The following is a 72,089-nucleotide window of genomic DNA, read 5'->3' as shown; positions in this document are numbered from 1 at the left end:
TATCTACCACGATAGTCTCGCAAATATACGAGTCCCTCGGCTTTGGAAATTGCAATGCCCAAATCAAAGACCCAAAGAACAAAAAACTAAGGACTCAAAGAACCAAAAAACTAAGGACTCAAAGAACCAAAGAACAAAGGACTAGGAGCGGCCCATTTATACTTAACTTAAGGTATCAGTCACGCCACCAGAAGACCCGTCTATCGTCTCGCCGTACAAAGCTTCACAAAGGGGGTCCAAGACAGGGCGACAGTCAGGGCAGCGGTCCTTCGTAGCAGTCTAGAAAATGGGGAAACCTCCCAGCAAAAACCTTCGGCCACTTTTGCGACATGCAGGGGTCGATGGAGTGGGGGCCCTCCTCTGGAATTTCCTCACAAGGCTCCTCACGATCTTCGGGCTTGGACCGGTACCGCTGAAGTCGCCCCACGTGGGGCGCCAACTGAAGAACCGGGTTTTAGAACCCAGCGGCGCCAGGTGCACGCCCAAAGTCTTCGGGTTCACTTGTCTTAGAATACAGAGACACGGGATACTTCTTGTTGGCGTCAAAGATCAATTTTATTGGCTGCAGTCAGTAATAGAAAAGTCCTAGAAGAACCACATGGTGTAGGTTCTCAGGAGACTGCTCAACTTTACAAAGCAGGTCGTCCCTTTTTATGCCAAAAATTATGCTTCAGGCAAACATTCCTTATTTACAGTTTAACCAATCCCATGTTTCCACAACAAAAAGCATTGCATGATGACAAACCCACATTTCTGTTGTCCGGCCCATAATCCATCAACAAACAAACCCAACATTCTTCTTTAGACAAGGCCGGACAAACCCATAGTAAAAAGACCGCAACCCATCCAATAATAAGGCCATAAAAGAGGGAACAGAAACAGATAGAAGGAAGGATAAGGCACGTTTGTGTGCAGTAAAACTTTACGATGTCCTGTGCTCTGATCCTTAATCTTGATCAGCTAAAGGGCAAGAACTGGTTTGGCAAGGTTGGCTTCAGGCAACAGGGTCAGTTCACTCAGGTCAAAAAGTCAGCCCAAACTCAAACTAAGGTGCATGTGTCCTAAAGACTCGTTCGGCCGCAGTCATCGGCCTATGTGAGGGCAACCACAAAATGGATGCCATGCACAAAATGGAACCCGAGGGTTCAGAACGAAATCTTCAAATACACAGTGAATCCATCGGAGTAACATGACGAAAACACTCATACTTGCTGAGTTCACTGTTTACGGTTCGCTGTTACCAAAATCGTAACAGAACCACGACCTTTATGACCCAGGTTCAGAATTCACGGAACCTCACGGATCCATCTCCTGACGTCTTATGCACAGAGGGGGACTCCTTACTGGATCACAACAAAGCTGTGATGTGGAATTTATCCAAGCCAATATTGAAATAATATCTGGTGTACCCCGGGGCACAATCGGGGATTGAAACTATAAAGTGGGAGAGACATTTGGCGAGACTGCACATAGGGGTGAGTGTGGTTCTTTCTTAAAGACGTGTCTGTAGCGCTGTTGGCAGAAGAGGAGGGTTTAGAAAGCTGCTTTCCTGTGCCCTTGTGGCCCACCGCCTGGAGTTTCCATCTGCACAGCTATATGTTTTTTACTATTTTTGTTTTTTTATTGTTTATTCATAATTTACAAAATAATAAATCATGACATAGAAAGTCTTCAAAAAATATTATTATTTTGAAAGATAATCTAGCACTACTAGTGGAAATCAAAGTATCCCCCAACAATATTAAATTACCAGACATGTGCCAGAGATTGTATTTCGTAATAGCACAGTCTCCACTGGTTTTCAGAAATGTGGACCTTCCAGGTGGTCGGTGTTCCTTAATATGCAGGGGGTCAAGGTGGCTTCCGGTAAATCAACAAAGGAAGAGTTTTGGACTCACAGCGCCAACCAGAGCAGACTCAGGACTTTCTTTCTTTCTTTCTTTTGGACAGGTAATGAAGATATCAGTGAATTAGGTAGCAGTATGAAGCTACCTCTATCTTTTTACCTTTAATTGACCAGACCAGATATGGAAGGCCATCCGCCCAAGGTCAGATCGCTCTATGGGAAGGACAATGTCTCTGGGAATGCATATTGCGGGGGAGGAGAGGAGCTATGGTGAGTGACCGTAAGTGACCCGTGTTAGCGAGGGTCACATAGAAAGTTATTTCACAGGAATTACTCTGGATGGACAATACATAAAGTCATAACTTATGCATCAGTTTATGTAGCCCATCCATCTACATCAGCAATACTCATCACATATTCTAATCCATTCCACTAATCTTTACAGTATTGTGTTGCTGTGCAAAGGTATGCTCTTCTGCTGTTACGCAAAAAGGCAATGGTCGTGCGGTCTAGGCCCTCATAGGCAGTCTTCCTTCGTGTGCCAAGAAAGTGGATGGCTTCTGCTTGATGCACCCTCTGAGCATCCCTAACTCATCCCACACATGCTCCCTACCTCACCAGGCCAAGAGTGTCTTGGCATTGTCAGCACCAGCGTGTAGACAACCTAGGGTGAATGCCAGATCGCTGATATGCAGAATGAAGGTTCCATCACCAAAGTTTGGAGAATCAGAATATCCACTCGATGAGGATCCCAACTGGGAAGGCGTAACCCACCCACAGCAACTCACTCTCATAGCTCATGCAGCAAGTAAATGTAGCGCTGAGTAGAGCAGTAACACAACTCATGCCTGCGACCACTCGTAACAATGGAAGAACCATTTCTCAATAGCCGTTACTGAAAGAGGTAATGATGGGTTTACAGGCAGTAGAGGTGAAGTATTCGCAGGAATACAGAGGATCTTGCGGTGGGATGGATCCATCACCAGGTCATCAGTTTGACCAGCCACTCCACTGCAGTGGTGTTCCAAATGCTTTGGATCAAGTGGCCAAGCCCCCAAGAGATGTATGAGCCATGGCTGAGGCAGGCATAGTGGTATCAAAGCAACCCCCAAAAGGAGGAATCTCTAAGAATAGTTTCTGTGCAGGAAGGGATGCTTTCCTGCACAGTAACTATTCTGACCACAAGCCAGACACCCTTGCGTCTTGGCGCCTGCCGCTAGAAGTGCGCCAGCATTACAAGAGAACAGAAGTGCACACCATATTTTAGTAGATATGGCTCATTTCTGCTCTCTCTCTTTGACACAACGTGGCGAAGCAACTTTCCTTGTTACATTGCATCAAGGTTTAGTAAATTTGACCCACAATGTCCAGAGTGAAAAGTTAGGGCACCAATGGACCTGGATACAACGCCTCTGGCTGTCATTTTAAGATTCTGGGAAGTGGAAAAGATGGTGCTAACGGCACAAAAGATGCTTTTTCATGCTTATAATATTTGTTTTTCGATAAAAGTTGTATTACTGCATAAATAAAGAGCATTATCTCTTGTCTGCGTGATAATTCCGTATTGGTAACACCAGTAAACGGTAGAGCTAATCCCTACTTTAAAACACAGCAACAGACTACGGAACACCGGGGCATATTAAAAAGGGCAGTATCGCCGCTTTAGTGGCACCTTTTGCCGCTAAAGCGGCAATATTTTAATCGCCCTATTTCCAAGGTGGTGCTAACATGCATTATCGCATGTTAGCACCCGTTTTCCCGAGGCCTCGCTTTACATCTCTAATGAGATGCAAAGTGGGCGTCACTGGGCAGTACTTCTTGTAAATTATCGCTGATGTGCACATCGCGATATTTACAAGTCGGCCCAGGCATTTTTGCAGACGTTAGTTTTTGGCAAAAACCTCAGTTTTCGCCAAAAACCTGCGATGTTCCATGGAAAACTTCGCTATCACGAATAATTATCGCCATTGCGCTATGCGTTGTTAATACAGCGCTAGCATGGCAATAATTACCAGCAATAGCTGGCGATAACAATTCTAAAGCTAAGAGCGGCCAGCGATAATTATCGCTGGCCGTTGATAATGGGGAACAGCCATGACAACGCGGGGATTAACCCGCAATGCCATTACAATGCAGGGATTACAACGGAAGTCGTTACAACGACTTTCGCTGGAGGGCGCTGTTGGATAGGGAATAGTTTAATATTCTATCCAACACCTTCCCTACTGTCAACGTGGGCTGGAGTTGGAATAGAAAATTAAACTATTCCACTATCCAGCGCTCTCCAGTGAAAGTCGTTGTAACGACTTTCGTTGTAATCCCCGCGTTGTAATGGCATGCAGGGTAAAAGCCTGCGTTGTAATGCCATACAACCGTTGATAATATGCCCCAACGTTTCCACACGTTATCCTCATTCAATTACAAATATTTGTTAATGGCCCCTTTACTGTTACAGTAACACAAGTACCGGAGATGCGGTGTAAAGAATCACAAACGTTCGCCATATTCTAAATGACGGGCCAGTGGCGTCACTAGAGGGGTGCGGGGGGTACGGACCGCACCCGGTGACACCCTCACATGGGTGACACCATGCTGCTCCCAGGCGCTGCAGACTTACTACAGCAGCTGGCTCCGTCAGATAGTCACAGTTAAATCTGTCTCTCCTATGAGACTCTATGAGATGCTACAATGTTGCAATCTGCCGCTGCGACGGACCCGGCGCACCCCGGGCCCTCGGCGCGGTTGTCAATCACTGAAGACTTCCTGCCCTTAGCTCAACAGTACTAGACAAACAGGGGTGGCTGGGCCCAATGGGAGAGAGGGTAGGCAGGGCCACACTAACGTGAAAAAAAGGAATTTTGCCTATGCCTCCAAGCTTTGAGTTAAACACCAATTGATTGTGGATAAACAACACTTTATTAGTTTACCCCGACAATGATTTATGTCTTTGAATCATAACTTAGTTAACAACAATTATCTCCATTTTACAACAACAGACACGGGATCGCCATCAACCTCATATCTAGCCACATACGATTCAAAAAGCAATTTGTGCATATATACAGTGCAAGAAAGCGATAATGTACATTTAAAGAAAAAACATTCACACTCTGTACATGGACAAAATCGATCATGAACATAGTCAAGAAAATAGACAGTTCGCAGAAAAAAATCACAAAATGTAAGGAGAGCGAGAGGAAACAGTTTTTTTCAAAATTCAACCCTCAGCTCGTCAAACAAAATCAATTTGTATTATTCAGAAGAGAAAGCCCATTTTATGCATCAGTAACATTGACCCTTAATGACAGAGAAAGTGCCGACGCGTTTCGAATCCTGGAGCATTATTTACAGGATTCTCATCAGGGCGCACAACCACAAACACAAACAGAGTGTGCCGGTTCGGAGTAGGATTCACAAGCGGTGCTCCCTGCGTCAATTGATGATTCAACATCAAATAGTTTGCATTTTCGGCGAGGAACCCCCGCCAGCGCGTAATCGTTCACAAAGAAACAAAAGACGAAAGAAAGGAGATTTAATTCCCGAAACCGGCACACGAGCCGAAGGGTTGCTTCAACTGAAGCCCAAACCCGTATGGCATAAACGATCTTTCAGATAAACAGGAGCCATTTCCGGCAACAAAACAAAAGTTCCCATGGACTACAATCACAGCGCCCTGATGAGAATCCTGTAAATAATGCTCCAGGATTCGAAACGCGTCGGCACTTTCTCTGTCATTAAGGGTCAATGTTACTGATGCATAAAATGGGCTTTCTCTTCTGAATAATACAAATTGATTTTGTTTGACGAGCTGAGGGTTGAATTTTGAAAAAAACTGTTTCCTCTCGCTCTCCTTACATTTTGTGATTTTTTTCTGCGAACTGTCTATTTTCTTGACTATGTTCATGATCGATTTTGTCCATGTACAGAGTGTGAATGTTTTTTCTTTAAATGTACATTATCGCTTTCTTGCACTGTATATATGCACAAATTGCTTTTTGAATCGTATGTGGCTAGATATGAGGTTGATGGCGATCCCATGTCTGTTGTTGTAAAATGGAGATAATTGTTGTTAGCTCAACAGAGCAGAGGCGAGGGGGGGATTATCGGATGTTGGAACCTCAATTCCGGCTGCCTCCAGAACACAGGAAGGAAGTCATTAGAAGTGGTGGGGAACTGGAGAGAGGCAGAGAGTCAAGCTTCTGCTGCCTCGGGGTCTAGGGTGCGTTTAAAAATGTAATTATTACCGCGGCACCCCACACCTGTCCATGACTGACTCTCAGCATGGGCCGCCCGCCAGTGCATCAGGCAGTGTAAACATCCATATTGCAGCAGTGGGAGAGTCTGGAGACCCCTCTGCAGCTCAGTGACGTGATTCCGAGACGAGCGATAGAGAGATAGAAGTAAGTAATGGCCAGGTCTAAGCGGCGCTATTACTAGTAGAACCTTGAAGTGTGTTGTTTCCTCCACTCTGCCTTAATGCACTTAGCAGATGAAAGTATATGGACAGTGAGGATACGGGCCTCCTTTGTAGTGTACGCACCTCAAGCTGCCTAAGCAATGACCTCACTGCCCCTGAGACCATTAGAGCCCTTTCAAAGGGCCCACTTGGCCCGTGTACGCATCTTTGCAGTGTCTCGCACTTAGCCCTGCGGGTAGTGGAACACCCTCAAAGTGCCCACGTGACTAGGTACTCGGCAGGGCCTTTTATGATGCGTATTTAACCCCATGTGCAGGATGGCGTTTTCTCTAAGCTCCACAGCACCTTCCTTAACACCAGATCCCTTTCTTGGTCCCTCCAGACAAGTTCTGCAAACACACCCATCTTGGTCCGTGTATGCCGAGGGCAGAGAGAGAGATGGAGCTAGAGGGAGCAAGACAGAGAAAGAGAGAGCTAGAGTGAGAAAGACAGAGAGAGAGGGAGCTAGAGTGAGAAAGACAGAGAGAGAGGGAGCTAGAGGGAGTAAGACAGAGAGAGGGAGACAGAGGGAGCTAGAGGCAGTAAGACAGAGAGAGAGGGAGCTAGACAGAGAGAGGGAGCTAGAGGGAGTAAGATAGAGAGAAAGGGAGCTGGAGGAAGCAAGACAGAGAGAGGGAGCTAGAGGGAATAAGAGAGAGGGAGCTAGAGGGAGCAAGACAGAGAAAGAGGGAGCTAGAGGGAGTAAGACAGAGAGGGAGCTAGAGGGAGTAAGACAGAGAGAGAGAGAAGGAGCTAGACAGAGGGAGAGGGAGCTAGAGGGAGTAAGACAGAGAGAGAGGGAGCTAGAGGGAGCTAGACAGAGAGAGGGAGCTAGAGGGAGTAAGACAGAGAGAGAGGGGGCTAGAGGGAGCTAGACAGAGAGAGGGAGCTAGAAGGAGTAAGACAGAGAGAGAGGGAGACAGAGGGAGCTAGAGGAAGCAAGACAGAGGGAGCTAGACAGAGAGGGAGCTAGAGGGAGTAAGATAGAGAGAGAGGGAGCTAGCGGGAGGAAGACAGAGAGAGAGGGAGCTAGAGGGAGTAAGAGAGAGAGAGGGAGCTAGAGGGAGGAAGACAGAGAGAGAGGGCGCTCGAGGGAGTACAACAGAGAGAGAGGGAGCTAGAGGGAGTAAGACAGAGAAAGGGAGCTAGAGGGAGTAAGACAGAGAGAGAGGGAGACAGAGGGAGCTAGAGGGAGCAAGAGAGGGAGAAGGAGACTGAGGGAGTAAGAGAGAGAGAGGGAGCTAGAGGGAGCAAGACAGAGTGAGAGGGAGCTAGAGGGAGTAAGACAGAGAGAGAGCTAGAGGGAGCTAGAGCGAGCAAGCCAGAGAGAGAGGGAGCTAGAGGGAGTAAGAGAGAGAGAGGGAGCGAGAGGGAGCAAGACAGAGAGAGAGGGAGCTAGACGGAGCAAGATAGAGAGAGGTAGCTAGAGGGAGCAAGACAGAGGGAGCTAGAGGGAGTAAGAGAGAGGGAGCTAGAGGGAGTAAGACAGAGAGAGAGGGAGCTAGAGGGAGTGAGACAGAGAGAGAGGGAGCTAGAGGGAGTAAGAGAGAGAGAGAGGGAGCTAGAGGGAGGAAGACAGAGAGAGAGGGCGCTAGAGGGAGTACAACAGAGAGAGAGGGAGCTAGAGGGAGTAAGACAGAGAAAGGGAGCTAGAGGGAGTAAGACAGAGAGAGAGGGAGACAGAGGGAGCTAGAGGGAGCAAGAGAGGGAGAAGGAGACTGAGGGAGTAAGAGAGAGAGAGGGAGCTAGAGGGAGCAAGACAGAGTGAGAGGGAGCTAGAGGGAGTAAGACAGAGAGAGAGCTAGAGGGAGCTAGAGCGAGCAAGACAGAGAGAGAGGGAGCTAGAGGGAGTAAGAGAGAGAGAGGGAGCTAGAGGGAGCAAGACAGAGAGAGAGGGAGCTAGACGGAGCAAGATAGAGAGAGGTAGCTAGAGGGAGCAAGACAGAGGGAGCTAGAGGGAGTAAGAGAGAGGGAGCTAGAGGGAGTAAGACAGAGAGAGAGGGAGCTAGAGGGAGTGAGACAGAGAGAGAGGGAGCTAGAGGGAGTAAGACAGAGAGAGAGGGAGACAGGGAGCTAGAGGGAGTAAAACAGAGAGAGGGAGCTAGAGGGAGCAAGACAGAGAGAGGGGGCTAGAGGGAGTAAGACAGAGAGAGAGAGACAGAGGGAGCTACAGGGAGTAAAACAGAGGGAGCTAGAGGGAGCAAGACAGAGGGAGCGAGAGGGAGTAAGAGAGAGGGAGCTAGAGGGAGTAAGACAGAGAGAGAGGGAGACAGAGGGAGCTAGAGGGAGCAAGAGAGAAGGAGAAGGAGACTGAGGGAGTAAGAGAGAGAGAGGGAGCTAGAGGGAGCAAGACAGAGTGAGAGGGAGCTAGAGGGAGTAAGACAGAGAGAGAGAGCTAGAGGGAGCTAGAGCGAGCAAGACAGAGAGAGAGGGAGCTAGAGGGAGTAAGAGAGAGAGAGGGAGCTAGAGGGAGCAAGACAGAGAGAGGGAGCTATAGGGACTAAGACGGAGAGAGAGGGAGCTAGAGGGAGTAAGACAGAGAGAGAGGGAGCTAGACGGAGCAAGACAGAGAGAGGTAGCTAGAGGGAGCAAGAGAGAGGGAGCTAGAGGGAGTAAGACAAAGAGAGGGAGCTAGAGGGAGCTAGAGGGAGTAAGACAGAGAGAGAGGGAGCTAGAGGGAGTAAGACAGAGAGAGAGGGAGACAGAGGGAGCTAGAGGGAGTAAAACAGAGAGAGGGAGCTAGAGGGAGCAAGACAGAGAGGGAGCTAGAGGGAGCAAGACAGAGAGGGAGCTAGAGGGAGTAAGACAGGGAGAGTGAGCTAGAGGGAGTAAGACAGAGAGAGAGGGGGCTAGAGGGAGTAAGAGAGAGAGAAGGAGCTAGAGGGAGTAAGAGAGAGGGGGCTAGAGGGAGTAAGACAGAGAGAGAGGAAGTTAGAGGGAGTAAGACAGAGAGAGGGAGCTAGAGGGAGCAAGACAGAGAGAGAGAGGGAGCTAGAGGGAGTAAAACAGAGAGGGAGCTAGAGGGAGCAAGACAGAGAGAGAGGGAGCTAGAGGGAGTAAAAGAGAGAGAAGGAGCTAGAGGGAGTAGGAGAGAGAGAGCAGGAGCTAGAGGGAGTAAGACAGAGAGAGGGAGCTAGAAGCAGTAAGAGAGGGAGAGAGGGAGCTAGAGGGGGCAAGACAGAGAGAGGGAGCTAGAGGGAGTAAGACAGAGGGAGAGGGAGCTAGAGGGAGTAAGACAGAGAGAGAGGGAGCTAGAGGGAGTAAGACAGAGAGGGAGCTAGAGAGGGAGCTAGACAGAGAGAGGGAGCTAGAGGGAGTAAGACAGAGAGAGAGGGAGACAGAGGGAGCTAGAGAGGGAGCTAGAGGGAGCTAGACAGAGAGAGGGAGCTAGAGGGAGTAAGACAGTACCTAGCGCCGTACATTTCCGACAGAGGTGGTCCATGCGGTAAGTCGTGAGGGGGTGACACCATGAGTTACCCGCACCGGGTGACACCAACCCCAGTGACGCCACTGTGACGGGCTATATGTCCAAGTAAATGGGTCTGACAGAGGACTGTTGCAGGCGAATTAATAAACTATAGACGAGGCTTTGGGGGGGGGCGGGCCCCGGTAAGAGAAACACAAAAGCGGCATGACGTGGTAAACAAGCACGTTTTAAGGCCAGGCAAGAGTTGAAGGAGTTTAATGGATGCTTTTAGGACAGCAAACAGCGTAGACGCGGGCCCTGTCAGTCTAGCATAGATTACATTTTGTTCGACCTGTCAGTGAAATGACCTCAAGAGCTGAAAGGGAGCATGAAGTGTCAGCTTTAACCTACAGAAAAGCCCATCAACTGCCTTTAAGAAGAGTTATTTCATTACATAAAAATATTATACACAACTCAAACCCAAGAAACGTTATAAACCGGTTTCAGGAAATAGTGAAAATCATTTATTCGAGAGCAGATACTCTTAAACCAGTAGAAACAGTGGGCATCATTTAAAAGCCAGTGCGTCACTTTTTATGACGCACCAGCAGCGCATGTGCCTGCCCATATTTACAAGGCCACGTAAAATCATCCCTTCGTGATTCTTCATGGCCTTATAAATATGGACCCCTTTCACGCATTACTCTGCGTGAAAGGGGAGTCCCATGGGTGTTGCTGTGCGTGTTCCAATGCAACATCCATGGAACCTGACACATTCCCAGAATAACAACATTTTGTACAGCTGTAAATGCGTCAGAATCCAATGCCTCCCCGGGAGAGGTGTAGGAGTGGTGCAGTGAGGAGAAATACTTCTATTTCTCCTCATTCTGCAGCACACATAGAAAGAGGAACATGCCACTATGATTGTTATTGTGCAGGAAGGTCTTCTTTCCTGCACAAAAACAAGCACCCCCATAACACAGGCACCCTTGCAACATGATGGAGGAGTGGCTGTGCACACCAGCGCAGGGGAAAGTACACAGGTACGTCGTATTGTTGGTAATACAACGCATCCCTGTGCTTTTAAAATGAGGCATCTCGGTGCAGCAAAATGGCTTGCGGTGCCATGCTGCGTCATTTTTTTGTAAATGAGGCCCTGTATTTTCGGTGAAGAGGTAGGCGGTTGAAGGGGAGAGTGGTGGTTGTGACATGGCTTTAAGTGGGCCGGGTCCCTTAGGGTCTCAGAACAGGTAGCAATTAAAAACAGCATTGAATCGCTCCCTATCGGGCTCTATTTTCATGTCCTTAACTTAAACGGCAAAACACTGATCGATTTTGGAAAAATTAATGTAAAGACATTGGTTGAGGTAATCCATGTCAGTGAATTACTTCCCATTTCTGTTTCACATGTTTAACTTAATATTACATTTTCAAAGAGGGTTAGCTATTTGCAGGATGCTGTGTTTCGGTATTTTTATTTTTCATTGTAGCATATTATGATTGTATATATGGCATTGATAACGGGCCACGATTGCAAGTGGAGGCTGCAGGCAGTGCAAGCTTCATAAAGTGACTGTCTAAAGGCCAAAAATGTGTTCAGAATACATGGTCATCCAATCCTTGGCCTCTTTGCAGAGTGCAAGGAGCATCGAGATGATATATATAGTTGCAGTTCAATCAATCATACTTTTACACAGCATATCACCAATGAGGGTCTCGAGGCGCTGGATAAGTTGATGCTGTGCGGTGCTTTGCCCATTCAAACATCCAGGTCTTGAATTCTCGCCTGAACTGCTGAAGCAACGGTGCGGTCCTGAGCGGCAGGGGGAGGTTGTTCTATGCTTTGGCCGCCAGGTGCAACAAGGAGCATCCTCCGCTGTTATTTCGGCAGATCCCTGAGGTGTCAGCAAAGGAGAGTGAAGCAGAGCGAAGATGTCTGGTTGATTGGTGGAAGGTCAGGCGTTTGATGATGTATGCTGGTCTTTGGTTGTGCAAGAGCTTTTACGCATGGGTCAGCAACTTGAACTGGCATCTCTTCTGGATCGGGAGCCAGTGCAGTCTTGAGGTGGGGCCTGGTGTGGGTTCTTCTTTAGAGGTCGAGGATGAGTCTTGCTGCTAAGTTTTGTATTGTCTGGACTCTTTAGGAGGCGTGCAGTGATTCCTATGTAGAGTGTGTTTCCATAGTCCAGTCTGCCGGTGATGAGGGCCTTTGTGGTGGTCCTACTGGTGTTGACTGGGAGCCACCTGAAATGTTGCAGAGCATGCGAAGGGTGTGGAAGCAGGCAGATGAGACTGTGTTGACCAGTTTCTTAACAGATAGCTTGCTGTCCAGGATGATGCCGGGGTTGTGGGCGTGGTCTGCCGGGCGGGGGTAGGTCGAGTTATGCGGGTCATCATGTGTTATTCCATGGCGAGGTGCCATTCCCAAAGATGAGAACTTCCATTTTGTCTGCGTTGAGGTTGAGGCATTTGTTCTATATCCAGTCAGAGATGTTCATCATGCATCTGTGGAAGCTGGCTCTGGTGGTGGAGGGGTCTTCGGGTAAGATGGGTGTCATCGGCATAGGAGATGATGTTGAGTCCATGCTTTCTAACAGTGTCAATGTAGCAAAAAAGAGCCCAATATCTGGGTTCAGGGACCTGTCTTGTGTGGTGGCTAACTTCTAGATACTATCTTAAGTGTAGCCCAACAAGAAAGAAAAAATGTCTTTCTTATAGTCCCCTCACTCACCGGAGTTTCCTCACGGTGACATGCTTCATCATCGGGGTCCTCCCAGTTCTCTACGAAAAGGGGCGTGCTACGACTTGCGAGCTACGTAGGAGCACTGAGTAGTGAAGGACTATGTGTGGTGTAAGGAATGTGAAGTGGAGTGGATGGGTGTGTGTGTGTTTAAAAATACTGTGCTAGTGGGCCTCAATGTTTTATTCTGCTCCTAGACCAGTATGTTAAAAATGGGGTTATACTGTGTACCAACCAATAATGTAGTTGGGTTCAGTATTTGGTCAACATGTTTCACGCTACCCCCAGCGTTTCTTCAGGACCATACAGGGACCAGCCCTGTATTGTACCACTCCTAAAAAACCTAAAGTTAGGAATTTATTAGTGCAACATATATTTACAGTGATTAACGTTGTCCCTATTCGGTACACACGTGGTTCTACATACATACGCTTGACTTTTAAGGCGAATGTATAGTTCAATGGTGAACCTGTAAAAGAATGAATAAAGAACAATTAAAAAACACCTCGCCCCTATCTCTGCCGAGATCGGGGACTTTTTTTCGTCCTTCACAAACATGCACGTTTTTGATACATGCACATATATGCATACAGACTATATGGTGTGGTTTCACCATATTGGTGCGTGCATACTTTCAGATCCGGTGTCTGTTCGCCAGATGCCCAACAAGTGAACTTAACGTGGAAAAAGACAAACGGAAGTGACTATACATAAAACAGTGGACACACATTTAACACACAACCGAAGGAAACGTTTGAATATTTACTTTTGTTGGCGCTTAATAGCACATCATGGTCTCTTAGGGGGGCGGTATTGCCTCGGTGGAAAACAATGCTAGAAGGATTTTTAGGGTTGTAGAAGACGTGGTTAGTGATCGAGCGTCTTTTACATATATCATTTAGTTAGAGGTCTAGTACTCGCTACCCTCTCTTGGCGGTTAGGTCAGATACACTTACTTCCTAATCAGCAACCCGCGCCGTGTTACCTATCAGCTTCCCCTCGGACCGCATCTTGCAATGTGGTCCGCGGGTTTGGTTTTTGTTTGTTTCGATTTCCGGGTTGGAACTAGACCGTCGCGCTCAGGCGGCCATCTTAGATGGATGCAAACGAGCGTCACATGCGTCTTTCTTCCATGCCGTTTGTTACTCGCCCTTATTATCGAACCGGCTTTTTAGAAAACACAATGTTTGGGGTAATGTTATAATAAAAACAAAGAATAAAAATGAAACAATGGGCATTCTTCACAAATAGGGATTGAAGAAAACGTGGACCAAAAAGTTACCACAGGATTAGTTGATATGGTTTATGATATATAACAAATAAACCAAGGATGGAGTGAAAAAATGGAGTTTGAGAAGTATTGTTTTAATCATCTTTTTCTATAATGGTTTTAGGGGCATTATAGTTCTAGGATGTTATTTTTCATGAAAGTTATTTTTCAGCTCTAGGATTCAGGTACATTAGTTTCAGGATGTTATATTTCAACGATTGAAGACACCCCAAGGTATGTCGTCATTCAACCCACTTATATCTGTCTGTAATCTGAAAACCCAGCGTTGCTCTCGTTCGTGAAGAGTTTTTTCAATGTTGTCTTTATTTACCACACACTCAAGGACTACCCATCTCATGTCATTTGGTGTGTGATTCTTCTCAATAAAGTGGTTAGTCATGCGTGTGGTGGATTTCTTACAACGTATGTTGCTTCTATGCTCAACAATTCGAGTGCTGACCTTTCTTGTGGTCATGCCCACATAATGTAAATTGCACGTGCAAGTGATCAGATATACCACCCCACTTGTATTGCAATTGGAAAAGTGTTTTAATTGCCATGTGGTGTTGTTGTTAAAAGTAACTGACTTTGTCACTGCAGTTAGATGGCAAACACTGCAGTTGTTACACGGGTAATGGCCATTCGGTAGAGGTTGTAGTCTGTTAGTATTGATCACTGGTTTAGGTCGAGTATGTACCAGATAGTCTTTCAGGTTCATTCCTCTACGATGGCTGAACATGGGTTTTGGGATATTTAGATCACCACTGTTTAGTATGCTCCAGTGTTTTTTCACAATCTTGCTGACCTGGTTGGAGACTTTGTCGAAAGTTGTGATGCAGATGGGTCTTTCGTTGGTTGAGGGTTTTTGTACCTTTGGTTCCAGGAGGGCATCCCTATTATTATTGCTCGCTCTTTTACAGGCTACTTTTATTACTTTCTTTGGGTAATTTCGTTGTTGTAATTTTTTACTTAGTTCTTCTGCTTGTACTAAGTAGTCTGATTTGTCTGAACAGTTTCTTCTCAACCGTAGGAATTGTCCAAACGGGAGGTTTTCTTTTAGATGTCTGGGGTGGAAACTGTTGTAGCTTAAAAGGCAATTCCTTGAAGTCGGTTTATGGTGAGTGGTAGTTGATAGGGTTCCATCATTTGCCCTGATGTTTAGATCCAGAAACACCAAATGGTTCCTGCTCATGGTGTTTGTGAATTTAAGAAAAGGATCTTGTTCGTTTAGCCAGGAGCAAAAACTCATGGCCTCCTCTTCCTCGCCTTTCCAAATCAACAGAATGTCGTCTATATAACGCTTCCACATTATTATGTGGTTAGTATATGGATTGTTGATGGTCAGAATTTTCTTTTTCTCAAGCTGATGGACATACAATCCCGCTACGCTCGGCGCAAAGGTGCTGCCCATGCTGGTCCCATGTTGTTGGCGGTACAAAGTTTCCTCAAAACGGAAAAAATTCTCTGTGAGGGCTAGACGGCAACACTCAAGCACTATATGTCTTGGTGTATGATATTTCCAGTCTTCTTCAAATAGCACCTCTTCCAGGATTTCCAAAGTTTCCTTGTGCGGTAAACTAGTGTAAAGACTCTCCACATCTAGGCTTATTAAAATACTAGATGTGGGGTCAAAATTGATCTCCTTCAATAGACATAGTACATCCTTGGTATCTTTGAGATACGTGTCTGTTTTTTGAACTATTGGGCGAAGGAAGGCATCAGCATACTTAGACAGGGGCTCTAGAATGGAGCCTATTCCGGACACTATCGGTCTCCCGGGTGGTTGCTCCATATCTTTATGGATCTTTGGGATCGTGTAGAAGTATGGGATTGTAGGTTTTGAATTTACTAAGAAATCAGCTTCTTTTTTGTCCATCCAGTCATTTACTGTGCTCTCCTCAATGAGGTGTGCAATGCAGATCCGTAGTCTTTCAGTCGGGTCTTCCTTGATCACAATATAGTTCCTTGTGTCTGCAAGTAGACGTAGGCATTCTTGTCTATACTTTACAGAGTCCTGTAGGACAATTGCTCCTCCCTTGTCCGCCGGTTTTATTGTGATTGTCTTGTTATTTGATAGTTCATGGATTGCTTCAAATTCCAATTTAGTAGTGTTTTTGAACACCTTGATGGTATTGGGGTCAAGGTCTTTTACATCTTTCATTACAGCTTTCTCAAAAGCTAGCAATTCGACTGGTAAATTGTGAGACGGCGGGACAAAAGTTGAACTTTTCTTCAAACCTGTGTCCGTTTCTCTGGTAATTGTCTTATCTTTGTCTTTGAAAAAGACCTGGAGTTTCAATTTCCTCATGAATTCCTTTAGTTCACAGCATAGTTTAAATTTATCAGTTACTGGAGTTGGGACAAAACCTAATCCTTTATTTAATATTCCAATCTGGACTTCTGTCAGAGATATAGAGGATAGGTTGACCACTAGATCTAGTGGTTGCTCGTCGTGGGTTCCGGTGGCCCCTTGCTGCGTGTGTGTCGTCCCGTTGTTTCCACGGGTTGGGCCCATTGTACCTGCTGAGCTGTTTTCGTTTTTGTTCTCTGGGTCGTCTGGCCTCTCCCTAAAAAAGGGCGGTTTGAATTGCCATGGTGGGAGTTCCAATTTTGGAAATGTTGTTGTGGATACATTGGTGGAAACTGTTGCGGCCCATAAAAGAAAGGAGGCGGGGGGCCGAAAGGTGGCTGGTAAGATGGCCACATCTGTGGTTGGTTTCCTCGATTTCTACCTGAGTTTCCTCTACCCCTTCTTTGTTTTCTATTCGTTGGGTAGTTGTAATATTTAGGAGAATTGGAATTCTCAGATCCACTGTCAGATCCATCGCTGTCTGTATTATATCCAGGATTCCTGTTACTAGGTTTATAGTCCTCTCGTATGTATGGATAGACTTTTTCATGAGAAAAACTTTTTTTGTCTTTATCCAATTTGATGTACTTGGTATCCTTGAGACTAATCTCAAAGTCTGTCATGCTTTTGTTTAGTTCATCAAGTCTTTTTTTAAGATCAGCAGGTGACTGGAAAGATTTAAGGCGTATTTCTAGGGCCTGTATCTCTTCTTTTAATGTTTCAGATAAACGCGCTGCCGTCTTTATTATCAAGACCAGCCAGTCCCTGGTACAATGCCATGAAATCAATGACCAATCTTTTTTAAATTGTTTATCATTTTGAAAAATGAAGGGTTCATTTCTGACAATTAGACCTCTTGGTGCAGCACTGATTTTGATCGGCAGCGCGTTTATCTGAAACATTAAAAGAAGAGATACAGGCCCTAGAAATACGCCTTAAATCTTTCCAGTCACCTGCTGATCTTAAAAAAAGACTTGATGAACTAAACAAAAGCATGACAGACTTTGAGATTAGTCTCAAGGATACCAAGTACATCAAATTGGATAAAGACAAAAAAAGTTTTTCTCATGAAAAAGTCTATCCATACATACGAGAGGACTATAAACCTAGTAACAGGAATCCTGGATATAATACAGACAGCGATGGATCTGACAGTGGATCTGAGAATTCCAATTCTCCTAAATATTACAACTACCCAACGAATAGAAAACAAAGAAGGGGTAGAGGAAACTCAGGTAGAAATCGAGGAAACCAACCACAGATGTGGCCATCTTACCAGCCACCTTTCGGCCCCCCGCCTCCTTTCTTTTATGGGCCGCAACAGTTTCCACCAATGTATCCACAACAACATTTCCAAAATTGGAACTCCCACCATGGCAATTCAAACCGCCCTTTTTTAGGGAGAGGCCAGACGACCCAGAGAACAAAAACGAAAACAGCTCAGCAGGTACAATGGGCCCAACCCGTGGAAACAACGGGACGACACACACGCAGCAAGGGGCCACCGGAACCCACGACGAGCAACCACTAGATCTAGTGGTCAACCTATCCTCTATATCTCTGACAGAAGTCCAGATTGGAATATTAAATAAAGGATTAGGTTTTGTCCCAACTCCAGTAACTGATAAATTTAAACTATGCTGTGAACTAAAGGAATTCATGAGGAAATTGAAACTCCAGGTCTTTTTCAAAGACAAAGATAAGACAATTACCAGAGAAACGGACACAGGTTTGAAGAAAAGTTCAACTTTTGTCCCGCCGTCTCACAATTTACCAGTCGAATTGCTAGCTTTTGAGAAAGCTGTAATGAAAGATGTAAAAGACCTTGACCCCAATACCATCAAGGTGTTCAAAAACACTACTAAATTGGAATTTGAAGCAATCCATGAACTATCAAATAACAAGACAATCACAATAAAACCGGCGGACAAGGGAGGAGCAATTGTCCTACAGGACTCTGTAAAGTATAGACAAGAATGCCTACGTCTACTTGCAGACACAAGGAACTATATTGTGATCAAGGAAGACCCGACTGAAAGACTACGGATCTGCATTGCACACCTCATTGAGGAGAGCACAGTAAATGACTGGATGGACAAAAAAGAAGCTGATTTCTTAGTAAATTCAAAACCTACAATCCCATACTTCTACACGATCCCAAAGATCCATAAAGATATGGAGCAACCACCCGGGAGACCGATAGTGTCCGGAATAGGCTCCATTCTAGAGCCCCTGTCTAAGTATGCTGATGCCTTCCTTCGCCCAATAGTTCAAAAAACAGACACGTATCTCAAAGATACCAAGGATGTACTATGTCTATTGAAGGAGATCAATTTTGACCCCACATCTAGTATTTTAATAAGCCTAGATGTGGAGAGTCTTTACACTAGTTTACCGCACAAGGAAACTTTGGAAATCCTGGAAGAGGTGCTATTTGAAGAAGACTGGAAATATCATACACCAAGACATATAGTGCTTGAGTGTTGCCGTCTAGCCCTCACAGAGAATTTTTTCCGTTTTGAGGAAACTTTGTACCGCCAACAACATGGGACCAGCATGGGCAGCACCTTTGCGCCGAGCGTAGCGGGATTGTATGTCCATCAGCTTGAGAAAAAGAAAATTCTGACCATCAACAATCCATATACTAACCACATAATAATGTGGAAGCGTTATATAGACGACATTCTGTTGATTTGGAAAGGCGAGGAAGAGGAGGCCATGAGTTTTTGCTCCTGGCTAAACGAACAAGATCCTTTTCTTAAATTCACAAACACCATGAGCAGGAACCATTTGGTGTTTCTGGATCTAAACATCAGGGCAAATGATGGAACCCTATCAACTACCACTCACCATAAACCGACTTCAAGGAATTGCCTTTTAAGCTACAACAGTTTCCACCCCAGACATCTAAAAGAAAACCTCCCGTTTGGACAATTCCTACGGTTGAGAAGAAACTGTTCAGACAAATCAGACTACTTAGTACAAGCAGAAGAACTAAGTAAAAAATTACAACAACGAAATTACCCAAAGAAAGTAATAAAAGTAGCCTGTAAAAGAGCGAGCAATAATAATAGGGATGCCCTCCTGGAACCAAAGGTACAAAAACCCTCAACCAACGAAAGACCCATCTGCATCACAACTTTCGACAAAGTCTCCAACCAGGTCAGCAAGATTGTGAAAAAACACTGGAGCATACTAAACAGTGGTGATCTAAATATCCCAAAACCCATGTTCAGCCATCGTAGAGGAATGAACCTGAAAGACTATCTGGTACATACTCGACCTAAACCAGTGATCAATACTAACAGACTACAACCTCTACCGAATGGCCATTACCCGTGTAACAACTGCAGTGTTTGCCATCTAACTGCAGTGACAAAGTCAGTTACTTTTAACAACAACACCACATGGCAATTAAAACACTTTTCCAATTGCAATACAAGTGGGGTGGTATATCTGATCACTTGCACGTGCAATTTACATTATGTGGGCATGACCACAAGAAAGGTCAGCACTCGAATTGTTGAGCATAGAAGCAACATACGTTGTAAGAAATCCACCACACGCATGACTAACCACTTTATTGAGAAGAATCACACACCAAATGACATGAGATGGGTAGTCCTTGAGTGTGTGGTAAATAAAGACAACATTGAAAAAACTCTTCACGAACGAGAGCAACGCTGGGTTTTCAGATTACAGACAGATATAAGTGGGTTGAATGACGACATACCTTGGGGTGTCTTCAATCGTTGAAATATAACATCCTGAAACTAATGTACCTGAATCCTAGAGCTGAAAAATAACTTTCATGAAAAATAACATCCTAGAACTATAATGCCCCTAAAACCATTATAGAAAAAGATGATTAAAACAATACTTCTCAAACTCCATTTTTTCACTCCATCCTTGGTTTATTTGTTATATATCATAAACCATATCAACTAATCCTGTGGTAACTTTTTGGTCCACGTTTTCTTCAATCCCTATTTGTGAAGAATGCCCATTGTTTCATTTTTATTCTTTGTTTTTATTATAACATTACCCCAAACATTGTGTTTTCTAAAAAGCCGGTTCGATAATAAGGGCGAGTAACAAACGGCATGGAAGAAAGACGCATGTGACGCTCGTTTGCATCCATCTAAGATGGCCGCCTGAGCGCGACGGTCTAGTTCCAACCCGGAAATCGAAACAAACAAAAACCAAACCCGCGGACCACATTGCAAGATGCGGTCCGAGGGGAAGCTGATAGGTAACACGGCGCGGGTTGCTGATTAGGAAGTAAGTGTATCTGACCTAACCGCCAAGAGAGGGTAGCGAGTACTAGACCTCTAACTAAATGATATATGTAAAAGACGCTCGATCACTAACCACGTCTTCTACAACCCTAAAAATCCTTCTAGCATTGTTTTCCACCGAGGCAATACCGCCCCCCTAAGAGACCATGATGTGCTATTAAGCGCCAACAAAAGTAAATATTCAAACGTTTCCTTCGGTTGTGTGTTAAATGTGTGTCCACTGTTTTATGTATAGTCACTTCCGTTTGTCTTTTTCCACGTTAAGTTCACTTGTTGGGCATCTGGCGAACAGACACCGGATCTGAAAGTATGCACGCACCAATATGGTGAAACCACACCATATAGTCTGTATGCATATATGTGCATGTATCAAAAACGTGCATGTTTGTGAAGGACGAAAAAAAGTCCCCGATCTCGGCAGAGATAGGGGCGAGGTGTTTTTTAATTGTTCTTTATTCATTCTTTTACAGGTTCACCATTGAACTATACATTCGCCTTAAAAGTCAAGCGTATGTATGTAGAACCACGTGTGTACCGAATAGGGACAACGTTAATCACTGTAAATATATGTTGCACTAATAAATTCCTAACTTTAGGTTTTTTAGGAGTGGTACAATACAGGGCTGGTCCCTGTATGGTCCTGAAGAAACGCTGGGGGTAGCGTGAAACATGTTGACCAAATACTGAACCCAACTACATTATTGGTTGGTACACAGTATAACCCCATTTTTAACATACTGGTCTAGGAGCAGAATAAAACATTGAGGCCCACTAGCACAGTATTTTTAAACACACACACACCCATCCACTCCACTTCACATTCCTTACACCACACATAGTCCTTCACTACTCAGTGCTCCTACGTAGCTCGCAAGTCGTAGCACGCCCCTTTTCGTAGAGAACTGGGAGGACCCCGATGATGAAGCATGTCACCGTGAGGAAACTCCGGTGAGTGAGGGGACTATAAGAAAGACATTTTTTCTTTCTTGTTGGGCTACACTTAAGATAGTATCTAGAAGTTAGCCACCACACAAGACAGGTCCCTGAACCCAGATATTGGGCTCTTTTTTGCTACATTAATCTCTTTAGGAGGATGACCTGTTCTTAAGTACCTCCTTCTCCCCCTTTCTTTGTACATTCTAACAGTGTCAGCCAGGGGTGTCATGTAGGTGTTGAAGAGGGTGGGGCTGAGGGTAGATCCTTGTGGGACTCCGCAGATTATCTTCTTGGGCTCTGAGGTGAACGGTGGAAGCCGTATTTTCTAGGTCCTACCGGATGAGGTGTGAGCTGATCCATTTGAGCGCGTCTTCTTGGATCCCGATGTGGTGGAGTCTGCTGGCCAGGGTGTGATGGGAGATGGTGTCAAATGTGTCTGAGAGGTCCAGGAGGATGAGGGCTGCAATTTCTCTGTGCTCCGGGAATGCCCTGATGTCGGTTGCTGTGGATAGCTCGATATACGGATTGGGAGGGGCCCAGGAGGTTGTGGTGTTCAAGGTGTTGGGTGAGTTGCTGGTTGTAATTCTGAGCAAATGTGTGTGAAGGAAGTACCCAGTTGTCAAAATATTGACAGGCGAAAGTAAAAGAAAATGCAGGGCTTACAGGTGAGTGGGTGCGTTGCGTGTTTAAGGGTGATGTTTAATTCCCAGTCTCACAATTTCAGAAGTGAAACATTTTCAATATACTTTACTTATACCAAAATCCTAGTTGTTATTTATTTATGTTAAACAGATACAAATATTGACAACGCCAATAGCCATGGCTGGTTTCAGGTGTATGTGAGTTGTGTTATAATAAACCCCGATGCAATAACAGAAGCATCAGAGAGGAATTAAAATGCGGGTTGGGTGAGATACTATGGGAAACCCAGAAATGTAGTTGATGTAGTTTATGGGTTTAAGCCATGCTCTTATTTACATAGGCCACACCCTTTTTAGACACCCCAAATTGTTCATCCCACTTAAAGCCCTGGGTGCGGAAGAGGATCATCACCGGTATGCAAATTGGTTTGAAGCTGAGCGAAGAAAGGCAAAGTATGTCCCACAGCAACCCCTAAAAACTGGTTTAGACTGGGTGTATAGAAATACACTAAAGGTGAATTACACAGAAAGCTGTTAAAAACAAACTGCGGCATTATGCGCTCGAATGGCGAGGCTTTTTTAGGGAGGAAATTATTGATGCAGAAAACCATAACAATTATAGGGAAATGGTTGCATTCGACGGAGATTGTAATAATGACCAGGATTTAAATAACAGTAGTACCTGAGGCCAGGCTGCACATTTTTAGTTAGTTATTCCCCAACTCTTCAGTAATACAGTATTGGAATTTGCAGTCGGAAAGTGAAATGGAAGTAGACACTGGTCCATCACATGAAGGGTATAATAAATGTCTAACCACCTGGACTTCATAGATTTGGGAGCTCAGATGCTTCACAGTGTGAATTTGTATTTGTATAGATGGGCGGCAGTAATGACCGACCTGCACAAAGGGCATAATTCAAGGATAGCATGGCCCCTCCTCTTGGAGAAATAGCACCATATTGACTGGGTACAAACTGTGCATAAAAAGGATCTTGTGTCTTGTAGGCCCATATGTATCCCTTTTGAACATCACAGGGAAGATATACACAAAGTAGATACTGTGCTTGGACTAGGAGCGGATAGCAGCAGAAAACATTAGTCTGTAATATCAGGGGTTTGTCAAAATCAGCCAACCTTAGAGCATTTGGCACGGAAGAGACGTCAACCGACCTAGCAGTAACCAGTGTTTATTAAGGCACCATTGCAGTATTACCACACAAAGGGCAGATTTACAAGCCCCTTGCAACACTTTTACGCCGCCGTTGCGTCACTTTTGTGACGCAGAGGCGGCGTAAACAATGCGCCACGTTGTGACTTATTTACAATGTGACGCATCTAGGCAGATGCGTCACGTTGTAAAGCCCTGTGCCACATGAAACCTGCATCAGGTTTCATGTGGGCGTTCTGTCGCAGGGTGGGCGTTCCCTCGCAGGAAAGCCCTGTAAAACTGACGCAGTGAAATCTACAAGATTTCACTGAGTCAGTTTTACGACGCTGCTGCGTCAAATCCTTACGCCTGCTTGAAGCAGACGTAAGGAGTGACGCACCATGTTGAGTATGGGTGGCCCCTGTGCATTGCAGAAGTTGCGTCGCACTTGCGACGCAACTTCAGCAATGCACCGCCCATACGCCATAAGATGCGTCACGCATCTTCCCTTCCTTGCACCATGGTGCGCCGCATTGTAAATGCGGCGCATCTGTGAAGGCGGAAGGAGGGGATTGCATGACGCAACTGTACTGGCGCATCCCTGCTGATTTGCAGAGATGCGCCAGAACATGTAAATATGCCCCAAAGTGCCTTGGAACTTGACCCTGGACTTTGGAGGGATGAGGCACATGAAAGTAATGGCAATGATTTGAATAATAACAGTGTTGCCACCGATGCTGTTAACCACAGTGGAATACTACTAACAAATACGCCCTGACGAACTCCACAGAGGTTGGACGAAACGAGTTGGCTGTTTTTAGAAAATTCTTGTGAAGATTAAAGAATATTTTGGATACTAACTGACCGAATGGATTAAATCATTTTGGAAGCTATTTCATGGTAGTGCATTTCATAGTTGTGAATAAATTAACCTTGGAGCATTGTTTGGCCCTCAAACTTCTGCATGGGAAGCATATATATGTCTAAGAGTGCCGCCTATCTTCAGACTTCATTTGCCTTTCCACAGGCCTTTAACCTCTAGACATTTGACCCCTAGCAACGATCCTCTGCTGTGGGCAAAGCTTGCACATCTTTACCAACAAAGCCCTCATATGCCCAATTGAATTGATAAAACTGATAACAACATATTTGGACAACAACATGAAAGTATGACAAGGTTGTTCTCAGGCCGCTACTGTGGCTTTGTTATATATAAGCAACGTTTGTAAAGTAAAGCCTAGATCGACTGCAACTTAGTAGGTATAACTATGATATGCAGACCACACTGGTTTAACTTCTTCTAGTCCTGAAGGTAGGCGGAACCGACTAGACAGGGAAAGACGCGCATGGAAGCATTTCAATGGATCGAGGGGCAGATTTACAAGCCCCTTGCGACACTTTTATGCCGCCGACGCGGCGTTGAGGTTCCGTGATTCTGAACCCGTTCAATAAAGGTCGTCGTATCGTAACGATTTTGGTATCAGCGGACCGCAAATGACGAGTGCGGTATGTACGAGCGTTTTCGTCATGATCGATTGATGGAAACACTATGTATTCAGGGATTTCGTTTAAACCTTCGGGTTCCATTTTGTGTACGGCAGCCATTTTGTGGATGTCCTCACATAGGCCGATGACTACGGCCGAATGAGTCCTTGGGACACGTACACCTTTAGCTGACTTCTGTGTGACCTGAACGAACTGACTCCCTTGCCCGAGGCTGACCTCGTTGAGCCAGTTCCTTGTTAGGCAGCTGGTCAGATAGAGATCAAAGAGCAGGACATTGCTGAGTTTATGGTACACACACACACCCTTCTATCTTGCTTCTCATCTGTTTATGTTCCTTCTTTTATGGCCTATTTATGGTTTGGGTTGAGGTCCTTTTATTATGGGTTTGTCCGGCCTGTCCGAGCAAGAATGTTGGATTTTGCCTTGTCATTTCTGGTGGGCTGGAAAACTGAAAGTGGGCTTGTCGTTATGCGATACTTTTGAAATGTCACTACGTGATTGGATAGTTTGTAAATAATTGATGCTAGTCAGGAATGTGATTTTTGGCATAAAAGACAATGCCTCGCTCTACTAAATTTTGCAGTCTCTGACGAACCACCCGTGTTGTGCTTCGTAGACCTCTGTTCCTGGTTGCAGCCAATAAATTTGGTCTTTGACGTCACCTAGAAGTGTCCCCTGTCTCTGTTTGCCAAGACAGGAGAACTCGAAGACTTCGGGCGTTTCCCCTGGCGCCGCTGGGTTTTAAAACCCGGTTCTTCAGTTGGCGCCCAACGTAGGGCGACTTCAGCGGTACCGGTCCAAGGCTGAAGATCGCAAGGAGCTTCGTGTAAAAATTCTGGAGGAAGGCCTACCACTTCATCGACCCCTGTATGTCGTCGTGGTCCGAAAGTCTTTGCTGCGAGGTTCCCCGCTTTCCGACGGCTACGAAGGACTGCTGCCCTGACTGTCGCCCTGTCTTGGAGCCATTAGACGATTTTTAAAGCGAGACAATAGACGGGTCTTCTGGCGACGTCATCGATATTTCAGTTAAGTATGAGTGGAGCGTCTCCCAGTCCTTAGTTTTGTTTTGGGTATCCCCTGGGGATCTTTGATTTGGGACTTGCAAGCTCCAAAGCCGAGGGACTCGTGTATTCGCGAGGCTATCATATTCGATATTCCCTTGAAGTTTGAAGCTAGACTAGAGAGCGAAGATGCCTGGTCTTAGCAGACTTGGAAAGATATTTTGTTGCGGTTGTAATAGGGATTCCCGATTGGAGGACTCGTGTCCCGTGCCTCCGATTGGAACTCCGACCTATGAGCTCTATTTAAAACATGGCGTGGGCCCTATCACGTATAATGAAGTGTGGGTTCGCTATACTAGGAAGGACGGTGTCCTAAAGTGGCCCCAATATGGTAGCCATGACACAGAGATTTTAGATAATCTGGAAGTCAAACTGTTCAAGAAGAAAACCCGGCCGGCGATGTTTGACTCTTTCCGCCTTTGGCGAAAGGAAGCCAAACAGAAAGAAATTAAGTTAGCGAAGAGAAATAAAAGAAAAAGAGGTATTTCGGTAATGCAAGCTGCTATACAGTTTAGAGATAATGAAGAAGAACAAGAGAGTGAACAGTTGCACAGGCAACGTAAAATGGCGATTGATAAGTGTTATCCAGCTTTGCCACCTCAGCAGCAAGGTGCAACGAAGGACCTTGAGAAAGATCCTTTGATGGCACATTTGTTGAGTTCGCCACCCCCTTCTGTGCAGAGTGCTACAGCACCTCCGCCACCTTTAGTTATGCAACCACCGGTTGCTTTGCCACCTGTGGTTCTACAACAGCCAGCTGCTCTTCAGTTGGCTCCTGTTCCTTTGGCGCAGCCTTCTCAAGGGCCGCCGACTTTGCTACCTGCTCCGTCTCCAATTCCTACGACTTTGTCTCCTGTATTGTCTACATCTTCTGATACTCCTTTTGATACTGCTTCTATGCATACTTTATATCGTCCTCTTTTTCCTCCTGTTCTTTTGTCAACTTCTCCTTCTGTTCGACAGAGAATGACTGATACTGTTACTGGTCTCTTTTCTCCTCTCTTTGGTTCATTGGGTATGACCCCTGTTTAGGCGTGTACACAGTTGCGTAGCCAACTGCCTGGTCCCGATGAGCGGGAAGTATTGGACCACTTAGCGCGCAAATGGGTTACTTATACTTTAAGATATGATTTGGAGTCTGTTATGGATGTCTTCCATCAATGGGAAGCACCGAAGCAGAGATACGTTTTCGAGAAGATGTGTACTTTCCTTCGTGAAGAATGGGAAGATGGCGATTTGGGACAGACTCCGCCTGAGTTGTTCCGTGTACAGTCTGAGTTTGCGAAGGGAACTATAGTGGGTGTTGACATTGAGAGAGCAGTTGTGACACTGTTGTCATTTAGGAGTGAGTCTCCTTCTCGGCCGTTATTTGAGCCTGATTCTTCTGTTAGGAGAAAAGCGCGACAATATCCAATGAGAGAGGTTCCTCCGGTGTGGAAAGATGCAGTTCTGGGTGATGCTGCTGCGGGTATTGCAGCTGTACCGGCTCATTTTCAGCGTGTTTGGGTACATGTTCCGTGGAAGCGAGTTGAAGTTTTGGCCCTTAAGCAGTCTTTGCCTGATCCACGTAAAAATCCTGCAGGGTACTATAAGGAATTATCCCAGACTGCAGACTCATGTATTATGAATTTAGCCGACATAGACATGTTGTTTGGGAATGTAGTTCCACGGCCTATATGGGGAATGATTCGTCATACGGATCATGCGCAGGAGTTAGGTGATACATGGGCTAATATTGGTGCTGCAGATCGCAGACAAGTTGGTGGTGCTAAACCTGAGCCTTTAGTTGCAGAACTTCCTGGTAGGATTGTTAATTACATGAAGACCTTGATGCCTGCTGTAAGTGTCAACTGGGACAAGTTGTCGGCATGCAAGCAGAAGAAAGACGAAAGTGTGTCTGACTTTTTCACTAGGTTTGAGGAGACATTTGTCGACCATAGTGGTCAGGACATGAGTACAGAAGGTGGTCAACGGTTGTTCGTTGACAAGTTCGTGCATAATTTGCTTCCAGAGTTGTGCAATATGTTGAAGGATTCTGAGAGTGCTTGGGCTGTTTCATCGTCTGCACAGATTTTGGCTTCTGCACAGTACTACGAGAATAGAGATAAGGATGAGAAAGATAGAGCCGACAAGAAGACGAAAGAGTTAAAGACGAAGGTTCTTTTGCAGCAAGCGTATCCGCCTCGTAATAATCAGTGCGATTATCAGCAACCTCAGCAATATCAGAGAAACACGCAAAGGTTCGAGTCTTCTCAACAGCGTTTTCCCCTTAGGCCCTAATCAGTGTGCGTATTGTAAGGAAGAGGGTCATTTCAAGAATAGTTGTCCGGTTCTGTTACAGCGTACGAATGGTGCTTCTGGTGTGAGAGGTCGAGGTGTTCAGCAAGCTCCTAGAGGTAGAGGACGTGGTGTGTTTCCTCAGAATGCGCGTTCCTTGCCTCCACAGAATTCAATGAATAGTTTTGATCAGCAGAATGGTGCGTCTGGTAGGACGGCTCAGTACTATGCGGACGATTACTATGTCGAAGGCGAGCATATGGATGGTAATGATTGCTAGGACAGCCATAGACAAAGAGAGGGAGTTGTTTCAGTTCCAGTAGATCAGAGTGGACCTTATGTTGAAGTGATTGCAACAGGTGTGTCAGAACCTTTTCTGTTGGATACTGGTGCTGCGAAGAGTTCTATTATGCACTCTAAACTCCCTGGCGCACCTTTGTCTGGCTTAACGAATGTTTCAGTAGGGTTTTCTGGCGCCCCAGTTACTAATCCGATTTCTACTCCTTTGTCTATTTCTGTTGGACCTTGTGAATTCGAAGCACCCCTTATTCTGACGACAGGTTGTGGTGAGAACTTGTTGGGATTAGACTTGTTGAAAAGATTGTATGCGACGCTACATTGTTCCCCTTCAGGAGTACAGCTTACATTGGGAAAGAGAGTAATCTCTCCGATGTATTTATCTAAAGACAGACTTCCAGCTGAATTGTCTTCTCTTCCTGATTCTCTTTGGGCTACTGGTCCTAATGATGTGGGTCATTTGGAGATCCCGCCATATGTTGTGACGTTGAAAGCGAATGCTAGATTGCCACGTATTCCCCAATATCGGATTTCTAGTGATGGTGAAAGAGCGCTTTTAGCGATTATCTATGATCTGATTGAGAAAGGTGTGATCGAAGAGACGAGAGGTAATGTGTATAATAGTCCGGTTTTGCCTTTTCTAAAACATACTGATTCTTCGCAACCGCCTGTATATAGGTTTGTGATCGATCTCCGCGAGATGAATAAGATCGTAGTTCCGCAATTTCCAGTTGTTCCAGATATCACCGCTTTATTGACTTTGATTCCGGCTTCTGCCACGTGGTTTTCGGTGATTGACTTGAAGAATGCTTTCTTCAGCATCCCGATTGCCGTGGAGTGTTGGGATATTTTTGGCTTCTCTTTGGGAGGCCGAAGTTTCCGGTTCAAGCGCGCTCCTCAAGGCTATTGTGAGAGTCCATCGATCTATAGTCAGGCTTTGAAAACACAGCTTGATTTGATTGTTTTACCTGATGGTGCTGCTCTTATTCAGTATGTCGACGATTTGTTAGTTGCTGACAATGAAGAGATTTGTAAGGAGGCTGCTTTGTCGTTGTTGCGTCATTTGTCCGATTTCCATCATAAGGTGTCTCTTTCGAAGTTGCAATATTGTCGACAAGAAGTAACCTACTTAGGTCACCTCTTATCAAAGGAGGGAAGAAGATTGACCCCAGAAAGAATTCAAGGTATTGCGAAAATGAGTGTGCCAACGACACAGAGAGAAGTGCGTGCTTTCCTGGGTATTACATCGTACTGTAGACAGTGGATCCCTAATTTTTCTCTGCTTGCGAAACCTTTGATAGCTCTTACTGTTAAGGATACTCCAAATCCTATTCCTTGGACTGACGAATGTCAGAAGAGCTTTTCAGAATTACTCGATGCATTATGTTCGGCTCCTGTGTTGGGTACTCCCGACTATAGTAAGCCTTTTACACTCTATGTCCACGAGAGAGAGGGATGTGCATTGTCAGTTTTGCACAGCAGTTCGGCGATAAGCAACGTCCATGTGCGTTTTTTTCATCGACTTTGGATCCCGTAGCTAGAGCATTGCCGAGTTGTTTGAGAGCTACAGCGGCAGCGGCTGTCTCTATTCGACAGTCTGCTGGTTTGGTGATGGATAATAAATTGATTGTGATGGTTCCACATTCAGTGGATACCTTGTTGAATCGGACCAAGACACAGACCTTAACTAGTGCTCAGTTGTCAGGTTACGAATTGACACTCTTAGCGAGTCATGTGCATATAAAGAGATGCAACACGTTGAATCCAGCTACGTTGTTGCCGATTTCAGTTGAGACAGATGTTACTGAACAGCATGATTGCTTTCTTAGGACAGAGGAAGAAACGAAAGGGAGAATAGACCTTAGGGACACTCCTCTTGCAGAGTGTGATGGTACTTTATGGGTTGATGGTTCATGCTTTAAGCTTCCGAATGGTGATGTGTGATGGTTTAGGAATCCGCCAAAAATTCCATGCTGCAAATCACCCCCAATCAGCTGGTCTGGTAGAATGCTATAATGGCTCCCTTAAGCTAAAACTAGCCAAGATTCAGGCAAGCTCCGGTCTACAATGGCCCGATGCCTTGCCGTTAGCACTTCTGTCCATAAGAATGACTGTGCATTCACGAATGGGACTTAGTCCTTACGAAGTTGTTTTTGGTCGCCCGGCGAATATATGGGGAGTGCCGCGGCCGACCAAATTCAGTGAGATAGAGCACCCTGTATTGCTTGATTACCTTTACGAATTGACGGCTAAATTGCGTGTTTTGCACCAACAGGTTCATGATACATTGCCACAAGCATCTGAAGATCCAGGACATGCTATCGAACCTGGCTCTTGGATCTTCGTGAAAAACTTCCAGTGGCCCAAGAACGATCAGCCCCGCTGGAACGGACCTTACTTGGTGCTATTATCCACATGATCAGCAGTGCGAGTGCGCAGTAAAATGAACTGGATCCACGGCGTGCATTGTAAGAGGGCCCCTTTGCCTCTGCCATACGACCGGTGGGTCCAGGATGGTATTCCTGACTCTGAGACTGAAACCGTGCCTCGTTTTCTGCCTTTTAGCGATGCACGTTTGATTGGAACGACCACTGAACGAGAAAGCGATGATCTTCTGCAAGAAGCCGTGCCTCCGTCAAATCGTTTGGATACTTCTGAACCTTAGCTTTTGCTCCGAGAACAGACATTGCCTGGCAAAGGCCGTTATAATTTGCGACCAAGAGTCGTGGGACTAATAAAATAATTCTTTCTTTGCGATTTTTGAAAAAGTGTTCTCTCCTCCGAGGAACTGTTTTTGATTTTTGTTTTTCAAACCGCCATCCTGGTTCAGCTGTAAGGTCGCGGTGCAAAGTCTTTGGAGTGCAAGCCGAAGACATTAGGTCGACGGTTCTGGTTGGTCTTAGGACGTTCCCTGGACTGACAGACAAATTCCTTAGCACGGAACACCCAACCGCCGCGAACAGCACGGTTAGAGGATGGAGTTTTTCGAGATGGAGAGACCTGTTGAAAGAATGAACTTTAAGAGCAAAATATGTACCGTAATGAGCAGAAAACATTTTTTAATATTATGTCTGTTTATGCTATTTAGTTTAATGATGTTTTTAATAGGATATGTGACATTCTCTTTTCAAGTGACGTTTGTACCCACTACACAACCTATGCCTCCTCCTACTGTTTCTTCGCATTCTTTTCACCCTCTCCCCGAACATGAATCTGTTAGAAGATTGGAATTCGCTAATAATTCCTTTGTCCAGCTTCTGCACCAACACCAGCTAGTAGTGAACACGACTAATTGTTGGGTGTGTGGTCTTATGCCTCATACTACCGATAAAGGTATTACTTACCTGGTTCTGCCTTTTAGCTACAATGGTTCTGTGTGGGCATACAGAACGATGTTAATCTATGCTCGTGAAGTTTACCCCCTACGTTCTGTGAAGGATAGTCCAAAGACTAGTGCTCTAGTCAAGGGTATAGTCGACATGATTAGAGGAATTAGTTCCTATGAGACTATCCCGAGAGATGAGACACAGGCATATATTGGATGGAACGTGACTGGATATGGAGTCAGTCTGAGTGTTAACCAGCGAGCGAAAAGATCCTCTCTGATTTGGATAGTGCCCCATCAGGGTCATTATTGTCTGCAAGGTAATGGCAAGAATCCGAGAGCTAAGTTAGGAAAGAGTGTCTGCACTGAGACGTATGTTTTTGCGTCCCAGTCTTCCCCATCGTTTTTAGCAGCTAAGGGCACCTATTTCATCTGTTATGATAGAGTGTTTACATGGTTGCCCCCTGATTTTTCAGCACATGTTTTGTCTCGTTCCTGTTGCCTCCTAAGTATACAGCTGCGGCAGATTACCACAAGACGAGAGTTGCTAGAGGTGTCTTCAGTAAGGAAGATACTGCAGGACAAGAATTAGGAGATTTCTTGAAGGGGTTTCTGCCGTTTTGGGGACCTATGGCTAACAGCAGGAACATTCGACAGTTGACGAGAGTGGTTGAGTCCACCATAGTCGAAACTGCCGGTGCCCTTAGTAACTTGACTGCTGAGCTCCAGTCGGATCGTCTTATAACTCTTCAGAACAGAGTTGCGTTAGATGTCATACTTGCAGATAGAGATGGGGTATGTAAATTGATTCAATCGAGCTGCTGCGTTTTCATTCCAGACAACGCTCCGACAGTTTTCCAAGCCATTTCCAAGCTACATAAGATCTCCGAGTCTGTACATGTGGATGAAGGAGATTGGTCGTTGATGGGATGGTTTTGGGGATTTTTATCCACTTGGGGATGGAAGATTCTGATGGTCATTGGGATGATCTTAGCTATCCTTTTCCTGTTCTGTCTTTGTGTTCAGTGTGCTCCTGCTATTTGTGGCCTTTGTGCTACTTCGTGTGCAAGGAGACCTGTCCAGAGAGTTAAGCTAAGTAATAGGATGATGCTACAGTAACATCTTGATGATTTGATGAATATAGACCTGGATTCAGACTGACATGAGTTTGGGTTTATTGCCTATGTAAGGGCAAAAGGAGGGTCTGAGGTTCCGTGATTCTGAACCCATTCAATAAAGGTCGTCGTATCGTGACGATTTTTGTATCAGCGGACAACAAATGACGAGTGAGGTATGTACGAGTGTTTTCGTCATGATCGATTGATGGAAACACTATGTATTCAGGGATTTCGTTTGAACCTTCGGGTTCCATTTTGTGTACGGCAGCCATTTTGTGGTTGCCCTCACATAGGCCGATGACTACGGCCGAACGAGTCCTTGGGACACGTACACCTTTAGCTGACTTCTGTGTGACCTGTACGAACTGACTCCCTTGCCCGAGGCTGACCTCGTTGAGCCAGTTCCTTGTTAGGTAGCTGGTCTGATAGAGATCAAAGAGCAGGACATTGCTGAGTTTATGGTACACGCACATACCCTTCTATCTTGCTTCTCATCTGTTTCTGTTCATTCTTTTATGGCCTATTTATGGTTTGGGTTGAGGTCCTTTTATTATGGGTTTGTCCGGCCTGTCCGAGCAAGAATGTTGGATTTTGCCTTGTCATTTCTGGTGGGCTGGACAACTGAAAGTGGGCTTGTCGTTATGCGGTACTTTTGAAATGTCACTACGTGATTGGATAGTTTGTAAATAATTGATGCTAGTCAGTAATGTGATTTTTGGCATAAAAGACAATGTCTCGCTCTACTAAATTGTGCAGTCTCTGACGAACCACCCGTGTTGTGCTTCGTAGACCTCTGTTCCTGGTTGCAGCCAATAAATTTGGTCTTTGACATCACCTAGAAGTGTCCCGTGTCTCTGTTTGCCAAGACAGGAGAACTCGAAGACTTCGGGCATTTCCCCTGGCGCCGCTGGGTTCTAAAACCCGGTTCTTCAGCGTAAACAATGCGCCACGTTTCGACTTATTTACAACGTGACGCATCTAGGCAGATGCGTCACGTTGTAAAGCCCTGCGCCACATGAAACCTGCGTCAGGTTTCATGTGGGCGTTCTGTCACAGGGTGGGCGTTCCCTCGCAGGAAAGCCCCGTAAAACTGACGCAGTGAAATCTACAAGATTTCACTGAGTCAGTTTTACGACGCTGCTGCGTCAAATCCTTAAGCCTGCCTGAAGCAGGTGTAAGGAGTGACACACCACGTTGAGTATGGGTGGCCCCTGTGCTTTACAGGAGTTGCGTCACGCTTGCAATGTGACACCTGCAATGCGCCGCCCATACACCACAAGATGTGTCACGCATCTTCCCTTCCCTGCACCATGGTGCGCCGCATTGTAAATGCGGCGCATCTGTGGTGGCGCAAGGCGGGAATTGCATGCTGCATCTGTTATGGCGCATCCCTGCTGATTTGCAGAGATGCGTCAGAACATGTAAATATGCCCCTTAGAGTTTTGGTGGACATGTTAGTCTATCACAAACTTAACGGGCATCTTGTCCTCCTTATTGTCGCAGACCGTATAATGTGTTCCGAAGGTTAATCTCACCTTCTCTCATTAGAGGTGGTCCCAATCCCTGTTACATTCTCCAGGAGCGTAGGGAGGACCTGGTTCGAAAAGGGGCAGTGGAGGTGCAATCTGCTGATTCCCCCTACCACCCACCAAACACAGTTCTTTATTTCCTTCTTTTTTGTAATTCTTTTTTTAGAGTTTTATATATCGCGAACGAGAACCGAAGATATCGGATATCAGACCACATTACATAGCACCGGTTTCATTACATAAGGACATATACATTTTTGGCAAGGGGATATTAAATGATTTACCCAGAATCACCGGATGTTGAGCGTTGTTGCAGAGACTCCAAACCGGTTCCCCAGCTTCGACATCGACCGCTCTAGCCGTAAGGCTTCATCCTCTCCCCTCTTCTTGTACTCTTTCTTCTGGCTTTCTACACTCCTTTTCTTCTTGATCAGAAGCAATTAGAAACGTCGAAACCGTTGTTCCTCCACAAACAAGAAAACTACAGCACAAAACTGTCCTTTGCTGCAGAGCTATTTCAAGGCATGGAGTGAACTGAACTATTTCAGAAAGTCAAGTATTATTTCAATGTGACTGTGGAGCAAAGCATGCTCGAGGATGAATCAGATTTTGCAATGGTCTGTAAGGAATCGCAGACCCTCCACAAACCCTAAAAAATGCATGGGCCAAACCGGCACTGCGTGCGTTTATGACACCAGTTTCTGGTACTGTTAATCCCAGAAAGCTTAAAGTGTGGAAACGTGGAAAGGGAACACTGGAGCTGTGACTTTTTTGTTGTATTTAGACCACTACTTTATGAGCAACATATTACAATACATTTTTATACCAAATAAAACTTTTTTTTAAAGTACATGGGGGTTGTGGTACTCGTGTTTTTGATTTGTGGTACTGAGACCAAAAGTCCCACCTCTGAGTTTGCTGTAGAGTCCCAACACAGCAACAAGCATTGGAATTGCCAATAGTTCTCGCCTTGGGACCTTTTAAGTGTTAGCCATTTTATTGGCAATGTTTTAAAGCTATATTGTAGAGCAGTGTGGTAGCTGTGCTTAGTGCAGTGATGTGGGGGCAGTGTCATGGTGTGGAATGTAGTAGTGTGTTGTTATATGGTGTGTGTTGTGGGATGCATGTGGGTAGTGTATGTTGCTTGGGTGCATGTGAGTGGTATATTGTGGTGTGGATGTGGTGCACTTAGCTGAAAGGATGTGTGCATGGAGAAGCCAAGTGGGATGAGCTCTGGTGTGAAACCCGTGAGCGTGAACCTAGAAATCCCCCTTCAACCAGCCCGCGCAGTCACTGACCAACTGCAGATGATCCCAGTGCAATGTACAGGTGCAATCGGACAGAAACGTCTAATATGTAAAAGGCACAAATAGTCACGGAAACTGTGGCTTATACCAAAGTGGAAAACAAGTGTAGGTATGTGTGCTGTCGGAGCCACCCGGCCCGTCCAGACACACACGCATGCACGCATACAGCCCGGGGGCGGGGTAGCCCTCGGGTATAAATAAACGGGCGTAAGACCGCACGTGGTCTTTGCCCCTAAGCAGTAGACAGGCTCTGTGTCCATCATTTACACAGTAGTGAGATAGGCCCCACTACGAGGCCTAGGTTGTCCTTGCCCCTTCCGAACACCACATTGGCGACGAGGCGGGTGCCCACCCACGCCTCGCCACACCGACGTACCTGCTGCCGTCCCACGGGGCTGCCAGGGCCACGCTCGCGCAGTCTGCGCTGGAGCCGGCGGCCGGCGCCATCGTCCTTGGTGGGTGCCACCCCGTGAGTGTGTCCGCTCCGTCCTCAAGGAGCCAGGGGTGCTTTCGCGCCTGTTGCGGCGCAGGAGGTGATACGCATGACCCGAGGTGCGCAGTGCCTGGGGGCTGGGGCACGCTGCTGAGCCCTGTGACGTTCGCTGTCCCGCGCCGCACCAGGCCTACCACCGCAGGGGAGGGGAAGCGCGCGCCGCTCCAATCGGAGGGACTGGTTCGGCCCTCACCGCGCCCCCCTGCCAACTCTCACGCATCTCGCGGATGCAGAGAACGGACGACACCCAGTGATTGCTCACGCATCTCGCGGAGCTCCGAGCTCAGCTGCTCCTAGACTGTGGAGGCCCGTTCTTCCTTACGCCCTGCCGATAGGCGGCCAGCTGCAGCCTGTGTTCACTCCCCAAGAGGGACAGGAGGCTCACTGGGGAGGAGGTTCTGCTGCTACCCTACTCACGCTTTCCTGCTGCGCCATCTGCAATCGCTGGCCCGACGCATCTGTGGGCCACTGGCCTGACCTACCCAAGTGATGAGTGTGCAAGCCACCGGAGGGGCGGCGGCCACAGGGCCCGCCCCGCGGGTCCCCACCCCGCCACCAGGGCCACTACCAAACGCAGGACAGGTGCAAGGCGGTCTACCACTCCAGTACCCTGCCCCGAACGTCGCGCCCGCGGGGCCAGGCCATGCCATGGCGGCTCCGATCCCGCCATTTAGCGAGTTGGCGGAACCCTCCACCGCAGCGGCGCGTTGGCGCTTATGGTTGGGACGCCTGGAACACTACTTCGTTGGTGTAAGAGAGACCGACGACAGAGTTAAACGCTCGCTCCTGCTATGCTACGGTGGGGACGAGCTATATGAACTCTTCGAGACTCTACCAGACAGAGGCGATGGTGATAACTATACCGCGGCCGTCACGGCCCTTAACCACCACTTTGACCCCCGTGCGAACCCGGATTTTGAATGGTTCAAACTGCGCCAGGCCCGTCAGGCAGAAGGGGAGCCTATCGATGTCTTCTATGCCAGGCTACGGAAACTAGCCACGTCATGCGAGTTGCCAGATCGGACGCTGGAGATCAGGGCGCAACTGATCCAAGGATGCAGGTCTGTCCAGCTGCGACGATTGATTTTGCGCCAGCCTCGGATCAGCCTGGATGAGATCTTGGTGCTGGCCAGGTCCCATGAGCTCTCCAACGCGCGGGCAGAGGCAATGCAGGCCGCGCTCGACGGTCCGGTGGTCCCGGCGAAACAGGTGTCGGTTAAAGAGGAGCACGTGGATGTGGTGCGCAGACGTGCCCCGCCTTCAGCGCCGCGGAACCAGGCCTCGGCCGCCCCCCGGTCGGTGTGTGGAAACTGCGGGATGGTACATCCCCCGAACGGAAGGTGCTTTGCACGGGGCAAATCGTGTTCCAATTGCGGAAAATTGAACCATTTTGCGAAGGTGTGCCGCAGCAGCCGCCGTGCCGGCTCTGGCAGACGGAACATCACGCAGGCCGTGCGTCAAGTCTCCCTGGAAGACCCTGGCCCCTGCGCGGACGCGCATCAGACGGCGTTCCGGCTGGAGGAGGAGGACGATGACGATGTCTTTTTCGTCTCCTTTGTGGGGAGAGATGGATCAAGGAGAAGGCCACCACCAATGTGCGAAGTTGACATCGCAGGGTCCCTGGTAAAAGCGCTGATCGACACAGGGGCGTCGGTCAACGTCATGGACAGCACACAATATGAACAGCTTGATCCTCGTCCGCCGCTGCTGCCTTCGAGAGCAAGGATTTATACACATGACAGTGATGAGCCGTTACCCCTGCGAGGAGTGATCGATGTGGAGGTATCATGCAACGACCAAAAGGTGAACACCAAGTTCCACGTCACGGGGGGCAGAAGAGGCACGCCGATGCCCTGTTGCGAGATTTTCCGACTAAAAGGAAAGGTTTCCAAACTACACATCGACCCCACCGTGAAACCAACCGCACTCAGACATCGGAGGGTGCCGTTCCACCTGCGGCCGCAGGTGGAAGACGAGCTGATCAAACTTGAGAAACTAGGGGTGATTGAAAAAGTGTCGGGACCCACACCCTGGGTGTCGCCTCTGGTGGTCGCACCGAAGCCAAAACAGCCGGGCGCTATCAGGCTATGTGTGGACATGCGCCTCCCGAACATGGCCATAAAAAGGGAGCGGCACCTAACGGCAACGATGGATGACATCATGGCCGACTTAAATGGGGCCAAATGGTTTTCAAAGTTGGACCTTAATGCAGGCTACCACCAGCTTGAGCTTCATCAGGACAGTCGCAACATCACAACGTTCTCGACCCATGTTGGCCTCCGCAGGTTCAAGCGCCTAAGCTTCGGGGTGTCTTCTGCAGCGGAGGTTTTTCAAAATGCGATTAGAGAGACACTGTCTGGGCTGACGGGCGTCATTAACCTAAGTGATGACATCTTAGTCTTCTCAAAAACCCTAGAAGAACACCACGGGCACCTGCGAGCTGCGCTTCAACGCCTTGCGGATCACGTGCTAACCCTGCACAGGGAGAAGTGTTCGTTCTACAACGAATCAGTCGAATTCTTTGGATACATCTTCTCGCGTGAAGGGCTGAGAGTGGACCCCAAGAAGGCAGACGCCATCCGGTCAGCACCCAAACCAACATCTGCAACGGAGGTTCGCAGTTTCCTAGGGATGGCCACGTACTGTGGCCGTTTTATCCCTAATCTGGTGTCCCTATCGGAACCATTGAGAGTACTTACCAAGTCAGGCAGGCCATGGACATGGTCGAGGAAGGAAGACGAGGCCTTTCGGGCGGTGAAGGAGGCCCTAGTGGACGACAAGGTCATGGCATACTTCCGACCCCATCGCCAAATGAAGTAGTAGTGGACGCCAGCCCGGTGGGGTTGGGAGCGGTCCTGCTACAGAAGGCAGAGGATCATACGTGGGTCCCCACGGCCTACGCAAGCAGGGCGCTGACAGCGACCGAGATGCGCTACGCACAGATCGAACGTGAAGCACTGGCGATCAAGTGGGCATGCCAGTACTTCCACCTCTATTTGTTTGGCCATGAATTCACCGTGGTCACCGACCACAGGCGTTGGTTCTGCTGTTCGCGGGGACCGCCAGGCTCGCGCCTCCCAGGATTGAGAGATGGGCTGTCCAGCTCCAGACGTACCGATTCAAGGTCATCTTCCGGCCAGGGGTCAACAACCCGGTGGATTTCCTATCCCGCCACCCGTGCCAGGAGTCAGCGAGACGGGAACACGAGGACCTCGAGGAAGTCGAGGAGTTTGTGAAGGTTCTGTCACAGGATGCCTGCCCCAAAGCACTCTTTCTGGAAGAAATTGGGGCCGCCACTGACAGAGACGAATGTCTGCGGAAGGTGAAGCGCACTCTAGAGGACAGGAGTTGGAAACACTTTCTACAGGGGGCAGGTGCCCTTACGGCCAAGGAACAGACTTTTCGCCAGCACATGTGGCGAGCGCAAAGCGAGCTGAGCACAGGACCCCATGGCGTGGTTCTGCGCGGAGACACGATCGTCATTCCCACCAGTCTGCAGAAGAAGTAGTTCGACTGGCTCATCAAGGGCATCAGGGCATAGCAAAGACAAAAGCTCGGCTGAGGGGGAGAATATCGTTCCCGGGCATGGACAATGCGGTGGAGCAGGAAATCCGCGACTGCCACTCCTGCGTCATCACGGGCAGGGAGCCTACTCCACACCCCATCATCACTGAAGAACTGTGTGATACCCCGTGGTCCAAAATAAGCATTGATTTTGGATCTTTCCCGGATGGGCGACAAACCATGGTGCTGATCGATTCGTGCTCAAGGTTCCCCGTGGTGGAGGTGCTCCCGTCTACGGCGTTCAGTCATGTGAAGCCAGCTCTGGATAGGGTATTCGCCATGTTTGGGTTCCCCGATGAAGTACGCTCGGACAATGGGCCGCCGTTCCAAGGCGCGGAATTCCAGATGTATCTAGCAAGGAGAGGCATCCGACACAGGAAAATCACGCCGCAATGGCCCCAGGCAAACGGAGAGGTGGAGCGGTTTATGAGGACCATGAATCGAGCACTCCGGATTGGCGTGGAGAAAGGCGAGGTGCCGGAGGAATGTCTGTCACAGTTCTTGAATGCGTATCGGCTAACACCTCACTGCACTACCAAGTGCGCCCCGGCACACGTCATGTTTAAGAGACCACCACGGGACTGTATACCCGTGAGCCCAGCATGGCAGGCGCCAGAGTTAGACCACGAGGAGGCTCAGGATCGGCGAAGGAAGACAAATGAGAGAGTGAGTCGAGCGAGGGGAGCAGGAGTAAGACCACTTGCGGTTGGCGATCGGGTAGTCCTCAAGACTCGTCACCATCAGTGGAAATACCAAACTACATTCGAGCCGGAGATATGGGAAGTTGTGAACATTCACGGCACCATGGTGTCTGCATCCCGAGGGACCCGAGTTGTAACGAGAAATATATCCTGGCTCAAGAGAGTGACTCCCGGTGAAACCACGCCCGAGCAAAGGGGGGAAGACTGGGAGGTTGGAGAAGACCTGCCGGTCACTGCGGAGGAAGCCCAGGAGCCCCGAGAGAGAGAGTCTGGGCCAAGCCAAGGAAGTGCAGGAGGAATCACCGCACCCCCAACAATGGAGGACGTTGCTACAGGATCATCTGAGGAGCCAAGGGCCGTATCGCAACGAAGCCAACGGTACAACCTGAGACCAAACCCAAACCCCAGTCAAAGGCTCCGAGACTACGCTTGGAGAGTACGCTTTGGAAAAGACTCTGAGTGAGGCTGGACAGAATATCTGTGAGTTTGGAGGGATGTACTGTCGGAGCCACCCGGCCCGTCCAGACACGCACGCACGCACGCATACAGCCCGGGGGCGGGGTAGCCCTTGGGTATAAATAAACGGGCGTAAGACCGCACGTGGCCTTTGCCCCTAAGCAGTAGACAGGCTCTGTGTCCATCATTTACACAGTAGTGAGATAGGCCCCACTACGAGGCCTAGGTTGTCCTTGCCCCTTCCGAACACCACAGTATGGAAGAGAAACATGTTAAAAGAAGGAAACAAAATGTACATTAAATTCAACGCTGGGAATGTAACACTTTTTCTCAAGTCTGGAGTGACATCACTGGATTCTGATGAGTCTTCATGACGTTATCTGCTCATGACTCAAAGAACAAGAGAGGGAGAAAGAGGTTAAGGATGTAGTGGACTCAGCCTCCTTAGGAATTCATGAAAAAACAAAGGACGTCCACTGTTCATTCATGGGAAAAAAATCCATCCTTCCAGTGATTGCTACAAGTACCAATCCGGGCAGGAAGAACCGCGTGCCACCAAGGGACCTTTTGGTGGGTGAGGGTTATTTTAACAAAACGTTTCATTTTCCCTAAGGAAACTTACCATTTCTCCTTGGTAATACTTGTAGCAATAACTGGAAGGATAGATTTAACTCCACGAATGAAGGGTGGACTTCCGTTATCTGCTCGTGTTCATTTCTGGAGTCATGTTGAAACTTGGCAGGTTAGAGCCTTTATAACTGTTTTTCCCTCTATTATGTGTTAATAAAACGAGTTTAATCTTAAGTACTATGAAACGATGAAGCCGGATGGTTTGAAATTTCACTGTCAGAAAGTTCGTGCAGAATTGATGCTCCGCGGCAGTTTACAAAATGATAAGAACTTGTGTCTATTCTGCGTCTAATGCAACAGTTTATTGCCATTTCTAAGCACTGCAACTGCCAGGTTTTATAATGATGAAGCTCGGTGTTGCAAGAGTGTTTGTTAAGAAAAAGTACAATGGGGGCAGATTTACAAGCCCCTTGTGCCTCTTTTACGCCGCCGTTGTGTCACTTTTGTGACGCAGCGGCGGCGCAAAAGATGCGCCATGGTGCAGGGTATTTACAACGTGACGCATCTGGGAGATGCGTCACGTTGTAAAGTCCTGCGCCAGAAGGAGGCGTTCCATAGCAGGGGGAAGGAGGGGGGGGGGGGGTGTTCCGGCGCAGGAACGCCTCCTAAAAGTGGCTGAGTGAAATCTACAAGATTTCACTCAGTCACTTTTAGGCCAATGCTGCGTCAAAACCCTGCGCCTGCTTGAAGCAGGCGTAAGGCTTAACGCAGCATTAAACAGATAGGGCCCCCAAGAGCATTTCTGGAGCTGCGTCGTGCTTTCGACGCAACTCCAGCAATGCGCCACCTTTACGGCACAGATGCGTCATGCATCTGTGCCGTTTTTGCCCAATGTGGCGCACCATGGGTGGCAGAGCTGCGGCGCACAATAACTGGCGCATCTCAGGGGATGTGCCAGTTATTGTAAATCTGCCCCCCTGTACCCAGACTGCTCCAATCTGACAAAGGGTGCCTCTGAGGGTTGCTTTCCATGAAGAAACGAATAGGAATTCGGGCCTCTACATCAAACAAGGCCACAGGGCTATAGGTATCAAGTGCAGCGCCTTGAGGCGGTCTGTCAAGGCACTTTGGGGTGCTGGAAGAGAAGCACAATGTTTCAGCGCTGTTGATTACACTTTATTTATTGCTGATCTTTGCAGGTGAGCATCGCTGAGTGTTAGTGGAGTTGCATCCCATTCCCCACAGTGATTTCCTTTACTCGCTGCATAGGGCACCTTGGGAATGGATTTTGCAGTAAGTGATTCAAACATTATTCTCTGTGCCAAAATAGCATCCCATAACTCACGGGTAAACTTTAAAATGCCCCTCCTCTCACCTAAAACTCACTGTAGCTTGAAGTTGCTAAAAGAAAAGGAAAAAGCAGAGGGCTGAGGGTTTGCGATTCAAACTCTGGCACTTGTGACAAACGGTGTGATCCTGGACATTTTGCTGCATTGATGTACAGTTTATTGTGACTGTGTCTGGTGCAACTGTAACACAGAGGATTGCTTTAAATGACAAAACGCACAGAGCTTCTGGTCTCTATGTAATAAGAAACAAGCTCACAGGGCGGTACAGTTGTGAAAGTGCTGGTGAGCAATGGTGGCGTAGAGGGGGTTTCAAATAAAGAGCGGGAAGGGCAGTGGAAGCAATTAATCAGGATACCTTGGGCCTTATTTATAAAAACTGTTGCACTGCTGCGTGAAAACAGAGATGCGTCACTTTTCACTGCGCCCTCCTTGTGACATGCTGGATGCGTCATATTTACTGTATGATGCATTATGTCGCAAGGAGTTACAGATACGTCAGTATTTCTGACGTATCTGTAGGCGCCAAAATGAGGCATTGCTGGAGTGTGTCACAAAAGTGATGCAACTCCAGCAATGGGTCATTACACATGGGCAAGTCCCATGTGAAAGGGCCTGCGTCAGTCTTACGCCTGCTGTGAGGCAGGTGCAAGATTTTGGCACAGAAGCGTCCTAGAAGTGACGCAGTGAAATCCAATAGATTTCACTGCACCACTTCTCTAACCCTTCTTACGGGGGAATGCCCACCCTGCATACATTATACTTGACGTAGGTAAAAAGTAACGCAACGGGGCCGCAAAAGTGTCACAAGCCCTCCTAAATAAGGCCCCTAGTCTGGCACAAAACGTATTTACAGAATAATGTTTGTGCCACTTGTTTATAGACGGCTGACCACATTCATACTTTGTAAAAATCACAATTCTGTCAAGAGAAGTTTCCTATATTTAATTTATAGTCATCTACATTCTCTGCTTCTGTCCCATGTTCATCGTAAACGATGATGCTTTGTGAGGCAGTTTTTACTTTTTCAAGCAGTCCAACATATTGATGAAGTATATAGCACAGCATTGGCTGCAAAGTCTGTTAAATTAGCCAACTAAACCTTGAAATTACGGACATGCAAAAATAGTTCTAGCTAGCAACGTATGGTACTGAACTGCTCTTTCTGGAGAGAAGGCAGGGTGATGTTGCCCAGTCTCCCTAACGCATGATGTTTGGGGGTTATGGGGGTGGCCAGAGCAGTGATCAGCATCGGACCCTGCTAAGAACAAGCATTGGAAATGCAATTGGTCTCGCATTAGAAAAGTTGGACCTATTGGTCTTGTAAATGACAAATATTTTATTTATTTGTTGGTTTTTAAAGTAGCTAAATTGATAGTTTTGTCATTTACAACGCCAATAGTTATAACTTTTGCGAATGTGACACCTATAGCATTTGAAATGCAACATGTTTTGTATTTACGTGACTTAGATGGCAGCTCTGGTCGTTAGGCCACATCTCTAGAGAGCAGGAGAGTGCAGCAGGGGAGAGAAGCACAGCAATGCAATATGTCTCGCAGTCATATAGCTCCTAATCCCATTACTTTACTTAGGGGCCCATTATGATGTCGGGGGGATTGCCTCCGCCAGGCTGGCGGTGGCCACCGCCGGCCTGGCGGAGGCAATCCGCCCGACATCCATGTCCTGATCCCCCCCCCGCCAGATTAGGAGGGCGGAGGGGACAGCAGCGGATGGAAAGACCGTCCGCCGCTTTACCCCGACCGCGGTGGTAATAGATCAATATGGTGGTGGTGTCCAATGGACACCGCCAGCCATATTACAATGGCTATATGCAGAGGCCTTTCCGCGGCGGCAATGCCGCCACGGAAAGGCAGGCGGCAATTGCTGCGGGGGTCCCCTGCGGGGCCCCCAGGTGATGACAGAGGTGGAGGGGGACATGGGGGTACCTATGGACCCCCCCCACATTTGCATATGCAAGGCGGCAGGCACCGCGCGGTGCCTGCTGCTCGTGCATATGCAAATGCATAAAAGCATTTTTAGCATTGTGGCGGGCGGTGCAGAGTGCACCGCCCGCCACAATGCTTAAACTACAGGATGTGCCCGCTAGAGTGTCGGGCACATCCTAATTCCCCCCACGGGACCTCCGCCCTTATGGCGGGCGGTCCCGTTCTCCGATAGGGTGACGGGCGGACGATGTCCGCCCGTCATCCTAATGGGGCCCATAGTATCTAGTGCGTTTCTATTGAGGATTATGACTTTAACCCCCCCCCCCCCACCCCCCCATACGACAACCCCCAAACTAGACCAACATCTGTGTCTAGAAAGGCAGAAAGCTGAACAGGGAAGAGGACATGTAACTAATTTAGTTCTCAACCTCTGCCACCTCACCAATGAGCATAGTCTTGTGAAAATAGTGAATTATTGGGTTTTGAATATTTGTCATACTTTTTGTTTTTCATGCATGCATTTTGCATAATGTTCACTATTAAGATCCTGGTTTGAGCAGAAAATGTCTTGAGGGAATACAGTCAGTCTGCCTTTGCTGTATGTGTGGCGCTAGCAATATCCACCTCATCACTTCAGCTATCTCGCCTGACCTTTGTATCCAGTTGAACACTTCATGTAAAATGTTAATAGATAGCAACCTTGAGAAGGGGGCTTTTTTTCTATTCTGATCTACAAGTCAACAATGAAAACCACATACATTAGTTCCTTTTGGTTGTAAAGTACCCCCTGTGTATCTGTGAAATGGGGTGGAGGAAGCAAACTCATTACCCTGCAGGCTGAGGGTCCTCCCATCGCACACCCATCTGTGGCTTGAGTGGTGTGAGGGTGAGGGGTGTGAGGGTGAGGGGTGTGAGGGTGAGGGTGTGTGAGGGTGTGTGAGGGTGAGGGTGAGTGAGGGGGTGTGAGGGTGAGGGTGACTGAGGGGATGTGAGGGTGAGGGTGTGTGACGGTGTGTGAGTGAGAGGGTGTGTGAGGGTGAGTGAGGGTGTGTGAGGGTAAGGGTGAGTGAGGGGGTGAGAGGGTGAGGGTGTGTGATGGTGTGTGAGGGTGAGGGTGTGTGAGGGTGAGTGAGGATGTGTGAGGGTGTGTGAGGGGGTGAGGGTGAGGGTTAGGGGGTGTGAGGGTGAGGGTGTGAGGGTGACTGAGGGTGTGTGAGGGTGAGGGGATGAGGGTAAGGGTGTGTGAGGGTGAGGGGGGTGATGGTGAGAGGGTGCGAGGGTGAGGGGGGTGAGGGGGTGTGAGGGTGTGTGAGGGTGTGTGAGGGTGAGGGTGTGAGGCGGAGTGAGGGTGAGAGGGTTGTGAGGGTGGTGAGGGTGTGAGGGGAGCGAGGGTGTGTGAGGGTGAGGGGGTGTGAGGGTGAGGGGGTGTGAGTGTGTGAGGGTGTGGGTGTGTGAGGGGGTGAGGGTGAGAGGGTTGTGAGGGTGAGGGGGCTGTTGTGTGTGTGTGTTGGTGTGTGTGTGTATATTTGCTATTGTGGAGTTTTAGTTCTATTTTTTTGTGTGTGTGTGTTGTGTATGTGTGTGTGTTTTTATATAAATGTGTGTTGTTTTTCTTTTGTGTGTGTGTTGTGTGTGTGTATTAAATGAAAATGGCCGATGTGCTAATGTTCCCTAACTTTACTTACGTTTGTTAGTGTAGTGGTCTAGTGTTTTTTTGTGTTTATGTTCTTTTTTTGATTGACGTGTTTCACAGCCAATGAGATTGGTACGTTGTGTTACGTAGCGTCCTAATTGGAGCGCATAACTTTGGAAATCCCCTGATTGTCGACCGCGCCGTTCTTGGAAGGCGTGCCGGGTTTGCTGTCTGTTTGCTGCGTCGCCTGACAGGTAATTTTTTTTTATTTTAATATTATTTTGTGTTTTTGTATGTATTTGTTGACTTGTATATTTTTTTCTAGTTTAGTGTTTGTTTCGGTTAAAAAAAAATTCTTCGTTAAAGTAAATTGTTTATTAGTGGACAGTGTCTCTGCTGCGTATGAACGCAATGTATAGCTTTTGGATGTTAATATTATTTATATTTTTGTTGTATTGTGAACTATTTGATTGAATATATTGCCAAAGGTTATTATTTTGTCGTAATATTGAAACATGTTGCATAAGTGCATGACTTACCTTTTATAGTGGGAAAGGTTTTTTTTTTTTTTTAGCAATTTGTATTTGTAACTGCCGTATTTGTTCGGGTAGTATTGTGTTGTTCAAATTTGCAAATTTTGTTTATTTTTTCTGCAGCATAAATTTTGAGTGCGTAAACAAATTTAGAGAAGTGATTATTTGTTTGTTATTATAAGTGATTCCCGTTAGTTTTCTGTTTGTTTTGTGAGTCTGTAACATTGTATGTATTTTGCGCCACCATCGGTCAGAATAGTGTTGTTTTTGTTCAGCTATGAGTATGTTCTACACTTAGCAAAGTTTTAATTTTGCAAAACGCCACCATTAAGATTGGTGGAGATAGAACTTGGGTGTTTTGCTTTTTTTTTTGGTGTACACTTCTTCTAAACGATCACGACTTTCCTCCCTCTTTCTGACCATAAAAACCTTTTTCATAGTACTTGTTGCCTCATCTGCTTTTCTTCCTGCCCATGTCCATAGCAAACATACATGTTTTGAAGCGGATGCCTGACAGTCGTATGCTGGACCCCAAACTGTGGTGTGTGGGCGGCTGTGGTGTATGGGCGGCTGTGGTGTGTGGGTGGCGGTGGTTTGTGGGCATGTGAGAGAGAGTGTGCGTGGGCGTGTGAGAGGGAGTGTGCGTGGGCGTGTGAGAGAGAGTGTTCGTGGACGTTTGAGAGAGAGTGTGTGTGGGCGTGAGAGAGAGTGTGCGAGGGCGTGTGAGAGAGAGTGCGTGTGCGGGTGAGAGAGAGTGCGTGTGGGTGGGTGAGAGAGAGTGCGTGTGCGTGGGTGTGTGAGGGTGCGTGTGTCTGTGTGGGTGGGTGAGAGTGGTGCGTGGGTGGTTGAGAGTGCGTGAGTGGGTGGGTGAGTGTGTGTGTGTGTGTGTGAGCGTGTGTAAGTTGGTGTGTATTTTTTTGTATGCTATGACATTTTTAAAAAAAATCTGCAAATAAACATATTCTTTGCCTGTCCTTAAGTTTAGAATCAGTTATTTTTTATCTTGTGCCCTCGACTAGATCTGCTGCAGTAATTTTCCCTATCAGATGATTGTTATATGTATGTGTTTGAGTTTCCCTCAATTTTCTTGCATTTGTGCTCAGCGACGTTTGTTATTTTTCCTCGTACTTTATTTGTTTTTTGATCAGAAAGAAGATATGTGTTGCATTAGGTGAACTAAAGGAAGAGACATATATATTGCATTCTCTGCATTAGAGCTGGTCTGTGTGGGTGGGTGAGAGTGGTGAGTGGGTGGATGAGAGTGCGTGAGTGGGTGGGTGAGTGTGTGTGTGTGTGTGTGTGTGTGAGCGTGTGGAAGTTGGTGTGTATGTTTTTGTATGCTATGACATTTTTTTTAAAAATCTGCAAATAAACATATTCTTCGCCTGTCCTTAAGTTTAGAATTGGTTATTTTTTATCTTGTGTCCTCGACTAGATCTGCTGCAGTAATTTTCGCTATCAGATGATTGTTACATGTATGTGTTTGAGTTTCCCTCAATTTTCTTGCATTTGTGCTCAGCGACGTTTGTTATTTTTCCTCGTACTTTATTTGTTTTTTGATCAGAAAGAAGATATTTGTTGCATTAGGTGAACTAAAGGAAGAGACATATATATTGCATTCTCTGCATTAGAGCTGGTCTGTGTGGTTGGGTGAGAGTGGTGCGTGGGTGGTTGAGAGTGCGTGAGTGGGTGGGTGAGTGTGTGTGTGTGTGTGTGTGTGTGTGTGTGTGAGCGTGTGGAAGTTGGTGTGTATGTTTTTGTATGCTATGACATATTTTTTAAAAAATCTGCAAATAAACATATTCTTCGCCTGTCCTTAAGTTTAGAATTGGTTATTTTTTATATTGTGCCCTCGACTAGATCTGCTGCAGTAATTTTCCCTATCAGATGATAGTTACATGTATGTGTTTGAGTTTCCCTCAATTTTCTTGCATTTTTGCTCAGCGACGTTTGTTATTTTTCCTCGTACTTTATTTGATTTTTGATCAGAAAGAAGATATGTGTTGCATTAGGTGAACTAAAGGAAGAGACATATATATTGCATTCTCTGCATTAGAGCTGTGCATTCCCTTTCCTACACCAGCTGACAGCATTTTTGGTTTGTCCTGTATCAATTTTGTTCTTTTTTACTCGAATGTAGAAATTCCTGGACATGGAGTCAAGTGAATGTAGCACATGGCTTCGACTACTGTTATTGTATGTAGTGGTGATCAGTTAGGTAGAGTGTGGGCGGTAGAGTGTGGGCGGTAGAGTGGTGGCGGTTAGGGTGGTGGCGGCTAGGGTGGTGGCGGCTAGGGTGGTGGCGGTTAGGGTGGTGGCGGTGAGGGTGGTGGCGGCTATGGTGGTGGCGGCTATGGTGCTGGTGGTTGCGGCTATGGTGGGGGTGTTGGTGGCTAGGGTTGTTGGCGGTTAGCATTGTTGGCGGCTAGGGTGATGGCAGCTAGGGTGTTGGCGGCTAGGGTGTTGGCGACTAGGGTGATGGGTGCTAGGCTGATGGGTGCTACGGTGATGGGTTTTTGGTGGCTAGGGTTGTTGGCGGTTAGCGTTGTTGGCGGTTAGCGTTGTTGGCAGCTAGGGTGTTGGCGTCTAGGGTGATGGGTGCTAGGGTGATGTGTGCTAGGGTGATTGGTGCTAGGTTGGTGGGTGTTAGGGTGGTGTGGGCTAGGCTTGTGTGGGCTAGGGTGTTGGCATCTAGGGTGTTGGCGTCTAGGGTGGTGGTGTCCCTGAGTGATGTGGTGGTTATCCCTGAGTGATTTGGTGGTGTCCCTGAGTGATGTGGTGGTGTCTCTGAGTGATGTGGTGGTGTTCCTTAGTGATGTGGTGGTGTCCCTGAGTGGTGTGGTGATGTCCGTGAGTGATGCATTGATGCCCCTGAGTGATGAGTGGTGGTGTCCCTGAGTTGTGTAGTGGTGTGCCTGAGTGATGTGGTGGTGTCCCTGAGTGATGTGGTGGTGTCCCTGAGTGATGCAGTGGTGCCCCTGAGTGATGCGGTGGTGTCCATGAGTGATGCAGTGGTGTCCCTGAGTGGTGCTGTGGTGTCCCTGAGTGATGTGGTGGTGTCCCTGAGTGGTGTGGTGGTGTCCCTGAGTGATGCAGTGGTGTCCCTGAGTGATGCGGTGGTGTCCCTGAGTGATGCGTGGGGGTGTCCCTAAGTAGTGTGCCGGTGTCCATAAGTGATGTTAGGGTGTCCCTAAGTAATGCGGTGTTGGCCATGAGTGTTGCCCCAGAGTGTTGTTTGTCGAGAAAGTGATTTTTAAAATGTGAGTGAGAATATGAGTATGTTTACATTAAAAAGTAGAAACCAGTTTGGGCGCGTAAACTTCAAATGTTAAAAAAAAGTATGTAAGTAAATAAATGTAAAGCACATGCTAAATGCTTCCATATCAAAACAAAAGAAAGTATTTGACCGTAAATTATGGGGCATGGATGTACATGGAAAAGGCGCAGTGCGTGGTCAGAAAGGAGCCAGGGAGAACGTACGGTGATGCTCAAAGTAAAGTCGAGCGACCATATGGAGAGGGAGGAGGTGGGCTGCCTGCAACTCGAGCGAGCATAGGGAGGAGGGGGTGGTCTGCCTACTAAGTGTAATGCGTGTGGTAACAGAGGGAGAGCGCGGCGCGAGCTGGAGAGGGAGGGGGTGGGCTGCCTGGTCACTTTAATGCGTTTAGCAACAGAGGGAGAGCGCGGCGCGCGCTGGAGAGGGAGGGGGTGGGCTGTCTGGGCAGTTTAATGCATGTGGCAACAGAGAGAGAGCGTGGCACGCGCCCCGCCGAAAGGATGCAGGATTAAAGGAGGAGTAATGTCTAGTTTGTACTCTCCTGGCTCCGCTGTTCTGTTTACTTCTGACACTTGTTAATTGGCCCATTGTAAGGGAACAGCATGGAAGTGGCGCTATCGGCATGCCTGCACCCAAACGTCGACTTCGTTTTTCATTTACATATACAAACAAGCTTTGCTCTGTTGGCAGTGGTTTGCTCTCGTAGTGTCAACCTGCTCACCGCAGCCGTGAAACTGCAGAGAGAGAGAGGGGAGGTGCTGGCGGCTGGGGAGGGGGAGGAGAAATGCGAGCCTGGCTGTGTGCGGGGAGAGAGAGGGGAGGTGCTGGCGGCTGGGGGCTGGGGAACAGATGGCGAAGACTGGCGAATTTTTTTTTTAAATAGTCTGTTTCACTGGGAAAAAATGAGTTGTGCAGGCTGAGGCGGTGGCGCTTGGAGTCGTGGAGTTGCGTGTTTAAGACGAGACACGGCCGTGAAACTGCAGGGAGAGAGAGGGGAGGTGCTGGCGGCTGGGGAGGGGAGGAGAAATGCGAGCCTGGCTGTGTGCAGGGAGAGAGAGGGGAGGTGCTGGCGGCTGGGGAGGGGGAGGAGAAATGCGAGCCTGGCTGTGTGCAGGGAGAGCGAGGGGAGGTGCTGGCGGCTGGGGGTGGGGATAGCCGTGGGAGGGAGCCTTGTCGCTTTCATGTGCACGAGCTTTTAATGTCAATGCGCTTGCGCATTGAGCTTAAATTTGACGGGCACTGCAAGGAATCGCCATGGAATCGCAAGTTGGTTAAAGTCTGTTTAAGCCCCTATAGTCTTGCAAGCTCAATGCGCATGCGCATTGACAGGCGAGACCTAAAAAAGGGAATAAATCGCAGGCCTGACAAGAACTTTCTGCTGAACACAGAGAGGCGCACTCAGTTTCAGTTTAAATTACAATATGATTTTATTTATTTTGTATTTCTTACCAGCACTGGTGGCTGAATGGCGAGCACTGAGCAGAAAAGGATAGATTGCTTTGGTCTGACTGACCTCTCTGCACCCGCACTGTACACTCTCCTCAGAGCAGGGCCGGACTGGCCATAGCGGGCACCGGGCGTTTCCCCGGTAGGTCGCTAGGGTGGGGCCGGTTTTGGGCCCCTGGGGGGCCGTTTTTTTGTTACAGGGGGTCGGCAATGTCGACCCCAGTAACAAAATCGGCCGAAAACGGCCCTCGCAAACTGCTCGGCTGCACTCCCCCTCACCCCAGGGGGAGGCAGCTGAGCAGTTTGCCAGGGCCGGTTTCTGTTCCCAGTCCGGCCCTGCCTCAGAGTCTCACACTCTGCTGCTATGGGAAAAGCTAACAAAATGTGGCACTGGACGCAAACAAATTGATTACACGCGCTATTTGTTTAAAAATGCAAGTGCGCTAAGCAGGCGCCATGCTCATGATGGTAAATCATAAAAATAAAATAAACATTAAACGCGGCACGGGTCCGTGAAGCGGGCGCCGTGCCACAAAAGAAAGTTTGGTTACACGCGCCATTTGTTTGAAAATGCAAGTTCTGCGTGGGTGCCGTGCTTATGATGGTAAAGCATTTTTTTTAAATGAAACATTAAACGCGGGTTAAATTAAATGTGCGGCTAAGAGGTAATGAGCAAGGCTTTTGTTCTGAAAGCAGTCAGAAACCGAAAAGAAGTGCAAAAACGTACCAAAATAGACAGAGAGGAAATATAATTTGTAACAGGGCCAGTTGCCAGGGACAAAAACCACCAACCAAAAGGAGGAACAAATGCAATAATTTGCCACTGAAAGGAAGGGAATTTAGACAGACACACAAAGGAGATAATGGGGAGTGAGGGGTGTAATTAATATCCCAGAGGAGATAGAGCATGCCTCGCAGAGCAGCGCATGTGCTGCTAGGCTTGCCCTAAAAAGTATTACGGCCCGTGAGTACTATGGGTCAGATCTACAAAAAATAAACATAGCGCGGTGCCGCAAGTCATTTTGCTGCGCCACGCTGCGTTGGTTTCCAAACACAGCGATGCTTCCTCCTGCGCTGGTGCACAAACTGCTGCTATGTGCTGGCGCAGGCACCCTTGCATCATGGTGTAAGGATGCTTGCATCATGGGGAGATTGTTTTTGTGCAGGAATCAATTGAGGTGATTTCCTCATCCAATGTTTGCTGTAGAATGCAGCACGCATTGAAAGAGGACAAAAACGAGGAGAAATGAAAACATTTCTCCTCGTTGCGCCTCGCTACGGGGTGGCGTAGCATTAACATACATCTCCAGATTTACGATATCTCGTAAATCTGGAAATACATCAGTGGACATGGGTGTTGCGTGGGAACACCCACAGCAACACCCATGTCATTCCCCTGACACTCAAAGTGTTGCGTTAACAATGGCAATATTTACAAGCACAGGTTAAGTCAAGCAGGGTGACTTTAACTGTGCTTGTAAATGTCACCTAGCAGGCTGCCCCACCGGTGCGTCACGCATCGTGATGCACCGGTGGCGCATGGGGCTTGTAAATCTGCCCCTATGTATATTGGTCGATCCATGGAGGATCTGCCAATCATTAAATACCACAAAAAAAAGAAAAGAGAAGTCTGATTAGTTACACAATAAAAAGACTTAAAAGAACAAGTTCCAATCCTTAAGAAACAAGGACGCAACCCTTGTGTTGACACTATTCACAGCACTGCAGATCAATGCCCCACACAAAAGGTACAACAGAGCCAAGAAACAGGAGGCTCCAGCTCACAGCCGCCATCAGCAGAGGTCAAAGATGAAGATGTGGATGAAATAACGAGCACTTCAAGAGAAAGCAAGCATCCACCCAGAGAGCGCTTGCGTGGACTTTTGTATTCACACCATAGGAAGAGAAAAAGGTAAATGCAAGAAATTCAACTGCACTTTGCAAAAATAGGGGCATATTACCAAGCAGGGCGGTAGGCAATTATCGCCACTTTAGCGGACGTTTTCGGCCGCTAAGCAACGATAATTCTATCGCTCTATTAGCAAGCTGCCGCTAACAGCAGTTAGCGAGAACTATAGGCGATAGCGAGTGATTTGGGTCTCGCTTTGCATGTCAGTGATATTTATCCCTAATGACATGCAAAGTGGGCGTACCCAACCTGTTAGCGACTGAAAGCAGTCGCTAACGTTGCTATTGCCTATTAGCAAGGCAGGCGTAGCGATGGAAATATTCCCGCTATTGCCAAAAACTAACGCCTGCTCTGACCAGTTCTAGCCATGTTATCCAACGGGAGGTGGATAACATGGCTAAGAGCATTTGGTCGCAAATGCGTGAATATCGCTGTATTCTCAGCGATATTCACTCTATCGCCGGAAAATGTATCGCTTTGGAAATAAACGTTGCTAATAGCACGTTATCTCAGCGATAATTTCCGGCGATGCTTAGCGATAAAAAATTTATTGCTAAGCCTAGTTAGCGATAAATATCGCTAATCGCTGGTAATATGCCCCATATTTTGCAATGGGGCCACAGAGGCAAATAGGCAAAATTACCACATGAATCGGGAATTGTTCAAAAGGTGTTTTGTGTTGAAAAATGAATGCACGTACACTGCAAATGCCTTTGTGTCTCATGGTGCCAAACACCTTTTAATGTATGCAAACGGTGCATAAAATGGTAAGAACAGCGCAAACACCCAAAGGATTCCACGCAAAGCAGATATATATATGATACTAATGTATCATGACTTGCCTCGTGTGTCAAATCACTGTGCACAATGAAAGCAGGTGTGAAAAATAGTTAAAAGGAAAATGGTGTGAATTTATTACACGTAATACATATAATTTAGACTACATTACACATATTATGTGCTTTACGCATGGGAGGCTGACAACCTTCTAGAAGTTTGTACTGGAGGGTGCCCCTCAATTACAAATCTAATGTCAGACACCTCTCGCATGCCTTTGCTGAGTGGTGCAATGGTTGGGGTTGTGTAAAAAACAGTTTTTTTTTGCTCAAGTACCCTTTGTAAAGGCAGCACTGTGCAATTGTTTTGCTTTTTATATCACACAGCGCCATAGAAGTTCTCATACCTCAGCAATGCACGAGTTTTGGTAAATATGGCCCTTGGTCTCATGCTTCTGTGAAGCTGATGGACTGTGGCTTTACAGGAAGAATATATATAATCCAGGGGGTCATCCTGGGGAGAATGACTGACACTGGGGCAGGAATGAGTATCAGACAGAAGTCCTATTCCCATGTCTGTGGATTTTGTTGTTAAGGGATTTGGATGTAACAAGAAACATGGAGTCTGGTGCCAGCCTTCTTTGGCCCTGATTACCAGTGGCCTAATTTCACCTGCTCCGTCCCCCCGGGTGGCATTCTGCCAGCCACAATTTCAAGTGTTTCTGGAACAACTGGGAATCGGAATCTCCTGACCCAATGACTCCTGACCCGGAGACACCGGACCCTGTTACAATTACGATGTGCACTCTTCTTAATTAAATTAAAGTGGTTTATTTGTTAAAAAAATGCAATATCTCAGTAACCATTGGCAGGCCCAGACACTAACCAACCGGACATCCAGGGCCTTATTTACAAGCCTGTGTGTGCCGCCAGAGGGTTACATTTTGGAAGTTCTGGCAGTACAGAGTAAAGTGCCATATCTACAAGGCCACGTAAAGCCTCCCTGTGAGGTTTTTCATGACCCCGTGGATATGGTGTGTGACAACGCAGCGGAAGTCACTGCGTTGCCTCATACTGCTATGGGGAGGCGTGCCATAGGCATTACAGTGGGGTTTCCTATGCTACTCACATGGCATTTGACACTTTAATTTATTTTTGGAACATTTTTATATAGCGCAAACTCAACCCAAAGGTATCGGAGCTTTTTACATGAGCACCAGGTACGTTACACAAGGACACGTCATTTTTGGCATGCGAGGGGAGATTAAGTGATTTACCCAGAATCAGAGTATGTTGAGCCGACACTGAGACTCGAACCTGGTTCCTCGGCTCCAAAGTCAGCAGCTGTGGCCTCCCCTCAAAGGAGGTGTAGGGGAGGATCAATGAGGAGAAATACCTTTATTTCTCCTCATTGTTTCCTGTTTCTATGTGCGCTGCATTCAGCAGCGCACATAGAAGGAGGAAATCACCTCCAATGATTGTTTCTATGCAGGAAGGTGTCCCTTCCTGCACAGAAACAATCATTCCCACAATGCAGACACTATTGCAACATGGTGCGAGGGTGCCTGCATTGGCACATTGCAGCCAGTTGTGAGCCAGCGCTGGGGAAGAGGACAGGAATGTGCTGCATCTTAGAGATACTGGGCCTCATTTATGAGAAATGACGCATCGCTGGGCGAAAGCAGCGATATGTCACTTCTCAGTGCGCACTCCTTGCGACATTCCTGATGCGTCATATTTAATGTATGACGCATCATGTCGCAAGGAGTTACAGATACGTCAGTATTTCTGATGTATCTGTAAGCGCAAAAGTGACGCATTGCTGGAGTGTGTCACAAAAGTGACGCAACTCCAGCAATGCATCCTTTCACATGGGGCAAGCCCCATGTGAAAGGGCCTGCCCCATGTGAAAGGGCCTGCGTCAGTCTTACGCCTGCTGTGAGGCAGGCGCAAGAATTTGACTCAGCGGCGTCCTAAAAGTAACGCAGTGAAATCTCATAGATTTCACTGCGTCACTTCTACGACCCTTCCTTGCGTCAATATGCCCCCCTGGCATACATTATACCTGGCGCAGGTATAATGTGGCGCAGGGGTTTACAAAGTGGCGCATCTACCTAGATGTGTCACTTTGTAAATTTGGTGCAACAAGGCGCATTTTTTACGCCACTGGTGCGTCACAAAAAGTGACGCACCGGTGGCGTAAAAGTGACGCACAGCCTCATAAATGAGGCCCACTGTGCATTCTTGACCTTTTCTTTTGACGTCGGGTAGCGCAGCAAGAAGGCTCGCAGTGCTGCTCTATGCCAAAAGTTTGTAAATAAGGCCCCCAAATCTGAAACAAACAATCATCAAATATTTTTGATCTTCTTTCTAGATGTCCAAAACTCTCCCTTTTCTTACTCTTGCCAGCCACCTCCTCTCCCATATCTAAATTCTCCCCCCAAAGCTGTCTCTCTAACTCATTGGATTGCGTAACTTTCCTCGCTTTCCATTTCTTTCCATCCTTCACATGCACTAAGTTACTCTTTGCTTCACACGCTTCTTTGGACTTTGACCACTTGGAAGTTCCTTTTTTACAACCCTCTCTTGCACAGACTTTCGCCAAATGTCCCTTTCGAAACTTCCTTTGAGGTCTTTTGTATAATTATGTCTCTGTCCACACTGGACTCGATATTCCTTGGCCCTTTCACTAAGAGCCTGATTATTCAAACTAGAAGGACTCACTCTTTCCAACCAAGCAGGAGGAACTGACCAAGCCACCCTAGCTTTTAGTAAGAAAGAACAGGGTTTCACCGTTGACAGAATGAGGTGTGAACCTGCACCTACACAACATGTTATTCACCTCACATTTCCAACACAGGTGCATATTTAAATGAAAATGGCGCAACACAGTGCCACAAGCAATTTTGCTGCACTGAGCTGCATCATTTTCAAAACACAGGGAGACGCCATAATAACAAGAATACGGTGCACCCATGTGCTCACCCCTGTGCCTGTGCTAAAAAAGCTAGCTAGCGCCAACACAGGGCGGCAGCGTTGCAGAGATGATTGTGTTTGTGCAGGAAGGGAGACCTTCCTGCACAAAAACAATCATTAATGGCATTTTGCTTCTTTTATGTGTGCTCAGACTGCAGCACACATAGAAAGAGCAAAAAACTAGAAGAAATAAAAGTATTTCTCCTTGTTGCGCCACATTAGCGCCTCCTTTTGAAAGGCTTTAGTTCTTGGCGCTGCCTCAGATTTACAGATCCTTGTAAATCTGGAGCAGTGTCAAAAAGCCATGGGTGTTTCTGGGAACTCCCACAGCAACACCCATTGCACGCCCCTTTGCTGCAGAAAGCTGCGTTACAGAGGGCCATATTTACAAGGCTGTGTTAAGCCACACAAAGTGACCTAGTTCAGCCTTGTAAACATGGGCTTTCATAGAGCACCACTATAGCGTCAAAAAAAGTGGCACTCCAAGGGCGCCAAGGGCTTGTAAATATGCCCCACAGATTCCCACTCACAGGACACTGAATGCATTCACCCACTACCCGGCTGAAATGCTCAACCAAATATTTCTCCTGAGGGTGGTAAACCACCATTCTGTGATGTTTGATTATCTCTCGCCAGAGAAAAAACTTTGGGGCAGCTTGGCACCGCCATCCCCTTCTGGCTCAATGTAAGAAGGTAATAAATCACAATTCATTACACTTTGCCATGCAGACTTATCTATCAATGTGTGTGTAGAACACGAATTAGCCAGCACGAGTTTCCTTTACATTTACTTTCACCATACATTTTAGGGGATGAAGAACCGTCTTCCTTGCTATTTGGACTTTATCTTTGCAAACCATGTCCTCGTCGCCAGTATAAAAATGTAAACTCTTCCTAATGAAATAAAAGTGGTTTATTGAAGAGAAAAATGCAGTATCTGAGTGAGCCCTGATAGGCACATCTGGAATCCACATCCATCATTGTGGAACACCTGCTGGAATCAGGGGAAACCAAGCAGAAAATGACACAGTATCTCTGAGCCCAGGTTATTCCCCATTCCCATTTGAAAACATGATAGTTGCTGTTTTGTTGGTGCAGCAATACAGGGTGGAATTGGGGATTCTCGCCCCCAGTATCCCCACAATACAAATCTGCAACTTTGCAGGCCTAAGTGTGATTCTTTATTCTGTGAGGAGCATGCATGGACCTAGAGAATGAGAGGAAGTGACTGATCTATTAATTAATTGTTATAAAAGGCTGCGGTTTGGCACTTCCCCGAGGAACCCCCTTGCACCTACATGTCACTTAATGTCATGCCTGGGCGCAGGATGTCAGCAGACTCCTGCTCAGGGCACAGGGACTTCTCAACCACATTCACACATGCAGACTGGATTTGTCTTGGGTGGCCTGTATGATTTGGAAACAGTGGTTAGGATGCTGGAGAGTGGACTGACAGTCAGTCTCTCCCATACCATCTATTGTACTCAATCTCTCATTGAACCTTTTTGCTCTACATCTAGGGGCAGATGTACGACCGTTTTTTGCAGTCGCAAACGGGAATTCGGCCCATTTGCGACCGCAAAAAAGGTCAGCCCCATCTATAAACCATATTTTGCGAGTCTCTAACCTATTAGCAACTTGCAAAATATGGTTTGCGACTCGCTATTAGGATGGGGCGTGCCAAGGGCGTCCCTTCCCAATAGCGAGTGCAAATGGCATGTACCATTGCTTTGCAACGGCATTTGCGGTCGCAAAACACTCGCAGTTTACCTCTCTTTTCTAAAGGGTGGTAAACTATTTGCAAATGGGAAGGGGTCTGTGAATGGGTGCAAAAATAATTTTTAAGAGCAGGCAGTGGTCCTAGAGATGCTGCCTTCCCTTATTTCATTTTTCTTTTTTAAATGCATCCCATTTTCCAAAACGGGCTGAATTAAAAAAAACTGCTTTATTGAAAAAGCAGTCACAGATATGGTGGTCTGCTGACCCCAGCAGGCCACCATCCCTTTGAGTGCTAGCCATTTCAAAAGGAGTTGCAAATTGCGCTTGCCTCCCGGATATTGATGAGGCATGCAATTTGCGACCCCATTGGGAATCTCAAACAGTGTCTGAGACACTGTTGTACAATGCACTTTGTGACGCGTAAATTGCGAGTCGCAAAGCGACGCAATTTGCGATTCGCACAATGCATGCTTCATACATCTGGCCCTTGGTCATCAAACTCGTACTGTGACTCTGCTTCTATATTCATTGATATCATCTGCCCTCCTGAGTCTACGGACTGGCAAATAACTAAAAATGTCATAGTGCATGGAAGGGGCGGAACCTTGTGGGAGGCAGGTCTTCAGGCCAAAAACTGCATGAGAACCTATTCTGCCTCCTGCCCCCACAAAGCCCAACTCTTAAACTTACAGAGGCTGCTGCCAGTGCCAATGGGTGCTTGCCCACTCATAAATGGACAACAGCTGCTTGGAGACTCCAGAGCGACATGCTGGAAATCCACTTTGTGACGAGGGTTCCACCCGTCCTTCCTTGTCACTGTATGATATCGACTCCTCATCGTGTGTCTGTGTGAAGGGAGCCGCTATCATGCGATACACAGTGGCACTGTGTGAGTTTGCAGATCTGAGCATTGGATTTATTGCAGTATTTGAACAGTTCCAGGTGTAGGTCCAATTCTTCTCAGTGATGGCTCTCATTATGGGTGCCTTCCTAATTTGGTCCATGGTTGCAAGTTCAGGTCTACATGCATCTCCAGGTGTGTAGGATCCTCCTGGGTCAACTCTGCCTTCATATCCTTTCAGTTAGGGATGCTGAAGGAAGATGAATCTTTACTGAGTTTCCCAGAGGTAGCATCAATGTTGTGGTCTGAAATCTGAGAAGGATTGCAAAAGAGCTTCTTTGGGATGTATAGCAGGACCTTGTGATGATAATGAAGCATGTCCTAAAGTGACCCTCAGCATCAAAAGAAGGTCCATGCTGGAGAACACGGCACTAATTCATCCCAAAAGCTTTTGTGAACAGTAACACAAACACCACACATTGATTCCCCTTCAGGATTTAGAGTCATCAGAAAATTGAATGCACGTGGCTGCACACGCACTGGGTAAAATGTCAGTTTGAGGTTGATCAACTGCTTGCTGTGCATAAAAAAGTAACTAATGCTGCCTTTTTTTCTCTAACACCTGTAATGAAGGCAAAATATTACTTAGGATTTCTGGTAACTTTCTGAGAATCCTCACTATACCGCTGAGGCATTACAGCGATGAGCTACCTTCCACAAATCCCAGCTTGCAAACACTAGGAATGTGATCCAGGAAGAGATGGAATGCTTGAATTAATCTCAGCCACTAGTTATTACTCTGACCGCATCCCAGACCACTGTTAATTTGCACACGATGCCACCCCAGCCATATGCAGACCAGTCTTGACCCGAACCGCCAGCCGAGGTCCTCCCTGAACCAGAACACAAGCCTGGCCTTATTAGGGCTCATCAGTTGGGTATAGCTTGTTCCCGTGGCACAGCGTGTTATCAACGCATCTAGTTCACCACCCATGGTCGAGAAGTTCTCACTATTGAATGATTTAATTAATAACAGAGTAAAAAAAATGAATGTTGCTTAATCCCTTGACAAGTAAATGTGTTCCATGATAACTGCACCACTACAGTTCCAAGTGTATTAAAACCAGTTAACTCCTTCAAGCAGGTTTACCCAATTCCAAAACAGCAAGCTGCTTAATGAAGACCAAAGTTCGGGACTCAGGTCTTCAAGACACAAGAAGATATTGTATCTTCCTTTTATAGATAAAATCTTAGAGTTTAAGGGGACCTCTCAGACTCGCTGTTCTGAGAAAGACATGGATTATTGGGAGATGGTCAGGCAGTGATCTGTGCTCGAAGAAGGATGGAAGTGGTTGAATTAGCCATGAGGTAGGATATGGCAACAGAGGTAGAGGAAAGGTCTCAAACTTTCAGTCACTAACAAGCTTTCGACACAGTAGACCACATGACTCATCATATGAGTGTTTGGGGGTTTGTTCCGAATTGTATTTCATTATATTTGGAGGGTGGCGAGTCTACACAGTTAAATGTTGAGTTGGGGGAGTGTCCTGGCAAAATGGCCATTGGGGCGTGCTTGCATTTAGCTGCAAACTGTTTAAGTCTCATAAACCAAGGGCTGAATTGGGCAGCACTTCCCGCCTGTGATGCTGATTGATGCCAAGAGCTCATGACCCTGATTTTGCAGTAGTTGCATAGCTACCAGCATCTTGGATACCTGGAGGAGGTTGCGTCGGCTCACAATCCAATATTGGCACCCATCAGGAGTGAGAGTGGGATGAGGCGCAGACTGGGGTCTAGATGCCTGACAGGGGAGATGAAATACTTGGGAAATGGTGTGACTTGGGTGATGGTGTGACGTCCTAAACCCCCCTTCCCCCCTCATATCAGATGAGACAGCGAAGGGCAGACCACGTGACAGACAAGAGTTGCCTCACTCAAGCAGAAAACAGAATGCGTGTAGGGCACCGGGACACAATATTGAGAACTGCACCAGTCTCTAAAGGTCATGCCCAGTACATGCAGAGGAGAGCATTTAGGAGATGAGCGTTTCCACCATTCCCAACCGAGCTGCATTAGCTTCTGTGGCCATAAGTGCATGGCATTGAGGAGGGGGGGGGGGGCAGTGATTACAGTACTGAGAGGCCTGGTGAGGCCCTTGCAGCATGGCAGGTGTTTAAAGTTGGAGTTCTTGAAGTGGAGTGACATTTTAGGGGCAGGGGTTTAGGCTGATGCCACAAACATGGTTAATCCAAAGATCCTGAGGTCGATGGCTGCAGTGCCACCCACCTCAATGGAAAAGTTCAACAAAATGAGAGGGGATCAGGTGAGCAAAGAAAAGCCAGCAGCGAACGCAATTGAGTAAGTCAACAGTTTCTCAAAAGCAATCCAGGACTCCAGGACAATACTGGAAGGCAAGATTCACTCAGTAGCTCTGGAAGTGGGGCTGCTTTAAGCTGGCCAGAGAAAGTGAGCTGACAGTGGAGGTCTATGGAAACAGGACATGACAATGCTTAAGTCTGAAATGATGGACATAAGGAAAGAGATGTTAGACATTAGTGAAATGGTATGAATTCCGGAGTTCTGCCTTAAGGATGCAGAAGCAAGAGAGAGGAGAAGCAATATCTGAATCAGTGGGTTGCCAGAACGCAAAGAAGGGATGGATATGACTACATTTCCTGATAATTGGATATGCATGGATGTGGTTCTGCAGTGGCTGTCAAAGCTTTTTGCTATTTAATGGTACATAGGGCTCCTGTTCTCCTGCGGCCCCTGGGACTTGACTAAGACCAGTGATGGCCAAAATACTCCATTAAAGAGAGACTAAGACTTAATCCTTCAAAGTGCCCTAGAGCATGGCTCCAACAAGACTGAAACACTAATGTGTCAACATTCCCTTACTTCATGACAGCAGTACAGGAGCAGCAATCCTGCAGGTGAACAAGATACTAAGAGAAGCCTAGAACTGATATGCTTCTGTTCAAGGCAAAGGTTAAAGCTATACATGAAGGGTGCACCTACTTCTTTATGGAGGCAGAGGCGGCAGTGAACTGGGTAGAGGAATGTACCATTGGAGTCATCAGGAAACCAGGCAGTGAAAGGAGGAAACCTGCCAACAGGAGGAGGAGATCCACTTGAAAAGGAAGCAGAGGTAGAGACCGCTCTCTGCATGAATGGATGGAAAGATGACAAGAGGAGGCAGCTGCAGCAGCAGACTCAATAGTAAAAGCAGAGAGAGGGAAGCAAAACAACTCTGGACTCAAACTCGTTGTGTGGTGAGAACGCCGGAACTATCAGGAGAGGAGGAGGAGCAGGATAGCCTGTTTGACACTCCATCACTTCAGAATGTCTTGTGGGATGGCAGCAAGGTCACAGTACAGCAGAGCAACCAATATGAATGGTGATAAGGGGCCAGGAGTAGACATAAATGATCATGGGGTATATAGGTAATGTTGAGGTTGAGCCAAACTGTGTATGTACTCATGTGGGATGTAAAGGCTTAGGAGGCGCATTCCCTCCAGATGCCTTTACGTCCATGTGAAGTTGATCAAGGCAGGGTTATTGACTCAAATGATAAGATAGAGCAGTTGTATTCGAGTTTTGTATGTAGCTACAGTGAAACAGACATCTCATGAGTAGCAGGAACAAGTTCCTGAGGGTAGAGCTGAAGCAATTTCAAGCTAAGCCCAAAGGGAGTTAGTTATAGTTTATGCTAGTGTAGTTCAGTCAGAACAAGTCAACACTGAAACATTGAGTCCACTGAAGAGAATTGAGTGCACTGAACTAGGGGAGGGGGGGGGGGGAGACAGGGGAGGAGGGGTATAGGGAGGGGGTGTCAAGATGGCTAGACAATGGGCATGAACAATTCAGATTCGTTCAGAGCCATATGCATTACCCTGCGAGGTCCCTCAGGGATTTTCCTTGAGTCCAACTCTTTTTAATATATATATCGCAGAACTTGCCCCTTTGATTCAAAAGTTTAGCTTCAGTCTGACGACCTATGCTGATGACACCCAGATAGTCATGGCAGCATATTGAAAACAAGCTGCGCCCACCCTACAGTTTCAGAACTGTATGAGAGAAGTAAACAGATGGATGAGATTGTATTACTTGAAGCTTAACTCTGCAAAGACTGAGATAATAATCTTCGGTAATTTGAAATCTAGATGGGACAATCTTTGGTGGCCGGCAGCGAAAGGTGAAGGACCCAAACCTGTGCAAAAGGCCAAAGATTTAGGAGTGTGGATTGATACCAAGCTAGCACTATCATACCGGACTTACGCTATCGTCACCCCTCCCACTTTCTTATAAAAAAACTGAAGAAAATCATGTCATACATTCCTACGGATTCCAGAAAGGTGGTAGTTACTGCACTGGTCAGGGCAAAATTGGACTATTGCAATGGTCTGCACCTTGGTATGCAAAAGCAATATCTAAAAAAACGTCAGACGATTCAAAACCCAGCTGCTCGGCTGTTGGGAGACATACCCAAATATGACACATTTTCCAAGGAGAATCACAGACTTCACTGGTTTCCGGTGGCTAAGCGAATTAAGTTTAAAGCTCTCTGTTTAGCATATATGGCTCTGAACAACACAGGACCTTTCTCTCTTAGAAATCTTTTTTTCTGGTACCAACCGTCCGGACAGTTGCGGTCCTCATGCGCAAGATTGATGAAAGTGGCAAGAATACACACCACAGGTTGGGGCAGAAGTTTATCTTACGGTACCGCAAATCTATGGAATACACTACCTGCTGAGCTCAGAGGGGCTGCCTCACTCACCATTTTTTTGAAAAAAGTTAAAAACATGGCTTTTCCAGAGCTGATTTCCTGTGTGTGAATACTACAGTCATAGCACCAAGACACCTCTGGGTATTCGTGCGCTCAACACGTCTAATTAACATTAACATTGCTCACATACAAAGTTCTCCTACTGAATACAAAACTCTGTGTAGCGGGTAGAATCTTGCCTGAATGGTGTGCTCCTAAGGTGCATGCTGGGATGGAAACAATGATGAATCTAGGAAAGGTGGGAGGAGAGGAATGCAATAATGATATTGTATTCAGCAATGTTGAGTATAAAAGACCCAACACTGCAGAAGCCTAAAAATAAATTTGAGGAGGATATAAGAAGAGAGACTGCAGTGGAGCACAGTGTCTCATAATGCTAGGCTCAAGCTTTTACAGGTAAATCTCCGGCACTGAATCTACCTGCGACACACAGGCTACATAGGATGTTCCAGATGGTGTCACATCGATGCCCTGTATGTGTGGGTTGGGAAGACGACCTAAAGCATATGTACTGGGGATGTAGAAGCCCAACAGATTACTTGTAGGAGGTTTGCGGTGTAGTGTAAACAGCAACAGGAGTGGTGGTACCCAGAAATCCAGAAGCAGTGATCCTGGGATTGCTCCATTGGAGTGGGAAGAGCAGAGCAGAAGCCAGATTTATAGACCTATCATTAGTCCCAGTCCAATGGGCTGTAGCCAAGCAATGGGACGCAAACTCCTCTCTGCAGCTAGAGGGCTGGGAAAAGTATCTGAGTAAGTGGGGGGAGAAGAAGGTATAGCTATGGTGTCAGGAGCTATCAGTGTAAAAAGTGTTAGCACTAGCAGCAAGCTGGAATTTTTGGTGCACACTGTGCAGAACAGGAACGACGAGAGACAGCAGAGAGATACAGAAGGCCGGAGACTCATGCAGCAGAGATTTCAAGTGGGGTTCCGGATGTGAAATAGTACAGTAATATCTATAGGGGATCCCCTTCCTCTGCTGTCTTGGGTTCCTTCTCACCGACACCTCCCTGCATTACGAAAACATTTGTAAAGCAAGGGGTGCCTCCGATGGACCCTGCCACCCAACAGCGGCTTGTACATAAATGTTTATATTTATGCAGACTAGGGGCCTGATTTTGATCTTGGTGGAAGGCCTACTCCCTCACAAACTGTCATGGAGATACACAGGCCCCTGGCACAAACACTTCTGGGCAGATTTACAAGCCCCTTGCGCCCCTTTTATGCCGTAGTTAAGTCACTTTTGTGACGCAGCGACGGCGCAAAAGATGTGCCATGCTGTGGGGTATTTACAACATAATGCATCTTGGAGATGCATCACGTTGTAAAGCCATGCGCCAGAAGGAGGCGTTCCTGCGCTGGGGGCAGAGGAGGGGGGCGTTCTGGCACAGGAACGCCTCCAAAAATTGGCTGAGTGAAATCTACAAGATTTCACTCAGTCACTTTTGGGGCCATGCTGCTTCCAAACCCTGCGCCTGCTTTAAGCAGGAGCAAGGATTGACTCGGCATTGTAAGAATAGGGCCCCCCAGAGCATTGCTGGAGCTGCGTCGCGCTTGCGACTCAACTCCAGCAATGCGCCGCCTTTACGGCACAGATACGTCATGCATCTGTGCCGTTTTTGCCCCATGGTGCACCGCATTGTAAATGCGACGCATCCAGGGTGGCAGAGGCATAGCACACAATAACTGGTGCATCCCTGCTGATATGCAGAGATGCGCCAGTTATTGTAAATCTGCCCCTTCATTTTTACATTTTCACCTTTAAAGTTGACAACTTTTTGCACAATGATTTTTGACACACATTTGCTTGCACAGCCTCAAGAGATAGTGTGCTCAGAAATGTTTTTTGCTTACAGTTACACTTCTTTGTAGACCCATTATCAGGCCATAGAACATTCTATGCAAGGACTTAGTACACTGCGCAAAATGTCGCTGTTTGTTGTTGCCCATCCGGCGATAGCTCAGGAGAGATAGAATAAACAATGACAACAGGACAAGAAGTCATGCATTGAGTAAATGGGTCCAGTTTAGTATATAAACTGTGCCAAGACTTTGTTTAGACAAATGGATTGTCAATGCTTGACCCATGCCTGTATTCTAGCCCAGCAGAATTCCAAACACCATCCTGAGAAGGACGGCGGCCTGTTGCAAGACTAGCCACCCAATGACACACTCCCACAAGTAAATGGAGAGTTAGACCACTCTAAGGGATCTGACAAATTAGTACATCCTATGCTTATTAGGATATGAAGCGCTAGGTAGGTGAACCATTATGTATATCCATATAATCCATGTAATAATACAATGGTGGAATTATTCATATTCCTTAGTATTCCTGTAATGCTAGTTACGCTATTTTGTTTCCTACTATTAATCATTGTGCATATGTATTTTACACAAGAGTCCAATTTGTTCAATAAATATTTGAAACACCAATCTGTGTACTTCTTGTAACTCCCTTTGGGCATGCCGGAGTTACTAACGAAAGGGTAAGATCTTTTTCCACGATTTCCTTTGAAGAAATAGGGTTGTCATGTTCTGAGGTGGCAGACATCATTCTGTGCTCGGTCAGGTTAGGGCCCCAGATGGTGCACTGTGAGATAGCAAAGTACCAGCCCAATGTATTCTGATGGTATTCAAAAGAAGAGGGACAGTGCACCAGGATGAAGTCAGAAAATTCCGAGTGTATTCCAAAATAAATTCTTTATTGAATTTCCAATTTAAAATTTGGACATCAGCCAACGCGTTTCGTTCCAAACGGAATTTCGTAAGGGCAGAAGTGTCTTTGTCTTGGTCCACTCAATCAGTGTCCAACAATCAAATGGTTAAAAAATTGCAACAGATTAAGCATGGGCGAATTTTGCGAATCTCGCGTTCGCGAATTTTGCGGATTTGCGAACTCGCAATTCGCAAAATCCGCGAATTCTCACGAATTTGCGGATTTTTTTTTTGTGTGTTCGCGCGGGTTTCTGCCAGTTCGCGAGGGTTTTGTACAATTTCGCAAACGCGAACTTACCTGTCGGGTCGCAAGTTTCGCGAACTTGTTGTTTCTACGTGTCCAGCCTGTTTGGGACACTCTTCTTCATCACTGCCACTCTCTGTCACCACTGCCACTCTCTGACTACTCATGCCACCCTCTGGCCCACCCATGCCACCCTCTGTTTCATCACAGCACCCTCTGGTTGTCCAGTCAGTGTACATTATTGTGGCAAAGCAAGCACACCTTCCCTGCCTCAAGTGACCTGAATTAATTTGGGGCTGATTAATGTGTCACAGAATATTTTTTTAGCTGGCACCTGCTTCCTTAGTGCTTCCTGATTAGTGATCTTTTGCACTTGCTAAGTGCTTTCATTGTTGCAAAATTAGTTACAACACCTGCCCTGCCCCAACTGACAATAATGAATAAGGGGCTGATTAATGGATTTGAACTTCCAGCCTGGCTCCTGCTTGTCTCCCTTAGCTGTAATTCAGGACCTTTGTGGCATATGTGTAACTATTCTGAGGTTCAGAGCAGGGTCACATAATAGTTGCAACTGGCAACTGAACTCTGGAGGGGCCCCTCAGGAAGCACTACAGGAAATGGCTACTAATGATGAGCCTGAACTTTTGAACCTGGTAAGTAGTTTCAGTTTTGCTAAGATCGTATTTCTACAATTTTGCGCTTATTCGCGGGGCGCGAAGTTGTACTGGGAAGCCGCGAACTCACGCGAACAGTGCGAGCAAAATCCGCTGCTCGCGGATTTGCGGATTTTGCGGGAGATTCGCGAATCTCGCGGATTGCGAATTTACCGAAAATCCGCAAAATCCGCGAGCGAAACGGATTTTCCGCCCATGCTTACAACAGATTCCTTAAGGGCCTGGGTTCAAAAATCGTAAACACATTCATCATACCACAGGCTTCCAAGTCGATCGATTCGTCTGGACAGTAAAACCCAGGTCCTTCATATAAACCTTTACTTTTCACTTCAAAATATAAAAGAATCCAAAGGCCAAAGTGACAGCCAATATTCTTTATCCATGTCAATGCTCGCAGTAGCAGTACCAGTCCCTCATAGAGACTCCCAACGTATTCTGATGGTATGTGTGGACTCAGTCCCGTATAGTTTTGACACTTATGTTGTCCAAAACGCACTGTCTTACTATAAAAGTAGGAACTGTTTGACAAATGGCACAGAAATCCCGTCTGACTTATTAGAAGTACATTATATGTTATGACACTTGTATTAAGGTGAATCCGTTCGCATTTGTGATGGAGTCCCTGTCCGTCAAACTCTAACTCAGGCCCTAAGTGAAAGAATGTGTCATTACATGTCTGCTATGGAATTGTAGTTGAGCAAGAAAATCCAACCCCCTTTGAGATAATATACATTGTCCCTTACATTAATATGATACTAATAAAATAGCAAGATTAGACTCTGTGTTAGTAAGCATATGTACGCTTGGTACCTGAATATATGTGCAATAATTTGAAGAACAGTATGGGCGCACTATAGGTTTTGTGCTACTTGTTGAGAAAGAAATACTTTAAAAAAAATTGGAGTCGTTTCCTCCACCTGATTACCTCTAATGTATGACTGGCTTGGCTCTTCCTCCAGCCCTTTGTATTGCCTACATAAATTCAATAGGTCTGGTTATCCACGACTGTGGTCTCTGGTGCTAAACATACGCGAATGATGGCGTGATCCTTTTCGATCTTGATGGAGATAATGAATAGGCTCCGATGAGTGTCCCTCCTTCGATGCAGAAGGGCTGTTTCAATCTCAGTGGAGAACAAACCAGGATTCTGCTCCTGGACTGTGATAATTTGGCAAACTCTGTGCTTCTTCCTTCAACTAGCTCAACAAATTGCGCATGTCACTTCTCCAGGTGAAGAACAGTGGGAACCAAGGGATACTTTTTTATTACTAGGTTTTCTCTGAATCACATGTTGAGGCAGTTGTGGATGTATGACATTACAATGCATGCTTTTATCACGCATGCCTTTACAACGCGGTTTTTACATCGCAAACCATTTCAACGCATAGCGCTTTGGGGTGCTGGATAGTGAAAAGTTTAATTTACTATTCCAACACCAGTCCCCATGGACACTAGGGAAGGTATTGGATAGTAAATTAAACGTATTCCCTTTCCTAGAGAGCCCCCCCAGTGCAATGCGTTGTAATGGTTTGCGTTGTAAATACTGCGTTGTAAAGGCACTGCGTGGTAAAAGTTACGTTGTAAAGGTTGTTCACCGGCAGTGGATGTATGACATTACAACGCAGTCAAATCAACCCATCATAAACTCAATAAAAACCCTGAAATCAGATACTGTAAGTCTTATGATCCCAGACACACCTTGGCACCAGCTGCTACATTATCAATGACTGAGGACCAGATGTATCATGGAATTGCATTGACCGTGCGTCACGCATGGTGTTGCAACAGCAACCCAATACTAAAGTCAGATTTACCAAGCAATGCAACGCCACCTTGGTAAATCTGGAGTAACGCAAGGCAGTGCTAGTTGTTTCCTTGCGTTACTCTGCGCCAGGAAGGCATTCCCTGGGCGGACGGGAGTTTGCCCACGCATCCACCCATGGATTTTGGCGCATTTCCAGACTTATCAAGACTGGCAATCCTAGGAACGTGTCAAAATGCTACGCCTTCCCAGAGGAGCCGCAACGAGGAGAAATATCTTAATTTCTCCTCGTTCTTTCCTCTTTCTAAGTGTGCAGCTTTTAGTAGCACACTTAGAGGAAAAAGCCTCTGAAGACTGTTTTTATGCAGGAAGGTGTCGCTCCCTGCATAAAAACAATCCTGCTTTCAATGCAGACACCTGTGCACCATGGTTTAAGATTACCTGCATTGGCGCTCAGCAGCAGATTGCGTCCCAGTTCAGACAGAGAGCAGAAAGTGCCATATATTTGTAAATATGGCACATTCCTGCCATCTCTCTTTCATGCAGGGCAGCTAGTGGTCTTGCTGCGCTGCTCTGCATGAAAGATTGATGGATGGGGCCCTGAGTATTGCACAATATCTGACATGACATTATCTAAGAACCTGAACTCCTCCGATCTTGCACTCCAACACATGGCCATCCAAGCTGCCTTTGGAAATGTAATCCTCTTTCCGTTGCTAAACATGAACGGAACTAGTTGCCAATGAGGAACACGTTTGCATGTTGTTGCTTACATTGTTTGGGAAAATACGCCATCAAAATGCCTTTAAATTCCTTGTGTACATGGTATCCTGGTATATCCGACACAATTCCCTGACGTCAAGTGTCAATCTTGACCTCCAATAAATGGGCAAAAATACTTTGAGATTTGTGAGCAATAAATGTTAGAACAGTCTTACAACACGGTTTAGGTACAAATGAGTCTTAGATAAATACCTAATGTGAGTCTGTTGCTATTGTGGTTGTGTTTGGAGGCAGAGTTCTCAAATGTCTTGTGCTACTAATTTGATTCACCTTTTTTCAACACTTTGCAGTAAATATGTGGTGTAAAACCCACCATTTGAATCTATTTTTTTCAAAATGTTCTTGCAGGGGAGAACCCCCCGCACCATCCTTTTGCAGTTCGGGCTCGCTCGCTTCCCTCGCTCGCTTATTACATTAGGGTACAACCTTTTTTGCCTCACCACTTTCAAAATCCACCAGCGGCCACCGGCTACTACATAGATATGGATGTATAAAAAAAACAGTAGGGTGTGGTAACTCAGTGGTTGTTCCCTGCTGCATAAGATCGTCTGTGCCACAGATAACGTGTCAGTCATTAGCTTTTCTAAATGTAACTATAAAAGGTGAAAATCTACTAATCAAAGGCTTGCTTCTACCATCTGAAGTTGTTTACAACTTTTGTTGGATTTACAAAAACTCCAAAGTGTACACGCCTGAATCCTTAAAAAATTGTGATTTGTGTGCTGATGCCTAGGCCTAAACCAAGGAATTCTCCATCTTTGTGAAATCCAGCTGATTTTATATACTCCGGATGTGCATGTTAACTAAAATTATTAATCCTTTCTCCTATACCCGTTCTACAAAAAGAAGGGTTTGGGCACTTTTTCACACCATTTACCCACTAAATCCTACCTCTTCACAAACGTTGTAGGTTAGTGAACGGAGAGGAAATTATTTGTAAATATTTGTGAATATCCTCAAAGTTAAAACTGAGTCGATGTAAATCACATATCCAGTGGCCATATGCTTCCCTATGGAATGGGCATTACAACATTAACCTTAAATTAACCATGGCAGGAAATTCTACAGCTCTGTAGTGTTTTCTACTATCTCAATCTCAATCAATAAATCTTAGGAATAGTCTGCCCTTATCAAGACATGGGGCTTAAGTATGCAAACCTCTTTGTAAAATTGCCCAGGTTGCTTGCTAAGCTGCAGTAGTAACGTTTTTGCAAATAAATATTCCTGGTACCTCAACACATTTTACTCATTAAACACAAGACAACCACTCGTTGAACAGGAAGACTGAGTCCACAATAAAATGTCTTTTATTCTTTTAGCATCTTACCCACGTAAGACAGGCTGTTCATTTCACTTTACCTTTCAAGACCTAGGAAGTAAGACAGCAGGGTGACAAAGAAAAAGACGCACACAAAGTGAGAA

At 46.7% G+C, this 72,089-nt stretch overlaps 1 protein-coding gene across 1 annotated transcript in view; it reads right to left on the bottom strand.

The window, feature by feature from the left end:
- Nucleotides 1–71,956: 71,956 nt before the first annotated feature.
- The window catches only part of ZNF385D (zinc finger protein 385D), a 575,209-nt gene continuing 575,076 nt past the window's right edge, over nt 71,957–72,089 (bottom strand). Inside the window, exon 9 of the mRNA XM_086942162.1 lies at nt 71,957–72,089. This exon is cut by the window's right edge and continues 1,093 nt beyond it. The gene's annotated coding sequence lies outside the window, so the exon portion shown is untranslated.

This window comes from Lissotriton vulgaris, chromosome 10 (assembly GCF_964263255.1).
Source record: "Lissotriton vulgaris chromosome 10, aLisVul1.2, whole genome shotgun sequence".
In the NCBI taxonomy this organism is placed as follows: Eukaryota; Metazoa; Chordata; class Amphibia; order Caudata; family Salamandridae; genus Lissotriton; species Lissotriton vulgaris.
Note: the sequence above shows the minus strand (reverse complement) of the source record. Positions and strands in the feature narration are given on the sequence as shown.